Source organism: Antechinus flavipes, chromosome 4, assembly GCF_016432865.1.
Source record: "Antechinus flavipes isolate AdamAnt ecotype Samford, QLD, Australia chromosome 4, AdamAnt_v2, whole genome shotgun sequence".
In the NCBI taxonomy this organism is placed as follows: Eukaryota; Metazoa; Chordata; class Mammalia; order Dasyuromorphia; family Dasyuridae; genus Antechinus; species Antechinus flavipes.
In genome coordinates this window covers 168545636-168617724 of record NC_067401.1, presented here as the reverse complement: position 1 = coordinate 168617724, position 72089 = coordinate 168545636, and the positions used below count along the sequence as shown (strand labels likewise).

At 35.4% G+C, this 72089-nt stretch overlaps 1 protein-coding gene across 1 annotated transcript; it reads left to right on the top strand.

Annotated features, from left to right (window-relative positions):
- Nucleotides 1-21653: 21653 nt before the first annotated feature.
- On the top strand, nt 21654-35428 carry ENPP7 (ectonucleotide pyrophosphatase/phosphodiesterase 7). Its single transcript, XM_051995441.1, has 6 exons — nt 21654-21928; nt 23554-23699; nt 29962-30588; nt 32603-32822; nt 34621-34715; nt 35127-35428. The coding sequence occupies exons 1-5, from the start codon at nt 21661-21663 to the stop codon at nt 34695-34697; spliced, it is 1338 nt and encodes a 445-aa protein (XP_051851401.1). The 5' UTR covers nt 21654-21660; the 3' UTR covers nt 34698-34715; nt 35127-35428.
- The last annotated feature ends 36661 nt before the right edge of the window (nt 35429-72089 follow it).

The window sequence follows — 72089 nt, the reverse complement described above, 5'->3', positions numbered from 1 at the left end:
AGAAGGTCACATTCTCTGATTCTGTAACATATAATCAGACCATCTTTTGTTGTTGTTACTCAGTACTGTGAATGAACCCCCACCATGTAAACGCTCCTGGAAGGGGGCAAAGAATGAAGTAAGAGAAGACATAGTCCCTGCCTTAAGGAGTGTAGATAGAGAAACACACACACACACATACACACACACACACACACACACACACACACACACACACACACACACACCATGCCTTTCTAGGTTTCTTCAGCTATAAAACAAAGATGCTGAACTGCTACACCAGATTTTCCTGAAGCATCTCTCCTAAAAGTTGAGAAATTGGCCACTCCAAGAAACTGGAAATTGAGTGGATGCCCATTAGTTGGAGAATGGCTGAATAAGTTATGGTATATGAATGTTAAGGAATATTATTGTTCTATAAGAAATGATGAACATGATGATTTTAGAAAGGCCTGGAGAGACTTACATGAACTGATGCTAAGTGAAATGAGCAGAACCAGGATATCATTGTACACAGCAACAAGAAGATTATACAATGATCAATTCTGATGGATGGGACTCTTTCCAACAATGAGATGATTGAGATCAGTTCCAATGGTCTTGTGATAAAGGGAAATATCTATACCCAGAGAGAGGACTGTGAGAACTAAGTGTGGATCACAACACAGCATTCTCACTCTTTCTGTTGTTGTTTGCTTGCATTTTGTTTTCTTATTCATTTTCTTTCCTTCTTGATTTGATTTTTTCTTATGCAGCAAGATAATTGTATAAATATGTTTAATATATTGAATTTTACATATATTTTAATATGTATAACATATATTGGATTGCTTGCCATCTAGGGGAGGGGATGGGGGGAAGGAGGGAAAAATTTAGAACACAAGACTATGTAAGTATAAATATTGAAAAATTATCCATGCATATGTTTTGAAAATAAAAAGCTTTAATTAAAAAAAAGAAAATATACAACATGTGATTTTTTTTAAAGATAATTGTTTCAAAAACAGAACTGTAGGAAATAATAATTGGCCACACCTAGTTGAAAAGAGACTTTAGAAATCACTTTAATCCAAATACCCTCATTTTACAATGAGAAAATTCTGGCCAATAGAGAAGAAATCATTTGTCCAAGATAATACAGTTAGAAATATAATGTGGACCAGAACTCAGTTTTCCTCATTTCCAATTCCTTCCAATGCTTTCTTTTTCATTATGTTGTTACTTTTCTTTTAATGGACTCCTCCAGATTCCATTAGCCACCTGGTTCTAGAACCAAAACCTTGCAAATTACCTAAGGATGAGATTCATAAAATCATGAAGCAAGACTGAAACCTAAGGAATCACCTCATCCAAAGCCTTATTTACTTATTTACATCCAAAGCATTTAATAAATGTTTGTTGAATTGAATTGACTAGCTGTCAGGCATGTTTTAATATGATTTAATATGATTCCTTCGGGAGATTTGTTAGATTAGATGGGTGCTGAAATCCCTAAAAAAAATTGTCAGCTTCTTTAAAAATAAAATAATATTGCTGACAAATGTTCCATTTTGGGAGTCCACCATAACTCTTGAAACTTTTTTCTAGCAATACTCATATATGATCACATATATAGCTCAGTGTTTCTCAAGGTGTGATCTGAAAATCCTCAGGGTCTCTAAAATCCTTTAAGAGGATCTACAAATTCAAAGTTAATTTTTATTTATAATATGATAAATATCTAGAAATATAATCCAACTAAACAAAAACTCTTTGAACAGATCCTCAATAATTTTGAATAGTATAAAAATACTGAGAACAAAAGTTTGAGAACCATTAGTAGTATAACAAAAGGAATCTATTCATTGTTCCCATGAAGATCATTACCTCCTCTTCCTCATCCCCATCCTCAGGGGGCAGTATCAATTGAAAACAGAAACAGGATCAAGATATTTTTAAATAGGTTAAATACATGGATGAAAAATCAATAATGAAAGGGGAGTAATGATAAGGATGGAGCCCTATTCCTCATCCCTCATAAAAGAAAAGAAAGAAAAGAGCAACAGTGAAACATTTTTAAAACACAGAAGAGAACATAAGGACCGTAAGGAGATGCAAATAGAAAGGAACATTTTGATACTGTCATGTTCGATTTAATATATACTTTTAAAAAACTATATAATAAAAGGCACAGTTTCTCATATAATCCTCTTTTTCTTTCTTTTAAGATTGAAATATTATTGAGTTAAATTTATAATAAATAAAAAGAATCAATAATGAAATTATTAAGGAAAATGAGGATGTCAGATGGGGTTATAGCCCTAATCATTTCAGTTTGACATAAGACAACCAGCCAAGCCCTCCACCAAAACATCCTTTGGAGCTCTCTATCACAGTCAGAAAGCTGAATTGGAAGTTCAATTGTTGCTTTTTTTTGCTTTATGTCTGCTATCTCTCCCACACACACACACTCTGTGCAACTATTTTAAAGACAGAAAGGACCTCAGAGACATAACTTTCTATCAAGATAATAAGTTATATTAAAACAAAAATACTATAAAAACCAATAATAACAGGGATCCCATTTATGATACCTTTGGTGATCATCCAAATGACTTAAATCCATCTTCCATTCAGTTGTCAAAATGACCTTCCTAAAATGCAGATCTGACCATATCACAGATCCATTAAAAAAACAAAAGCAAACCACTAATGGTTCCCTATTACCACCAAGATCAAATATGAAATCCTCTTTTTGGCTTTCAAATCCCTTCATAATCTGGCCCCTTCCTACTTTACAGTTTTCTTATACCCTATCTTTTCCACATATATTGCATTTTGTTATTCCTCATATGAGATCCTTCATTTCCAGACTAAGCATTTTCACTGGCTTTTAACTCACGTCTAGAATGTTCATCTAGGGGATGGAGATCATCCCCTAACTTCTCTAATTTTCTTCAAATTTTAGCTAAAGTTCTACCTTCAGTAAGAAGCCTTTCCCAGTCTTCCTTCATGCTAGCTAACTGACTCATTCAAGCCTGAAGGACTGAAAGGATGATGGTACTCATTAAATAAGGAAATTATGAAATGAAAAGGGTTTGAGGAGTAAGATAATGAGTTATTGGAATCTAAGGGGATACCCATAAATTGAGGAATGGATGAGTAAGTTGTGGTAATCGAATTCAATGTAATTATCTCCTAATGTATTTCTAATGCTATTGTACCATAAGAAATTAAAAGAGAGATTATTTAGAGGATGTTGAGGAGTAGGAAATGATAAAGTAAAGTAAGCAAAATCAGGAGAATAAGTTATATAAAAACAAAAATACTATAAAAACCAATAATAACAACTCTGAAAGGCTTAAAACTTTGATGAATAATCAACCATATCTCTAGTGGACCTATGATGAAGCATGTTACCTGATAAGGTATCACAGAGAAGAGTAGATTCAAAGTGCTGAAAGAGGGATACTTTTTTGAACATGTACACTTTGTGAATTTGTTTTTCATAACCATGCTTATTTGTTATAGGGATGTTTTTATGGAGGGTGGGAAGGAGTTGGAGTTGGCAATAATAAAGTCCAAAATTAGAAAGCTATTAAAATATTTTTATATTTTTTCCTTCTAAAAATATTTCCATATTCCTCATGCTGCACAAGAAAAATCAGACCAAAAGAGAAAAAAGCATGAGAAGGCAAAACAAACAAACAACAAAAAAAAAAGGTAAAAAATACTGTGCTTTGATCCAAATTCAGTCTCCAAAGTTCTCTCTGGGTGATGATGACATTTTCCATTCCAAGTCTATTGGAATTGCCTTGAATCATCTAATTGTAAAATAATTTTAAATGCACAGAAGAGAAGGAAGTTCAGAAGGAAGAAAAGACAATTTGGACAGTTTGAAAAATAACATGTAGAACTTATCGTTTTTTTTAAAAGCAGTATGAAATAGAAATCCAAGTTTTCAAATACAGTCTTTTTGTGTCTGTCAGTGTGTGAAAATATTTGTTTTTATGTTCAGAATAAAGAAAAAGTAAAATATTTTAAAATAAAGCTAATGAATTTTAATTTTAGAAATATTTAGTTTATGCTCAAAAAGTTATCAAACTGTGCATATCCTTTGATGCAGCAGTATTACTACTGGGCTTATATCCCAAAGAGATGTTGTGGGAAAAAAGATCTGTATGTGCAAGAATGTTTGTGGCAGCCCTCTTTGTAATGGCCAGAAACTGGAAACTGAGTGGATGCCCATCAATTGGAGAATGGCTGAATAAATTGTGGTATATGAATATTATGGAATATTATTGTTCTGTAAGAAATGACCAACAGGAGGATTTCAGAAAGGCCTGAAGAGACTTACATGAACTGATGCTGAGCGAAATGAGCAGGACCAGGAGGTCATTATAAACTTCAACAACAATACTATATGATGATCAATTCTGATGGACCTGGCCATCTTCAACAATGAGATGAACTGAATCCATTCCAATAGTGTAGTAATGAACTGAACCAGCTACACCCAGTGAAAGAACTCTGGGAGATGACTATGAACCACTACATAGAATTCCCAATCCCTATATTTTTGTCCGCCTGCATTTTTTATTTCCTTCACAGGCTAATTGTACACTATTTCAAAGTCCGATTCTTTTTGTACAGCAAAATAAATGTTTGGACATGTATACATATATTGTATTTAATTTATACTTTAACATATTTACCATGTATTGGTCAACCTGCCATCTGGGGGAAGGGGGAAGGGGAAGAAAATAGGGAAAAATTGGAACAAAAGGTTTGGCAATTGTCAATGCTGTAAAATTACCCATGTATATAACTTGTAAATAAAAAGCTATAAATAAAAAAAATTTTAAAAAGGAAAAAAGAAATGTTTAGTTTGAGATGCAGATAGATTATCCAGTTTGAGATGTACAAAGGAAATTGAGAGTGAATGATTAGTTCAAGTAAGAAGCTAGATTGTGAAGATGGATATGAAGATTGGGAACCATCTATATAAAGATGCTAAATGAACTCATGAAAATTGATAAAATCACCAAGTGAAATAATGTGGAGGAAAAAGACATAAGGTTCTAAGACAGAATCATAGTTAGTGGGTATGACATGAATGTAAAAACTAACAAAGAAGACTGAAAAGGAAGGATCAGACTAGTAGCAGGAGAACCAAGAGAGACAAGTGTTACAAAAGATCTAGAGAAGAGAGAGTATACAAGAAATTATCCAAAATTTCAAATGTTACAAAGAAGTAAAAAAAAAATATGGATTGAGATAAGATTTTAATTTGTAAATTAAGAGATTATTAATGACAGAAGATATAAATACAAGTCAATGTTGGAGGATGGGACTCATGTATAATTGATAGGCTTCTGAATTAATACAAACATTATGGAAAGCAATTTGGATTTATTCAAGTGAATTAGCTAAAATATCTCTATCCTTTGATCTAGAGCTAGGCAAATAGCTTTTGTCAGGTCACTGGCAAAAGGAAAGGCTCCCAAAATATTTATAGCAGAATATTTTGTAGTTGCAAAGAATTAGAAGTAAAAAAGATTCTCATCAAGATATTTTACTAAGTGAATGTAAAGAATATTACTAAGTATTAAGGTACAGGAATACAGAAAAACATGAAAAGTCATGAAATGTTGCAGAGTGACATAAGCAAAGCTAGGGCAGGGAAAAGAGAGAACATATGACAACAACTTTGTAAATGGTGCAAAATAATGAAAAGTAGCCTTGGCCTAAAAAAAAAAAACTAAAAACAAAAAACCAACTCTCTTAAAGAGTTAGATATTTGTGTGTGTGTGTGTGTGTGTGTGTGTGTGGTGTGTGTGTGTGTGTGTGTGTGTGTGTGAGAGAGAGAGAGAGAGAGAGAGAGAGAGAAAGAGAGAGAGAGACAGAGAGAGAGAGAGATTAAACATGTCACATTTCAGTTTTGCCAAATTGTTTTGTCTACTTCCTTTTCTTTAAAAACAAAACCATTGTCTTTGTTATAAGACATATATACCCTTGAGAAGGTATCAGCAATACAGGGGAATCTGTGATTTTAAAAAGTACTCAATAGAAAAGTACTCCTTTAAAAAAAAAAAAAAGATTTGTAACTGAAATTGGAAATCATTTTAAAGAGGGTTTAGAAGAAAGTAAAAGGAGATAAAACAGAGGAAACATTCATCTTTCCTAAAGTCTAGCAGAGTATATCTGCTAGGTACTCAATAAGTGTTGAATGAAAAAATGAAAAAAAAATTTAGAGATTGTGGAAATCAGCCTTTTTCAACCTTTATCAACTAAACCCAATGAAAACTCCTTTCATTTCTCTTAAAGCTACTATGGAAAAATTCAAGGGAGATAACAATAAAATTTTCTGAGAGAAAACTTGCCCCCAAAGGCATAAAGTAAGGTAAGGATTACACCTATGGTTAAAGGCACAGAATCCACAGAATTCAGAAAAAGGGCCTGCCATGGTAGCTGTCACATTCCTACTGGGGCAATGAGATCAGAGAAAATGGACCAGGAGCAATAGGAAAACCTCTCTAAAAACTAACCAGAAAGGCTTACTCAGGGTAAAGAAGATGGAAAGATAATTGTGCCATATCAGCACAGGGAATTTAGCTGAGGAGAGGAGAGATAAGATATTGAGATAGTAGGAGTAAGGGATTTTTAAGGATGGGATAGTCATGTATGTTTATTGACAGTAAGAAAGGAGTCAGCATATAAGAAAATGGATAATGATGGTGATAATAGTGATGGTGATGTAACTATTATGCACATAACAGCAAAATTATTTCTATCACCACCACCCCCAAGGACTCTCACCCCTTGGCAATTATATCCTCACTGCCAATCAGAGCCTCAATCATATGATGAAAATTGATAAACTAGAGAAAATACTGTACTCTGGTATAATCAGCTCGACATTTTTGGCCCTAACTCCACAGGACTTGGCCAAAGGTATCCTCCTTATGTGTTCTAGAAAGGTCTTCTCACATTCTATCAGTACATAAGCAAATGTCTAAGTTAAGATAAACTAGATAATTCTGAGACAAATAAGAGATAACAGGTTTGTATCTTGAACCTCAGGGGAGTTTTATCTGTGACTGACCAGATAGAAAGAGTTGTCACTTTTTAATCTGTGCTGACTACTCAGAAATTACTAGATACTATCCAAAACATGTCCATAATGTTCCAGCCTTCTGGCACCTGGCAAAGGCTCTTTGGTTACTCTGTGCTGTAGCCAAACAAAGCTATTCATTTCTTGACCCTGCACTGAGTTTTCCCTCCTTTTACACCTTTGCTTACATATTCCTTATACCTGAATTGCCTCTCTCTCCAGACCACAATCTCCTTGAGGGTAAACATATGCCTTATTCTTTGTAATCTTCCATAAGATCTAGTAGAATATATGGCATAGTAGGTACTCAATAAGTGTTGAAGAAATGGGAAAAAAAAATAAGGAAACTGTAGAAATCAGCCTTTATCAGCTTTTATCAACTAAATCCAAGGAAAACTCCCTTCATTTCTTTTGAAACTACTGTGGAAAAATTCAAGGAAAAAAAACAATAAAATTTTCTGAGAGGAAACTTGCACCCAAAGACATAAAGTAAGGTGAGGATTATTTGCATATTTGAAATGTCATACAAGTTTGAATAAATGGCACACAGAAACTTTAGGATGAGACAGTGATTTATTGACACAGTAAAACCCAGGATAGGAAGATATAAACAAATGAAGAGCAATTCAATCAAGGATGGAATTGTAGTCAACCTTCTTTGACCCCACCATCCTATGGGGAAGCATATAGGATCATGCTAGACAAGCAAAAACAGATGTCCTATGGTTAAAGGCACGGAATCCACAGAATTCAGAAAAGGGGTCTGCCATGGTAGCTATCACATTCCCACTGGGGTAAGAGAACATGGACCAGGAGCAAAAGGAGAAACTTTCTAAAACTAACCAGAAAGGCTTACTCAGGGTAAAGAATATAAAATAACTCTATCATATCAGCAAGTTTATAAGAGAGTTTCTTCTACCTTGAACTGGGTGGGTGTGGTCAAATCTTGAGTGTACCAGAGACCTCGATATGGTTAAACCTTGAGTATAATCAGGAGGCAGATACAGATCTCCCCCAGGAAGAGATGGGCCATAGACTCTTCTGACTATTCAAGAACTATTCAAGAACTTTAAAAATTTGTCCTAAAGACGTATTGTACCTGATGGTGAATCTCCTCCAAGGAAACCAGTTAACTGTGGTCCTATTCATAAGATAAGGTGGAAGTTCCAAAAGGAACATTTTCCTGTTCCATTAACCAAATATTTTAATAGTATTTTATTTTTCCTCAATTACATGTAAAGATAATTTTAACCTTCATTTTTTTTCTTCAATAGTATTTTATTTTTCCAATTACATGTAAAGATAGCTTTCAACATTCATTTTTGCAAAATTTTGAGTTCCATTTTTTTTTCTCCCTCCTTCCCTTATCTCCCCCTCTCCAAGGCAGCAGACAATCTGATATAGGTACAACTATGTACCTATCATATGCATCACATGCATTTTAATCATTTTAAACATATTTCCCTATTAGTCAGTTAACATTAATATTTTTTAAATTGAGTTTCAAATTTTCTCCTTCTCTTCCACACTTCTCTATTCCCTAAGATGATAAGCAATTTGATGTTTATATATATATATATATATATATGTTTATATCAAATATACATATTTGATATAAACATATATATAAAAATGTTTTTAAAATTTCCATTTTAGTCATATTGTAAAAAAGAAACAAACAAAAAGAAGAAAAAATGTTTTAATGAAGTGAAAAATAGTATGTTTTGATCTGCAGTTAAGCTTCATTTATTATTTCTTTGGATGTGGATAGTATATTTCATGATGAATTTTTTGGATTTGTCTTGATTCATTGTATTGCTGAGAATAGCTGTCATTCACAGTTGATCATCATACAGTATTGCTGTCCCTATGCACAGTGTTCTCTTATTTTGCTCATTTCACTTTGCATCAGTTTGTGTAGGTCTTTCCATAACCAAATATTTTTTAAGAAGCTTCCATGTGCAAAGCACTGGCAATGCAATGACTACATGAAGAGAGAGAAAGGAAAAGGAAACTGCAAAGGGAATATTCATGATTCTGAAATGTAGGTGTTACAAGAGTTATTAGCAAAAAGCATGGGGTACAGTAGCTTAACTGAAGCACCAGAGAGAATTATTATGGATTCTATTTGGACCCAATAGATATTGTAGACCATTTTGCACAGAACTTAGTATCCTTTTTGGACTGGTTCAAAAGCTTGCACAAATCACTGTGAAGTAAATGGGAAAAGACAGTACTTCATGACAGATAAAGTACCCTAATCTGTATTACTCCCACAATCCACTGCCTTCAAAGCAAAAGAAAATATTACAACTGTACTGATTGGGTCCACTACAAACTTATGTAATATAATCTCAACTAGGGCCTTCATTACAATAAGGCCATCCCGACTTGGCTCTTTTCAACAATGACGTGATTCAGATCAATTCCAATAGACTTATGATGGAGAGAGCCATCTATACCCAGAAAGAGGATAATGGGAACTGAATGTGGATCACAACATAGTAATTCCACCTTTTTTGTTGTTGTTTGCTTTCTTTTTTTTCTCATTTTTTTAATTTTTTGAACTGATTTTTCTTGTACAGCATGATAAATGTGGAAATATATATATATAAGAATTGTATATATTTAACATATATTGGATTACTTACTGTCTAGGGGAAGGAAGGAAAAAAAATTTGGAATCCAAAGTTTTACAAAGATGAATATTGAAAATTATCTTGTATGTATTTTAAAAATAAAAATCTATTATTTTTTTTTAATTTTTAAATTAAAAAAAACAAGGCCACCCTTTTATATCTCCCTAGTTGATTCTCTCTCCCACTTACCACCGCAGATATTCCAAACCATTTTGTCTCCTCAAAACTTCGCCTCAGGTTCTTAGTTGAAGATCTTGTCTCATACTTTTCTGAGAGTCCACTCTTCTCCCTTCATTCTTACCACCTATCATTCAAATATCTTTCCCCACTATCTACACAGAAGAGGTGGCACTTCTCCTTGTCAAAGTTAGCCCCTGTACATGTCCCCTTGATCCCAACTTCTATTATTTTCTCCAAGAGATTTATTTCCACCATCATAGCCACCCAACTCTCACCTGCAGTCTTTCTCTATTTACTGGCTCCTTCCTTGCTACAAATAAATACAACCACTACAAATTTATGTAATATTATCTCAACCAGGGCCTTCATTACTTATTCTAAAAAAGCTCCCTTGATCCAGTTATTTCTGGTAGTTATCATTCTCTATACTCTCCCTTTCTCAGCTAAATTCCTCAAGAAAGCCATGTACTTCCACTTTCTCTCCTTTTATTCTCTTCTAAAACTCTGCAGAATAGCTTTCAACTTTACCATTTAAATGAAATCATTTCTTTTAGAATCACCAGTGATCTCTAAATTGTTAAGTTGAATGCCTTTCTCAATCTTTATGCTTTTTCTTTTGTTTAGTTGTTTCTAGTTGTGCTTCTGCCACCTTTTTTCCTAATTAGGTCAAACAGTATAGAAACTGTAGGAGTCGGCTGAAGATTTGAGTTGTGTCCCATCTTCTTGGATACCCAATTATATAAAGAAAACCCACAAGATTAAATCATCCCTTAGGAGAGATTTGTTTGAGATTGAAATAAATAAGTTTGCCTACAAGTTGTGAAGATTTTCTTCTAATGACTGTGGTAGATACTCCAGTGGCTACCAGTGATGTTTTTTTTCCAGATGGTGGTAACATTTTATCATAGTTGTTCAATCATGTCTGACTCTTCATGACCCACTTTGGAATTTTCTGGTCAAAGATACTACAGTGGTTTGCCATTTCTTCTCTAGCTCACTTTACAGATGGGAAAACTGAGTGACTTGTCCAGGAACTCACAGTGTCTAAGACTGGATTTGAACTCTGATCTTTCTGACTGAAGACCTGGAGCTCTATCCACTGCACTACCTAATTGCCCATCTTGATTTTGGTAGTATTTGAAATTTGATCACCTTTTCCTTATGTATATCTCTTCTCCCTAGGTTTTTATGACATTGCTCTCTCCTGGTTCTCCTGCTACTAATATAATTATTATTATTATTCTCCTTTGTTGAGTCTTCCCAAGATCCTATACTGTTTTCCCTTCTCTTTTTCTCCTATATTATTTACTTGGTGATCTCATCTGTTCTCAGAATTCATTTATCTCTATGCAGATGATACCCAGATCTATATATTCAGTTCTAATCTCTTTCTCCTGAGTTCCACTCTCCTATTATCAGCTGCCTTTTAGACATCTTGAATTAGATATCCTACAGGTATTTCAAACTTCTGTGCAAAAAAAAATCCCTTCACTATTCCTCCTTTTCTTCTTCCCAACTGTTCTGCATTGGTTTGGCTATTTCATTGCTCTGTCACCACTATCATCACTATCATTTAGTAAACTCCAAGTACTCCCTATTACCTTCAGGATCAAATATAAATTTCTCTATTTGACATTCAAAGCTATTCATATTTGGTCCCTCCTAACCTTTTTAATTCTCTTATATTTTATTTTCTTCTACATAATATACAATACTACTTACATTGAGCTACTTTCATTTCTGGGATCATGTCATTCTATCCCTCATCTCCAGGCTTGCATTACCCATCCCTTTCCTAGAATGATCTCCCCTCCTCACCTCTCTCCATAGTTTGCCTAGTTTTCTTCTAGTCTCAAATCAAATCTAATATTCCTCACACAGTTTTTCCCAGTCCCTCAGCTGCTAATGTCATATATCTTAATATGTACCTAGTTACTTACATGCTGTCTTCTTGGTGTTGAGCTCCTAATGGGCAGGTACCATTGTTTTTCGTTTCTTTGTATACAAAGTGTTTAGTACAGTGCTTGGCACATAATAAGTGATTTTGTAATTGCTTGTTGACTATGTACTTGACTGAGTCCCACTGAATAAGGAATAATTCTGTGTCTGGAATAATGTGACTTTACGACACTAATTAGGAAAGGAAAACACTGAAAAAGAGCTCAGGTAATGTTCCATTTTGGCACATTGGCTGATAGTTTGATATTCTGAAATACAAGATAGTCAGGAAGAGCATTTGGAGTTGAAGTGATCAGAAAGGCTTTGTTTAGAAGGTTTAAGATGAGTTTTGAAGGAAATGAGGGATTTTGAGGCAGAAGTGTTTGAAAGGGAGTGTGTTTTAGTCATAAAAGAAGGCCCATGTGAAGATATAGAACCAAGAATGGAAACATCACTGGTGAGGAAAAGAAAGAAAGCAAATTGGATGGACCACAGAGTGCTAAAAGAAGAGTAATGTATGAAACTGGGAAGTTAAATTGGAACTAGATGGTGAAGATTCTTACATTCAACAGAGGATCACTAGAATTTACTGATAGTGACAAGGAAAAAATATGGTCAGATCTAAACTTAAGGAAAAATAACTTTGGCAATCCTATATAGAATGAAATAGAGTGAGGAAATATTCAAGGGAGTGACACTATTAGGAAGACACTGCCAAATTTCTGGATTTTTTTCCTCACAAGAACTATGTGACTTTGAAGGGGGTTATGCATATAAATGTGAATTTGTGAGGGTGAATGTGTAAACTTTTAATTAGGCAGGTTGCTAATACATATAACTCATCTCCTCTTATTCTACATTCTTTCTGTCTTAATAGTTAGTGTTTGTGCTAATAACTCCATTTGAGGAACCATTTAAGCTATATATGTTCTCTTCAGACCTACATCAGCCCATGACTCCCCATGATTCTACTTCTTACCCTCAGCACCCCTTCTCACTCTGGCAACACTTCTGTCCCTAAAGCCTTTACCTTGGTGTGGTGAGTTCTTTCCCAAATCTAAATCTAAGGAAGTACCACTCCATTCCCAAGCTGTGAACCCACAAACTACTTTTCCACTATGTCTCTGAGCCAGAATCTTCTTTCCCAGCCTCATTTATCAGCATCCTTTTATGTGTCATCTTCTTCTACTTGAACATAAATTCTTTGAGGACATAGACCCTCTTTCTTGTTGCTTATACTAGTATTCCTAGCACTTAACACAGTGAGTGGCACATAACAAATATTTCATAGATGCTTTATATCTTTATTACCTATCTCTGTCTAATTATATAATACACACTACTTGCCAAAAGCTTCATTCATTTAGGAGTCCTTATATGGTCACCATAAAAGACACAGCCTATGCTTTTATTTTTTTTTAATTTTTATTTAATAATTACTTTATATTGACAGAATCCATGCCAGGGTAATTTTTTTTTACAACATTATCCTTTGCACTCGTTTCTGTTCCGATTTTTTCCCCTCCCTCCCTCCATCCCCTCCCCTATATGGCAAGCAGTCCTTTATATGTTGGATATGGTGCAGTATATCCTAGATACAATATATGTTTGCAGAACCGAACAGTTCTCTTGTTGCATAGGGAGAATTGGATTCAGAAGGTATAAATAACCCGGGAAGAAAAACAAAAATGCAGATAGTTCACATTCGTTTCCCAGTGTTCTTTCTTTGGGTGTAGCTGCTTTTGTCCGTCATTTATCCATTGAAACTCAGTTAGGTCTCTTTGTCAAAGAAATCCACTTCCATCAAAATATGTCCTCATACAATATTGTTGTTGAAGTGTATAATGATCTCCTGGTTCTGCTCATTTCACTTAGCATCAGTTCATATAAGTCTCTCCAAGCCTCTCTGTATTCATCCTTCTGGTCATTTCTTACAGAACAATAATATTCCATAACATTCATATACCACAATTTACCCAGCCATTCTCCAATTGATGGGCATCCATTCATTTTCCAGTTTCTAGCCACTACAAATAGGGCTGCTACAAACATTTTCAGCCTATGCTTTTAAAGAGTTTACCATCAGGGCCAGATTATCTGCCCAGGTCTCTGCTTCTGTCCCCAACCCATTCTACTGCTGGTACTTGGCTATTACAGGAGTTGCTGAGAGTAAAATGAGAGAAAAGTCTACAGGCCATTTATGTTAAAAAAAAAAAAAAAAAAAAACCACTGGTCCTTTCCTTCCTTGCCACTATTGTCACTGTATCATAGATGTAAACTTGGGTGGTACATTCAAAGTCATCTAGTCTGGCTCCTTCATTTTACATATGAGGAAATTAAGGACCAGAAAGGTTAAAAAAAAACTTGAACATAACCATACACTCCCTGTAGCAACAGTCAGACTCTAGATAAAATGATATTAGTTTCCTTCCTTCCTTCCTTGTGAAAATAGCAGTCCATCCTCTCTACTTCAGTTATGAAAAAAAAAATCTTATTTCTAGTCCCTAGGTGCCCTAACACAATATCTTATCTAATCTGCCCTCCCCAATAGTACTTTGCACTCCAGATTTCCTCCACCAAATAAAATAATCCACTATACTATTTGCTATTCCCTCAAGGCCCCACTTCAGGACACTATGATCACAGACAATAAGAATTTAGATTAATTTATAGTTTGACAGTTGCTAATGTGATCACGACTCTTTGGATGAGATTATGGATACCTTATATTTTCATTGTTCTTTAGAATGACAATGGTCTTACCCTGTATTTTAGTCCTTATTATAGCCTTATGAGGTACATGACGCAAGAATATTATGGTCCTGTCTTATTGATGAGGAAACTAGGATTCAGAAAGATGAAGGGATTTACAGTTTCTTCTACATATCTCATGAGTTCATCCATTGTGTCCCCATCACCACACCATTACCACATTGCTCAACCAGTAGAAAACTCTATTAGCTTCTAGACAATGGTATTTACTGAGAAAGCACACAGAGAGCAATTACTAGCAAAACAGTTTTCCCATTTTGCCTGGAACATATTCTCACCTTATAAACCCAAGGTCAAACTCAAATGAACCATGGAAGTCAGGCACATACAGAGAGAACACATGTGATCCAGAGGTACCTCCTAACTCCTGGAGCCAGAATGCTTTTATTTTATTTTAATTTTTTGCTGAGGCAATTGAAGTTAAGTGTCTTGCCCAGGGTCACACAGCTAGGAAATGTTTAGTATCTGAGACCAGATTTGAACTCAGGTCCTCCTGACTTCAGTGCTGGTGCTGTATCCACTGTGCCACCTATCTGCCCCAGAATGCCTTTATTTTTTTCAAAGAACTCCTTTCTCTTTCCTAGGTTGGCGCTTATTTGTGCTATTGACTATGTATGAGACACTCCCTTGATTCACTGAGCAAGTTGCTCTGATAGTAATTGCTATTCATCTATTTGTCCTTGGATACCTCCTCTCCCACTGAAGACACTACCATAGCCATTACCATTCAGTTGGCCCACTCAGCTGGCATTCAGCTAACTTCTAATAATTTTAATGGACATCTTGGTCTCACCAGGCACCCAAGCACTCTCATTTTAAAAAACTCATTCACCTAAATGAGGAAGAGTAAATACGAAAGAAACAAGAACAATCACATTTTGAGCCATCTTTTTGTCCTGCCACTCAACTTCTATGACTCTGGAAGACAGAGAAAATGATGACTTTGTGCAACTCTGCCTCCCTTAAATCCAATTCATTCTCAATTCAAACCATCATCTGGGAAATCATTGGAACTCTTTGAAAATGAAGGATAAATATTTGTTTCTTTTCAGATGTGTGGTCCTTGCATGAAGATGTTTGATAAATGAGAATTGGATTGGATTGGATATTAGAGCTGTAAGGTTCTTTAGAAAGCATAAGATCATAGTTAAGAAAGATGTGATGGTTATTTAGTCCAACTCTTTCATCATTTTATAGGAGAGGAAACTGATATACAGAGATTCTTTTTCATTCCTTTTTTATTTTATTTAAAAACATTAAAGAAGAAAAAGAAAAACACCACCAACAACAACAACCAAAAAAAAAAAAAAACCAGAACAGAATAGAACATTGTCATGAACCCAGCAGAACATCAAGGAGGATTCAAAATATATAACAATAAATTATCAATTCAAGAAAGGATATGTAAAAGTAGAAGAAATTATATTCACAAGTATCCATCTTTTCTTTATTTCTTTGTAGGTTGTTTCTCTGCACATTTTTTTAATTTTATTCTTTTTTTCTCCTTTCATCTCCCACACCTCACTCAAGTAGACTATAGTTAAGCAAGAAAACATTTATGTTTACACACACACAACACACACCTTTCCTTATCCATACTAATGCTTTGCTTTAATTTTGTTTCTTACCTTGCCTTGCTATTATTTAACTTACCCCCATCCATGGACCCATCTCTTATCTTCTTTCCCCACCTTTTGCTTCCCCCTCCATCCACCTTCCCTTATTTTTTTATAGATTTTGGAAGCTGCTATACCCTTCATGGTGTACACACACACACATACACACATACAGTTGCCTATTTAACAGGGTTGCCTATTTAACTCATTCCCAAAGTGAGGTTTTCAGAACTACAATCCCTCCAATGCCTCTGTATATATTCTTCCTCTGTACCTTATTTGTATAAGATAATTACTAGTTTTACCTTAACTTTGCCCCAGTTTTTCTTTTGAGCTATGCAATTGTTGATGTAAATCTTAAACATATGGTATACATTTCCATGTAAAAAAACATAAACAATTTGTCCATGATAAGTTCCTTGAAAATGATTTTTGATATTGGCTCTTATGTGTTCAATTTTCTATTGAGTTCAAGAAAATTCTGAAAATCTGCAAGTTTGTTGAATGTCCTTTTTTTTTTCATTTAATATTATGAATAGTTTTTCTAGGTATGATGTTTTCGACCACAAGCCTAGTTCTTTTGATTGCCAGTATATATGATTGCAATAGCAGCAGTTTTTTTTTTATTGCACCTGTACAATTCTAACTGTGATTTTAGCAAATTTGAATTGTTCTTTTCTTGTTTCTTGCAAAATTTTCTCTTATCTGATCTGAAATTTGGCAATAATATTCCTATGTGTTTTCTACAAAGGATCTCTTTGAAATGGAGATCAGTGAATTTTTTTTTGTTTGTTTGTTTCTACTTTCCCCTCAAATTCTATCACTCCAGGACAATTTTCTTGGATTATTTCTTGCATTATTGTATTAAGATTCTTTTTTGGTCACAACTTTCAGGTAGTTCAATTATTCTTACATACAGATCTGTTGTTTTTCTTATACGATCTTTTACATTCTGTTTTATTTTTTGATTCTTTAAATTCTGTTTTGTTATGTTTTGGTCTCTTATAACTTCTCTTTTTTCCCCTTGCCTAATGCTAACTTTCAAAGTTATTTTCATCTCTAAGACTCTGTAGCTCCTTTTCTAGTTGGTTAATTTTTTTTTTATTTCATAATCTTGTTTCTCTTGAATGTTTTTTAAATTTTTTTTATTTTTCCTCAGTGTCTCTCATTTGATTTTTACATCTTTTGAGTCCTTCTATAAATTCTCTCTGGGGAAGTAGAAAAAGCTTTTTTATTTCAGTGTCCTCCCCTAAGGATGAACCCTGGTCTTCTCTGGTTCCATAAAGGTTGGATTCTTCTTTGCTGGTTCATTTTTTTTTTAATGAGAAGTATTAGTATAAGCACCTCTAATCTTGGGGGGAGGGGAAAAGATGGTGCCTCTACCTTCACTCCAGCTCTCCCCTCTGATCTGGAACCCCAAATCAAGAGCAAACCAAGTGCCTATAGTCAGTAATGTCCCTGTCCCAGTGCTTCTGCAATCACAGGTATGCTGGCTCCTTCTCGCTCAGGGCCATGTCTCTGCAGCCCAACTGGGCCTGGTGTTCCTAATCAGTTCCCTCAGTCTTCCCGGAATCAGATCCCCAACTTCACACACTGTTTGGGAGGTGGGAATATGTCAACATATCTAATCAACCCATCTAGCCCCAGAGGTCCTACTTGGTTTTCTGTGGAGCTATCCTGGAGGTGTTTTCACCCTGGCTAAAACTTAGCCTGGGGTTTTTCTTCAGATCTATTTGGGTTATATGAGAAGGACCCCTGTTATGGCTCAAGTCTTCTTGATTTTTCTCCAGTCGATGTTCATCCTGAGGCATGAATTTGTTTTGTTTGTGGGAGAAATTTGGAGAGCTTGAAATTTATTGACCGTCTTTCCAGAATCCTCTCCAACCCCTACAGAGATTTATTTTCACCATTACAAGGGCAAAGTGTCAGGGCCAGAAAGCAAATTCAGATACTCCAAGTCCAAATCCAACATGATTTTCACTGGGCCATTCTGCCTTTACACTACCTAGATTTACAGAGAAGAAAAGTTGTGTTCTTATTAATATACCATAATGCTTGAATGCATATTAGTGAATGAATATTTTGCTTCCTCATAGGTTATGTATTTTTAGTTCAACAGGAGCCATAACAGTAGACATTTCAAGTACTGTATCAAGTAAGAGTGACAGGAATATTGGGGATGAGAGGTTTTTGGACACCTCAAAAAACAACACAAAGATTATTTTCTATTCTGACTCTGCATATCCCTGTCTTTATTATGGTTGTTCAGTTATTTAGCTATGTCTGAATCTTCATGACCTGTGGATTATATTGTCCATGGTGTTTTATTCACAAAGATACTAGAGTGGTTTGCCATTTCCTTCTCCAGTGGATTCAGGTAAACAGATTAAGTGATTTGCCCAGAGTCACAGAGCTAGTAAGTGTCTGAGGTCCAGCATTCTATCCACTGTGTCCACCAATAACAATAAAATTATACTACCTATGAAAACATTCCCAGAGCTTCTGGAGGGAGCCCAGGCCTCCTCCTGTCCCTGATGACAACATCACCTTGGAAGACCAAGGACTCTACCATCATGAAAAATGAGGTCAATCTGATCTTGACTCCTCCATCCTTATAGCCATAATTTCTGTATAACATAATCACACATTATATCCAACTGTTTTCTTGGGAGCCATTAGGTGTCTAAGCTTGTAGACCAAAATACTTTTAGAATGCTGCAATACAGACACATAATATTCAAATTCAAAATAAAAGACTCAAAGGAGACATGAGAGCCATCTTAAAGTATTTGAGGATCATAATGGATGAGGGATTAGATTTGCCTTACTCACCCCAGAGGGCAGAATCAGGAGCATTAAGTAGGAGTAATAGTGAGGCAAATAGGCTTGCTGTCAGAAAACCTTCATGATAATTAGAGTGTTTCAAAATAGAATGGACTGCTTTGGAAGGAAGTGGGCTGCCCTTCACTAGATGTCTTCAAGCAGGATGGATGACTCTTTTTAAGGTATTATAATAGGAATTTGAGAGCTGCCTGGCATCTTGGGATTTGTAGTTCATAGGGATAAGAGGATTCCCCTCTTAGCCCCAGGAAGCAATTTGGGAAGATGGAGATCTCTAATAGAAATGACTCAGGAGCCAGAGTTCTTAAACATACAGGGACTGAAGTGATGGGGACAATAGCTGAGCAGCAATCAATGGGATTGGTCTTCCCCAGCTTTACCCAGAATGTAATGAGTTGAACTAGAAAGAAACAGACCAGTGAGAGATTGAGGATGGCACCTGCCCTTCAGGCAACTCAAGGCAAAATCCACCAGCTTTTCCCAATTCTTAAGAGAAGTGAGGGAAGTTCTAAGGGAAGATCTGGCATCCTTCCCCCAACTTGCCCTGCCAATGTCTGTCTATTTACAGACTCTGTTAAATATACTCCATTGCTTCATTACCCAATGTTTCCAGTAACCTAAATTTTGCCTCAGCCATGAAGAGGCCAGAGGATCCCTAGAAATAAACAAATTTAATTAAGGAAGAAAATCAAAACCTCTGCCTAAATGTAAGGAGTTTCCTAACTGGGGTCTAAGCAAATTAGAACTATACCCCTAACTTTTCATTTAATATAAATTCCATAAACAGCAAAGGAGGAAACCACTTGGACCTGAGGGGCCATTCATTATATTGCTCATTAGCTTTAAGAAAAACAAAAATGCACATTAATCGTGTAATAGTGTATGACTGATTAAATCTCCAGAGACCAAGAGGGTAGAAAGGTAGGGAAGAAAGAGTAAACACTAAAAAGAATACTTTGGTCACCAACCAAACCTTTCCTCTTCCATTTGGGGTTAAAGCATTTTAGAGTAGGGATTCCTTTTTGTTGTAAAAGCTCTCTTTTACTGAAAAAAAATTCTGTGATCCTGTGTAGGCTGGGATGGGGGGAACTTTAGAGATCACATAATTCAAACCCCACATTTTATGAAAGAATAAACTAGATTCCTCTTATAACTTTCTCAAAGTTACAAAGGTTTTAGGTAATCAAGCCTAGATTTGAAACCAAGTCCTTTCACTTCAAATCTAACCCTCTTCCCAATATAAAAAACGAGAAGAATGAAAAGCAGAGTGTATGTAAGAAGAGCCCAGCAACTCTCTCCCAGAAGTGCTATTAACCCGTAGCACATAATCCTGTTAAATATTAATCCTTATTTAGCTGGAAGGCAAGGCAGCCCTTGTGATAAAGCCCCTGAGAAGTAATAAAAGGCAACAGTGATTGATAAAGTGGAGAGTCATGCTAATAAAATCCTGCTGTATTGAAGGTCAGGTCAAGCCCCAGCAATCAAGAAAGAGTAGCCATCTTAGGGAATGGCCTGCTGGACTTATAGGCCTGGGGGTGGGGAGTGTAGAAGGTAATGTCATTGAATTTAATGATTTTAAACTGAGGAGCTGGCAGATGCCACAAGCCCCAATACCTACTCTACCCCAGAATCTCCCTGGGCAAGACAGTTCTTTCTGGCTCTTGCTCTGGGATCAATAATACACAAGCATTTATTAAGCTGCTATTATGTACTGTAATGATACAAGGCAGGAGGTATTTGAGGATACAAATAGAAGGTGGCAACAGCTTCTGCCCTCAAGGATCTTACCATTTAAGAGGGACACTTACTTATTCATATTGTGCAGCCCACTTTTTAGAACTCCAAAAGTGCTTGGGAAAGAGCCAGAGGAAGATTGAAGAGTCTGCTTATCTGCCATTTTATACTATTTACTTTGGAATCCTGTTTCTCTTTCATCTATCTTTAATTTGTTAAACAAATTATTGCTGTTACTCTTTTATTAGAGGAAAGGATGATGGAATTCTCAGTCACCATATGCTTTATTCTAAAATAAATTCATACACCTTTTTTTAATCTTTAAAAAAAAAAAAAAAAGCCTAGGGACAAGCCCCTTTTGCAAATCTCACAAAGCTCCAAAGGATTTTAGATTTTACATGAGAACAAATTCTCTGAGTATTTTTTTTTAATCCTGACATTGAAGGGTCTTTGTTTATTCCTGTACACCCTGGCCTATTAATGAAATGTGCTTCCCTATGGAGGTGAGAGGGGCCACAAAAACCCAAATTAAATCTGCAGAATCCTTGTTGAACATCTTTTCTATTCTAAGGCTTTAGATGGATTTAGCCATTACAACCACTGAGTGTTAAAGCATAACTGATGGCCTGGGTCTTTCCTTAGTCAAAGGACAATACTTTTTCTATTACAAATGGCTTGTAATTCCTGATGACAAATGTGAAGGTTGGTTCAAATATATCTCTTAAATAAATATGCTAGATCATTGTGGAATTTTTCTCTGCAAATATTCTAGGATCAGATAGACAGGGTATAGCCCAAGGACTTTGCTCTTCCCTTATGATCACATCTCTCTGCAACAAGTTTTCCTATGCATTTCAACATGATGTGTCCAAGAGTTCTCCTGTCTTCTGTGGCTCTGCTCACCCTCTTCTTCCTAGTTACTGGAGCTCCTTTCCAGAGGCAGCTCCCCAAGAACAAGTTGCTCCTGGTTTCTTTTGATGGCTTTCGTTGGAACTATGACCAAGATGTAAATACCCCCAATTTGGATTCCATGGTTAAAGATGGCGTGAAAGCTCATTACATGATCCCAGCTTTTGTCACCATGACTAGTCCCTGCCACTTCACTCTGGTTACTGGTGAGTACCTTCTCAGGTTTGGGGAAAGTGAGACAAGAACAAGAGAACCTCCAAAGAAACAGTTCAGCCAGGCAGCAGTATTGAGTGAATAACCAAGGTAGGTAGAATTCTATGCAAGATACTATGGAACAGGGAGTAAAGGACAAATATTAGATATACTACCCCTAATCTCAGCCAATTTATAATACTGGAAAGATGAAATAAATACATTCAGAATATTTACTAGGGAAAATGCAAATAATTGATGGTGAATATAATAATTATTATTATATATTTGTCATCTATTATTATATAATTATTATTAATAATTCTGAAATAATAATAGCTGACATTGATATAATGTTTTAATATTTTCTATTTAGAGTTTCTCAACAATCCTGTAAGGTAGAGACTATGGGCATTCTTATTTTACTGACAATGGGACTGGAGTTTATAAGAAAAATTACTTGCTCAAATTCACAGATTAAGTGTTAGAGATGAGATTTGAACCCAGATTTAGATGACTTCATGTCCAATATTCCACCAACCATACAATAATCCCTTTTTTCTGCTAAAATATGTCTCTTTAACTTCATAATCCTTTCAATCAAATGGATAGAATTTAATTTTCAGATTTTAGAAGGCAACAGCATAATGAATGAATAGTTCTATTATTTATCTTTTTCTTTTCCCTCTTCCTCTCCTTCTTCTTTTCCTTCTCCTTCTTCTTCCTGTTCATCATAATAATAAATAGCATTTATATAGTGGTTTCAGGATGCAAAACACTTTACAAATATTATCACATTTTATCTTTATAACAACATTGTAAATCAGGTATTTTTATTCCCATTTTAGAGAAGAGGAAAGGTCAAAGGAAATTAAGCATCTTGGCTCAGTGAAGTTCCATCCGGTAAAATTATATTATCTTTTTAAGGACATGATTATTATATTTAAGCAAAGCAGATACACTTCTCAAGTATCTAATATCCATTTTGCCAATCTCTGAACATAAAGTCCAAACTAGTAGAATCATAAACCCATTGACCCAGAAGAGACCATAGAGATACCTTTGCAAGTACTGAATCAACCTAGAATACAAAAAGAGATTCACGGCTTCTTTGAAGAGGTAAACTAATTTTTAATATGAATTTATTAAGTTCTTACTATGTCCCAGGTGTTGTGCTAAGCACTTGCCAAATATTTTCTCATTTGAGCCTAATAACCTTCCTGGGAAGTAGGTACTATTATTATCCCCATTTTACAGATGAAATCGAGGCAGAGATTAAATGACTTGCCCAAAGGTGGTTTAACTAGTAAATGTCTAAGATCTGATTTGAATTTAGATGTTCTTGACTCTGAGTCCAGTATAACTTAGGAAGGTAAGAGCATCATGGTTTGATTTCTGTTTTTGTTCCTTCCACTGCCCATTTCTTCCTCTCTGCCTATCTATCTATCTATATCAAAACTATCTATCTATATATATATCTATATCTATATCAATATATATATATTCCCTTATCTCTTTACTGTGGTCTCTTGTCTCTTTCCTTCACTGGTATCATCATCCCCAGCTTTTCTGATTCTACTCAGAATCCTGGCTGTATTATCTCCCATTACTATACCACAACTGTCTCTTATTCCTGTAGGGAAGTATATTGAGAACCATGGTGTTGTTCACAACATGTACTATAATACCACCACCAAAGTGAAGCTACCCTATCATGCAACACTGGGAATTGAAAGGTGGTGGGACAATGGCAGCCTGCCCATTTGGATCACTGCCCAGAGACAGGTAACATTGCCTTGCCTACTAAGGAAACATGGACAGAGCTATAACAAGGGTGTTTGCACTCAGGGCAACTACCACATCCTGGACCAGGGATAAGTGTCAGGGGAGGAGGGTAAAAAGAATATTATTGTCAAGGGATGTTCTGGGGAGGTCATTGAAGTCAGAAGGGCAAAGGGAAAGAAGTTCACCCTGATGGAAAAGACTGTGGCAGGAGTTCCTCTCAGCATCGTTAGCTTCCTATTAGTCTCGCTAATTAAGTGATAAGTTCTCATGTTTCTTTGTTTTTATACTATTAGAGCACTGCAGGTGCTAATATCTTTTAAATTTGGCACCCTGGGACAAAGACCCATCAACCTTGCCTTGGTTAGAGCTTTGAAAAATGAAAGAAACCCAGGATGTGCAGAAGGTGTGGTCCATGTGGACTTCACTTAGGTTAGATATTTAGAACTAATTTTAGTATTAAGTGGGATTCAGGACTCAGTGTGGAGCCTGGAGGAGCCAAGTCTTTACACAGACTCATAAATACTTTGGCATGACTCATTCATGACGGGTAATCAAAAAGCTTTGACATTCATGTTTACAACTATAGGACAAACAAAGATTGTTCCATTATTAAGCATTGTATTGTGTTAGTTAAGTGCTGGTCCTGTGTTTCTGTGGGAAACATATGTGTGAGAAATGACAAGCAGAGAAATCTTCCAAGGTCCTTTCTTTGGTGATACATCAAAGGAGGAAAGGAGTAGGTTCTTGGAAACCTAAGTTCAAATTCCTGATCTGGCACTAATTATCTGAGCAACCTTATACATGTTACATCCCCTCTCTCAGTCTCAGTTTTCCCAAAAAGATTGAACCTATGATTTAAAAGATATAGGGAAAAGCCAAGTGTGAAAACTCCCTTTTCTAGTAAATTGGCATCTCTCTATAACTCGGAATCTTAGAGAGTTGTCTAGATTTGAGATACTATGCACTTTTTCCAGAGATATGTGACTTACAACAGTCTCTGAGTGCCAGCTGAATCAGATAAAAATGTAATTGGGAAATATTTAACAAAATAAATAAAACACAGTAAAATACAAATAATATTACATTTTAAAACTATGTCAATATGTGGCCTTGAAAGATCTTTATGTGTGATCTAGTGGCCCCCATTTCTATTTGTATTTCAAACCACTAGCTAATTACATTAAGAACTTGAGGGACTTGTTAAGGATCAAATAGTCAAGGTGTTACAATTAAGTCTTGAATCCAATCTTCTTAAGTGTTTAGGCCAGTCCTGCCTGGGCCAGCTTTCCCATCTTTAAAATAAAAGGAGTTGGACATAGATAAACTCCAGGACATTTTCTCCTTCTTTGAAGTTATGATTCTGTTAATATTTGAGGCTAAGATCCCAATACTGAGGATTTGACCAGAGTGTGGATAATTGATCTTAGGAGACAATGTTTTTTCAAATTCCTCCCATCCCAAGGCTGAATAGCTTAATACTATAGTATAATTTACAGAAATGAACACTGGATTCGGGCTAGAAGACCAGAGTATTCAAATCCTTCCTTTGCTACTTGTAACTGTGTGACTTTGGGAAATCATTTCTCTCTCTAGCAATCAGTTTCCCTTAGCAGTAAAGTGGTGGTGAGGAGTTAGATAAGATAATCTCTTAGAATTCCCTACCAATCCTAGATGCACAGATATCTCCTTCTAGCTTAGAAGAAACCAAAGGTTTTATAAAAAAAAGTCTCACTATGATGGGTTCTCATTAACCAAGTACTCATCATCCAAGTCTTTGCAGTAACTAAGTTGTATTTTGTTTCTGTGCAGACCTGTGGTTGCAGTGAAAGAGAAAATCCAACACAAATCACATGCATATATGTGTGTGTATTTGTGTATAAATATATACATATCTGTGTATATATATACACAAATATGTGTATATATGTACATACATATATATGTATGTCTGTGGGTGTGTGTGTATATATATATGCATATATATATATATATATATATATACAAATATATACTGAATATCAATTTTATCTAGATTTTTAAATTGAGAATTATTTTTAAACTTCAATAGTATTTCTGGATATATTTTTTCTTCAATAGTATTTTATTTTCCCAATTACATGTAGAAATAATTTTCAACATTCATTTTTGTGAGATTTTCAGTTCCAATTTTTTCTCCCTCCCTCTTTGCCTGACTTCCTCTGTCTGCAAGAGAGCAAGCAATCTGACATAGGTTATACATATACACTCATTGTAAACATATTGCCATATTTGTGTTGTGAAAAAAAAAAAACAGAACAAAAGGGGAAAGCCATGAGAAAGAAAAAATAAACAACAAAAAAGGTGAAACTATTATGCTTCAAACAGCCTTCAGACTCCATAGTTCTTTCTCTACATACAGATGGAATTGTCTTGGATCACTGTATTGCTGAGAACAGATAAGATTACCATAATTGATCATCACACAATCTTTCTGTTCAATGACCCTTTTTTTATGGACATAGTGGATAGAGCATTAGACCTAGAGTTAGGAAAATTCATCTTTCCGAATTCAAATCTATCCTTAAACATTTACTAGCTGTGTGACCTTAAGCAAGTTACTTTTACCTGTTTACCTCGGTTTCCTCAGTAAATGGGCTGAAGAAAGAAATGGCAAACCATTTTAGTAGCTTTGTAAAGAAAACTCCAAAATGGGGCCTCAAAGAATCAGACATAGCTAAACAACAACAACCGTTTTATGCAGTTTAAGTCTTAAATAGTTTCTTGAAACACTGAGAAGTTAATTCATTTGCCCATCACACAATCAAGATGTATTAGAGGCAGCCCTTAAAACTGAGTTTTCCTGAGGTCAGTTTTCTATTCACAATTCCATATTGCTAGTCTATGAAGTTATATGAGGAAAGAAACAAAAGTCATCCTGACATGAAAACATTTACTAATAAAGTTATGAAATTATTAAAAATTATAGGTAATAAATTTATAAAATTGTTCCCAATTTAAATAACCTATCTATTTCAAACTAGAATCTATCCCTGCCCACCCCATTCTATCAGCAGCAAGTCACTAACTGATTGTCCTTAGGCACTTTTAAAGAGGACAATTCAAAATGTCAAAGGATTAAGAAATTCAGAAAAACTGATGAAATAAATTGATATTCCTCCTTATGGTCATGCTGCAAAAATCAGATGTGAAATGAAGAATTCCTTATCATACTATGCTAGCCCTCCTCCCAAATTTTTTTGATTCATTCATTTTCCTTTTAAGAATTAGCACGTAACTGAAATTATATTTTTATCCAAAGAAAGAACTGATAAAAAGAAGTATGTAGAGTATAATTTTACTTATATATATAAATATTTGTTTCTAATAGTAGTCATCTCTAGGATGACTAGATCTCTAGTCCACCCTAGAGATGGAGGGAAGAAAAAGAAGGGAAAAAAAGAAATTTACATAATAATTCTGTTATATATTTTTAAAAGTTGCAAGTTGTACATAATAGATTTGCAGTTTCATGTACAACTATCTTTTTTATTATATCATATTATGGAAATGTTTTTATTCCATAAATTGAAAATGAAATAAATACATTTTTAATGTATAACATAAAGCAAGCCTATTTTTATAATTTGTAGGTTTATTTTTTGAAAATAAAGTCCCAATCAAACCTTTTTTTTATTATTTACTATGAAATCTTGTTCCCCACTTTAAGTGATTTCCCTTTTTTTACAGTAGTAATTATCCTCAAATAATGAAGACCCCCTGGATTCCAGTCCTGCTGTGATAATAATTGTCACAAAGCACTTTCACATCCATTATCTCATTTGAGTCTCAAAACATAAAACTGGTATTCTTACCCTCATATACAGAGAAGGAAACAGACTCAGAGAATACAGAGATGATACAGCAAAAGAGTGAAAGAGATGAAGCTTGAACCCAGATCTCCTGATTTCCAGGTCTATAGATTAAGGACTGCTCTCACAGAACAAAAGAAAATTCGCAAACAAAAATAGTGTAAATCTAAGAGCCCACTCCTACATAATAAATAGAGTAAACACAAATGTGAGTTTCCCTTAGTTGGATAATACATGGCAGAAAGAAAAGGCTAATAACTTGATACCTGACATCATTTACCACTGTGTGAGTGCTCAGTCTATAGCTAGATCAAAGGGATGATGATGTGGGTCAGAAATTAAATAGAGAAAGAAAATCGGGATGGGTGATTACCTAAATATATTGGATGAGTGGATAGATAAATAATCTCACAGATGTGAATAATCCTTTCAGATCATCACTCACTGTAATCCTGTGGTTCTTTTAAAATTTTAAAGATACTAGAGACATGCCAGAGAACTGAGTAAATAGAGGCAAGATAGTGAATAGAAAGTCTATCTCAAAGTCAAATACTGCTCCCAATACATATCAATTGTGTGATTATGGCAAGTCATTTAACCTCCAATGTCCCTGAGTAACTCTATAAGTTGCCACCATTGAGGCAGCTGCAGTTATTGAATGGCATTGGTAAAGGGATTTTCTTCACAGAGAGTTCCCTATATCAATGAAATCATGGGTTCAATAAAAAAAAAAAAAAGTCAACAGGGCGATCTTTGCACTGTCCATCCATTATCTCTCAACTCTGTGTAACTCTCCCACATTATTTGTCTTTGGCAATACTTTTGCTGATTCATTTTTATTCTACTTAATAGTTATAGTTATTCTCATTTTTATACCAATTGAGGTTTGCAAAATGCTGGGAGAATGTAGAATGAATTTTATTATCCCCATGTATAGAGAGGAAACTGATGCTCAAATGGGTTAAGTGACTTTCTCAGGCCACCCAAACAAGTTAAGGCTCAGAACTAAAATTCAAATTCAGTCTCTCTTGATTCTAGCTCCAGCCCTCTTTCCATTAGGCCATGATGCCTCTTCACAGAAGTTTATGGTAGAAAACAAATGGAGAAAACAAGCACAATACTAATGAAAAGAACCCAGGCTCTTTACTGAATCTCAGTCAAAGGATCTGGTTTCTAGTCCCAGATCTGGCCCTAATTAAGGTTGTTAATTTATGTCATAATAATAATTATAATACCATGTAACATAACACTCTTCAGTATTCAAAAATGATTTTACATTGTAGTTGAGTAACTTTAGTAGCATAGTTCCAAATTGCTTTCCAGAATGACAGAACCAATTCATAGCTCCACTAACAGTGTATCCAATGAGCTAACATTTGTCATTTTCCATTTTTGTCAACTTCTCTAATCTTATGGTATGAGGTAGATCTTCAGATTTTACTTTTATTTGCATTTCCCTTTTTTATTTGGAGCATTTTTTTTCAACTGGTTTTAAATCCCCTTTGACCCAACAACTTGACCTATACCTCAAAGACATTAAAGAAAGAGGGAAAGGATCTATATGCACAGAAATATTCATAGCAATTCTTTTAATGGTAGCAAAGAATTGGAAACTAAGAGGATACCTATCAATTGTGAAATGTTTGAATAAATTATAGCTATTGATTTTAGTCACTCTGAGAAATAGCTTCCTCCTATGTAAAATGAGGATAACAATTCTTACTCTACTTGTATCATAAAGCTATTCTAAAAATAGCATAAGGTCAGAAATATGATGCTCTTTTTAAAAAATAATTTTTTATTTTCCCCAATTACATGTAAAAATAATTTTAACATTCTTTTTTTTTCAAATTCTAAATTCCAAATTCTCTCCTTTACTCCTCTCTCAGCCAAAGTGAGACGGCAAACAATTTCACTTGAGTTATGCATGTCTAGTAATGCAAAACATTTCCACATTAGTCATGCTGTGAAAGAAAATACAAACAACAACAAAAAAAAGTAAAGAAAAAGAATACTTCAATCTGCATTCAGACTCCAATGGTTCTTTCTCTGGAGATGGATAGTATTTTTCCCCATAAGTCCTTCACAATTGATTTGGATCATTATATTGCTGAGAGTAGCTAAGTTATTCACAGTTGATCACCAGATAGTGCTGTTATACACAGTGTTCTCCTGGTTCTGTTCATTTCACTTTGTTTCAGTTCATGTATGTCATTCCAGATTTTCCTGATAGCATCCTGCTATAAATGCTCATTGAAAAAAACAAAGATGTTATAGTAAAACAGAATTGTGGATAGATGGATGAGCAAATAGATGAATGGGGGGGGGAGAGGGGTGGAGATATCAAGATAAACAGAAAAAATATTGATGAACTGCAAGCATCCTTTGATCCATCTGCTAATTTTTCTTTTCAGGGCTTAAAAACTGGGTCATTCTTTTACCCAGGTGGTAACGTCAGCTACCAAGGTGAGTATGTCACTGTGAGCAGGAAGGAAGGAACATTTCATAAGTACAATGATGAGAAAGAATGGAGACAAAACATTGACACAGTGATAAAGTGGTTCACAGAAGACGACCTGGACTTGGTCACCCTCTACTTTGGGGAGCCAGATTCCACAGGTCACAAGTATGGTCCTGAGTCCCAAGAGAGAAAAGACATGGTGTTACAGGTGGACCGAACTGTAGGTTACCTCCGGGAAAAGATTGAGATGTATAACCTCACGGATAACCTCAACTTGATAATTACATCTGACCATGGTATGACCACTGTTCAAAAGAATGCTAGTGATTTGGTTGAATTTCACAAGTTTCCCAACTTTACCTTCAAGGATATTGAGTTTGAACTCCTAGACTATGGACCTAATGGAATGCTACTTCCCAAAGAAGGGAAACTCGAGAAGGTGTATGAGATCCTTAAGAATGCACATCCTAAACTCCACGTCTACAAGAAGGAGTCTTTCCCTGAGCGCTTTCACTATGCCAATAATAACAGAATTGTTCCACTGGTCATGTATAGTGATGTGGGCTATGTCATTCATGGGGTAAGGTGACTGATGGGGGAGTGGGGGAGGGAACTGGAAGGGAATAAGCATTCATTTAGTATCTAGCATGTACCAGGCACTATGCCTATTATCTCATTTGAGAGGAAGTTTTCACTAAACATTCATTTATCTACACAGGGAGTGTTTGGGAGTGTAACAAATTAATATGGTTGTGGAATAGTTCTAGAAACAAAATCTGTTGACAGCATCCAAAAGCTATAATTTGGGAGGGCCTGGGCTAAATCCAAGAAAGAGGGTGTCAGGAAATTTTGGGGTAAAATAGAGACATACAGAAAGATGAAGTCCATATGGTCATACATGATTCAGGAAGAAGGTTCATGAGAGAATAGGATAAGGGAAGTTCATGATGCATGTGTATCAGACCCAAGTAGTAAGGGTTGATGATAAAGAATACGTGTCAGGCACAAAAGAAGAGAAAGCTTTATGGAGGAGCAGATACAAGATAAAAGGAATAATGGCAAAGGCTGAGACTATGGGAAGCTATTAGACATAGCCCAGAGTGGTAGATATTCAGATAGTATTGAGAGGAACCATGGGAGAGGAGGGTAGACAAACAGAGTAGAAAAGGCAATTGTAGAAAGCATAGTATGGGGAAGACCTGAGGAGTAGAAGGGAAATATCAAGTTTATAACATTAGGAAAGTGGTGGAAAAGAATAAAAGATATGAAGATAATCATGTGTGAGTGTATGTTGGCTTTTTGTGTGATATAATGACAATGTGTGACCCATGTAAACATAGTAGAACAGAAGGATCATAGGATCATAGATTTACACCTGAAAGAATTAAATTAAGAGCTTGATAAATTTGGTCATTTGCCTAAGGTCACCTAAGTAGACAGGATTTCATACCCAGGTTTTTGACTTTAAACCTAACACTTTCCACTGTATAGAAAGAATATGCTCTTGAGATGGCGTCTCCTTTTCCTACTTCCTCTATTAAGGAATTGAATTTCCTTGGTGCAGGGAGCTCCATAAACCAAAAAACATTTTCTCTTTGGGTGCAATTTAGAGTCAAAGTTGCCTAGAACATTGAGAGGTCAAGCAAGTTGCCCAGTCATAGAACCCGTATACACTAAAATCAGGAATATGAATAAATTAAAGTTTTATATGACTTCTCTCATGGCTTCTTTCACTTTTGCCAGCTTTTTCTAGCATCCATATTTCCTTACAAACACACCATTATAGCCAATGGAAGACCAGGGTTTTGGAGCCCAAATTTTGGAAAGCTTGTCACTCAGTAGGTGATCTATTTCGATTCTCGAGTATCACCATAGATTTTTTACTACTCTTACTCAATACACAGTGTGCATGAAATATCAGCCACTATATCAGGACTCCGTGTATGTGTATGAGTGTGTGAGTGTGTATGTGTGTTTTGAGAAGAGAACATGATGAAGAAGAATTGTGGCTGACAGATAGGAGAAAAACTAGAGAATAGATGAACAGGAGCCAAGAACAGAGCAGAGGAAGTAACTAAAACAAGAAAGGGAATATTAGGAAATTGGAGAAGCTAACATGTATAAGAGAAAGAGCACAGGATTTGAAACAAGAGGAGATCAGTTCAAGTCCTAGTTCTGTAATTTACTACCTATGTGAGCTATGTTAAACAAGTCGCTTCCCCATTGGGGGCCTCTGTACTTCCTATAAAATGGAGGGATTAAACTAAATTATCTCTACGGTCCCTTTCAGCTCAAAATCTTATTTTTAAAAATGCAATTTCTGGATTGGTAGCTCTCCTCATTTATTTAGATTTATAAGTCATGAGGATGAATATTCATTGAATGTCTGTCTCTAGGACCAAGAATTTTTTCTAAAAAAAAAAAAAATCTGAGTCTTAAAATCTTTTTGCTCTCTCTCATTTCTGTGTGCTTGACTACAATGGAGAAGGTTTAGGTGCAGGCAAGAGGCTAGAAGAAGATACTAGAAGAAGAAGCAGCAGCTTTCCTCCTACCCAGCAATATTAGCAATGGACGTAATTTTGTTTTTTTCACAGAGAATTAACGTCCAATTTAACAAGGGGGAGCATGGTTTTGACAATGAGAACATGGACATGAAGACTATCTTCCGAGCTGTGGGTCCTGACTTTAAGAGAGGCCTGGAAGTAGAACCCTTTGAGAGTGTCCATGTGTATGAGCTTCTTTGTAAACTGCTGGACATCAAACCAGAAGCCAATGACGGGAACCTAAAGATCACTCTGCCCATGCTACGTTCAGGTGCCAGAGGGGATTCAGACCTGAGTTGTTCTTTGTTCTTACAAGTCTAGCTTGCTCCATCTTTCCTTTCCAACTTCCTCTCTCTCTCTCTCTCTCTCTCTCTCTCTCTCTCTCTCTCTCTCTCTCTCTCTCTCTCTCTCTCTCTGGTTTTTTCTTTCTCTCTCCGTCTCTCTGCCTCTCTGTTTTCTCTGTCTCTGTCTCTCTTTGTCTCTGTATGACTTCTCTCCAACTCTGTCTCTCTAGTTCATTCTCTGATTTGTCTGTCTGTCTCCCTCTGTCTGTCTGTTTCTGTCTTTCTTTCTCTGCCTCCATGTCTCTGTCTCTATCTTGTCTCTCTGTTTCTGTCTTCTCTGTGTCTCTTTCTCTGCCTCTTTGTCTCTCTCTGTCTCTGTCTCTGTCTCTCTCATTTCAAGTAAGTCTGTGCACAGGTATAGAGGATGACTTTGTTTACACACACACACACACACACATACACACACACACCCTAAGGAACACATGTGTTGACTAAAGATGTATTTGGGTCTTCTAGGGGTAAGGTAAATTCTTGTTGAAACAGTGACATCTAGTGGAGTCAAAAGACATCATCGTTTACCTGGGAGGCACATTCCCACTTCTTTCACTTTGCAAAGAATACTGCAAAATCTTGGGAAACATGGGCCACCAATTCCACAACACAAACCATCATATGCAAAAGTATTGTCCATAATCAGTATCTCACTTATTATCCTCTCTCCCAGCTCTCTGAGATGATCATATAGCACTTAAAGTTTGCAAATCACTTTACAAATATTATTTTATCCTCCCAACAACCTTGGTTAAGTAGGTGCTATTATGCCCCCCACTTTATAGAAAAGGGAAGTCAGGAAAACAGTAGTTTGTCCAGAGTCACACAACTAGTAATTAATTGAGACTGACTTTGAACTCAGGTCTTCCTGATTCCTGTGGGTCACTAAGTAGTATAATGGATACAACACTGGTCTGTGAATTGGAAAGACTCATCTTCATGATTCCAAATCTGACTTGACACTTACTAACTTTGTGAAGCTGGGCAACTTTACTTTGCTCAGTTTTTTCATCTGTAAAATCAACTGAAAAAAGAAATGGCAAACCACTCTAGTATATCTGCCCAAAAAACCCAAATGGGGTTCCAAAGAGTAGGGCACAACTGAAACAGCTCAACAATTTCCTGACTTCAGCTCCAGCACTCTATTCTCTAGCTGCCAAACAATAACAAAACCACAGCAATTAAAATAATAACTTTTACATCAGATATTTGAGCTGAATGTCAGAGTGAGGTTTCAAAGGTTATCAAGGTTAAACAAATTGCCTAAATTCACAGTACAAACCCTTGTTTTGTTTTCCACTTAGATAACCTAGATGAAATTCCTATAATTCACCCAATCCTGAGGTCAGACTCCTCCAAAGAGCATTTTAGGACCTACATGATTTTTTCACCTTAAAAAGAGTAAAGAAAAAACAGGATGCCCTTGTCACATCCAAAAGTCTGACCTAAAATCACCAAGGTTAATCTGTACTAGTTTGGAGAAACTGTCCCAAAACATTTTAAAGAATTATAGCTAACCTAACCGTCTTCCAGGAAAAATCTCAAACTTCAGTAATTCCAGCCTATAACAGTTTCCAAGATTCTCTCCCATTCAGAAAAGAGATAAAGATATATATTCCCTCAATCTGCATCCTAAATTGGTTTCATCTTCATCTTGGCCAAAGACTGTTCTAGTTTGCTAGAAGGTTTTTTTTTTTGTTGTTGTTGTTGTTTTTTGTTTTTTGTTTTCCTTAGGTTCTTTCCATCTGTCATATGGGAAGCTGCCTTTGGGACTCATGATGGCTATGATCTTACTGAGGACAATCCTCTAACATCCCCTATCATTCAAGGTGATTATTCAGTGGAAATGTAATAAAGGGATAGGGACTGTCATTCTTGTTTCCCTGGCTCTCTCTTCTTCCTGAATTGAAGGGAGATCAAGACTGAAAGAAAAAGAGAGACTGCATCCAATCTCTCTACACCCCAATCCATTCTTCACACAAATGCCAAATTAATCTTCCTAAGGCAGAGCTCTGATCCCACCACCTTCTTATGTGAAAACCTTCAACAACTCCCTATTGATTCTACAAATTCAAACTCTATAGCCTGACATATTAAGCCTTCCACAACCTGGCTCCAGCCTGTCTGCATTCTAAGACTGGTTTCATATTATTTCCCTTTGTGCCCTCTTTTATATTCTACCTGATACAGCCTAGTAACGATTCCTCATACTTAACATTCTCTCTCCTATTTCCCTTCAGGCCTTTGTAGAGGATGGACTCCTCCCCATCATCTCTTGGAATTGTATTCTGTCAAGGCTTAGCTCATGGGGCCACCTCCCATAAGACACTCTTCGTGATCACCTCCATTATTAGTAGTCTCTCCCTTCTTAAATTACGATGTATTTATTTTTCTGTATGTTATATGGCAAGCTACTTGAGGACAGGGAATGTTATTTTTTCTTTTTATTTCAAGTTTCTTTCATAAAGTAGTTGCCTAACAAATATTTGTTGAATTGAATTAAATTGAATAAAACAAGTGGCAATGGTTCAACTGAAAAGAACTCATTCTTATAGAGAGGACTCTGGAAACTAGAGAAAGGTTCTCTGGTTGCTCAATGAGCTAGCTTCCTATTCTGGGTTCCTCCAAGTCCCATCGTCAGTCCATTTGACTCTTCATTCTAGCATTATTAATTGCCTAAGTCAGAGTTGTCTCAAATGATGTGAGATTGTGGTTCATTCATTCATTAAGCACCTGCTTTATACAAGTCTTTGCTGTCAAGAAGCTTATATTCTTCCTTTTTTAAATTTTGTTAAGAATTTTATTCCTGAAAAATGGGGGGAAATTAAAATATCAATAACATTCCTTTAATGATTTCTTAGGGGAAGAGGGAAGAGAGAACAAGAGGACTGAACAAGGTGCAAATAGGACTACCCCTTCTCTTGTGAGGAAACACATTCCTAAAATGGGATCACTTAATGATTCCTCTACTATAGCTGACAAAATGTAGAACACTTCATCAAAGGAGCACATACACACACATACACACGCAAGCATAATACAAGATAGAGGGAATAATAAAGATAAGGAAGAGATCACAAAGATTTCAAAGAAAATAAGGAGAAAAAATCATTTTAGCTGGAGGAATATAGGGAAAACTTCTTGAATAAGCTGAGCCTTGAAAGTTCAAGACTTGAAATGTCAGGGCTAACTTAGATGAGTACCTCTTGAGATAGGTCAGGGTCAGAAATATGGGGGGAGATGGTTTACAATATTTGTCTGGTGGCCCTTAGGATAAACTTAGAGGCACTAGATTCCCCATATATATAAATGAGATTTTTAACTTTTTGTTTCTAATGTCTCTGAAAGCTGTCCAAGTATCTGAATGCCCCATGTTTGAATGTAGCATCATAGTTGTATACATTTTCATTACATTCTGTAACAGTTGGTATAAATCTTCACATACATTTATTCATTTCTCATGACACAGAAATTTAATCTGTTCTTGAAATTTAATCTGTACTTGACATATATGTCAAGTACAGCCTATATGTGACTTCCCTGAATTTCTAATGAGCTGCTTCAGATTCTTAGTTTAGGTCATTTAATCCGAAGTTCAAGTTACTGTCAGGTGAGACCACCCTGTTCTTTTAATAGCACTTGCCATGCAATCTAGAATACTGACTAGCTCTAGCACCAACTCCCTTCCCTCATTCTCTCATTCCACTCAGAGAATATTCCAGACACTCTATGAGAATTTGACAGGCCAAGGAAGATTGTACTTGGGGAACTTTTAGCAAGAAAGGAAGAAACAATGACCCTAAGGAAACTCTGGCTGGTGATCTAGCAGCATAGATTACTGGAGACCTAGCAGCCTCCATGTTTCTCTGGGAATGTTATCTCACTCTATTAAAAGAGACTTTGTCAAGTCACAGTTCTTAAAACCAAAATCAAAAAGAAAAAGTGTGTCTAGACCAAGGCTAAGTGCATATGGGTATGTGTGTATGTGTATGTATGTGAGTTTATCAGCCAAAAATGAGGTTTCAATCTTGACTCCGCTTTTTGTTTGCTGTGACCCTAAGTAAGGCATTTTCTCCTCCTTTGGGCCTCAATTTTGTCATTCTTTAAATTAAGAAGTTGTACCAAATGGCGCATTCAATTTTTTGACCCATTTGGTAATATGATCCATCCTATCTCAGAATCCCTTCTCAGAATAATGCTTATAAATGCCCAAAATAAAAAATATATGAGATGACAAAGAAAACTAATCATATTGAAATACTATTATCAAAATATTTTTTAAAAACAAGTTTATGGACACACACACATACCCTCTCCCCTCTCACCCCCCTGCCAGGGGGGTAGTAAGCCCTAGAATAGATTATCTCTAAAGTTCCCTCAAGCTTTGATTTTCTTTGTCCATGTGCCAATATCATGAATGTGAACACAACATAGGAGACATATGTACTTTTATCTGGTTACATTTGTGAATTCCTGCTCCTTTGTCTCTGTGAAAAATTGTTCCCTGATGTAGAGACATGTAGTTATCACAAAAAATGTGTACTGTAAAAAGAGGACATTTTTTTAAATTCACTAAATAGCCATGAATCAAAGTAGGATTTATGAAATCTCTCCATTTGCTATTCCAAAGGTCAGAAGCCAGGATAATTATTCATAACCAAAGAAAGGAGGGAGGGGATCAGAGAAGATAAAATGGTTAATTTTGATTACATAAAATCATAAAGGTTTTGCACAAACAAAGCCAACACACTTGAAACTAGAAAGGCCAGAATTAGAACAATTAACTGGGGAAAACATTTATAGTAAGTTTCTTTGATAAAGATCTTCAAAATATATAAGGAACCGATTCAAATTTATAAGAATAATAGTCATCCCCTGACTGGCAAATGGTCAAAGGATATGAACAATTGATTCTCAGAGTAAATAATTTTTGTTAATAGTCATGGAAAAAAAAACGTTCCAAATCACTAATAATTAAAGAACTGCAAACTAAAGAAACTCTGGGATTTTACCTCACATTCATAAAATTGGCAGATAACAAAAATAGGAAAGTAACAAATGTTAAAGGGGCTATGAGAAAAGATTATTGGAAGAGTTGTGAAACTGTCCAATCATAACTGAAAAACAATTTGGAACCACAGTTATGTCCAAAAAGTCAATGAATTTTATATTCTCTTTTGACCCAGTGGTACTTCTAGGCTTACTGATCATGGAGAACAAAATAAAAGGGAAAGGATTTTTATGTGCAAAAACATTTATATAAAGTGTTTATAATGGCAAAAAACTAAAAACTCAGGAGATGCTCTTCAATTGAGGAATGATTGAACAGATTAATTTCTGTGTCATGAGAAATGAATAAATGTATGGAAAGATTTGTATTAACTGTTACAGAATGTAATGAAAATGTATATAACTATAACTATAAACAACTTTGAAAGACTTAAGAACTCTGAAAAATATAGAAAATTATCAATAATTCCAGATTATCAATGACAACCATGCTACCTACCTACTTACTATCAAAGAAATGGTCTCAAAATTCAGAGTGACACATTTATTTTTGGACATGGTTAGTACAAGGTTATCATGTATATGCTACTTGGGTTTTATTTTTCTATTTTTTTCAGTGAGAAGGGGAGAAGCTGTGAGGAAGGGAAAAAAAGTTGTTAATTGGTGAAAAAAACTTAAAATGACATGAAAAATATTAATAAAAATGTTTTAAAGACACGAATTAATCCTCTCAACCAGATGATAAGGTACATGTGGTTCACTTTTAAGATATCCCTTCCATAGTAACTAAGTAAAGTAATCCTTGTTATAGGATATGGCTGTTTCATGATTTCCAGGGGGCAAGTTTGCCACTGTGGCAGCAAAGCCCAGAACCAGTCTGGGATCTCTGACCTCTTTTTAATTTGCCTTGTCCTGTGGAAACCTGAAGCACAGGAGACATTCACTTCACTTTCCATCAATGTTGTCCAGTCTTCTCTCTTCCTAAGACAAAGAAAATGTATACCTACCAAACATATTCTTAGAATAAAGCCCTTTCAGGCTATTGGGTTACCCCATGCATCCTAGAAATGTAGAAAACACCACATTCCTGTCTTCTTCCCTTCCATGTTCTCATGTCAGCCACCTAAGAGGTAAGAGATTCAGGGAGAAAGGCCCTACAAATTCCCATATTTTAAATTTAGGATTATCTTTTTTATTAAAGCTTTTTATTTTCAAAATATATACATGGATAATTTTTCAACATTGATCCTTGCAAAACCTTGTGTTCCAATTTTTTCCCTCCTTCCCCCCACTCTTTTCCCTAGAGGGCAAGTAATCCAATATATGTTCAACATGTTAAAATATATGTTAAATCCAATATATGTATACATATTTATACAGTTATCTTGCTGCACAAGAAAAATCAGATCAAAAAGGGAAAAAAATGAGTAAGAAAACAAAATGCAAGCAAACAACAACAACAAAAAGAGTGAAAAGGCTATGTTGTGATCCACACTCAGTTCCCACAGTCCTCTCTTTGGTTGTAAATGGCTCTCTTCATCACAAGATCATTAGAACTGGCTTTAATTATTTCATTATTGGAAAGAGGCACATCCATCAGAATTGGTCATTGAATAATCTTGTTGTTGCTATGTACAATGATCTCCTAGTTCTACTCATTTCATTTAGCATCAGTTCATGTATAAACTTAGGATTCTTAACAATTTTGTGCCTCTGAAATTCTGGAGAAACTTATGGACCTCTTTTCAGAATTTCTTTAAATAGGTCAAATTAAATATATATGGGATTATAAACCAATTATGTTGAAATACAGATGTCAAGATGGTTTAAGTTATGTATATAGATCCCAGTTTACTTATCAGTGGCAGCTGTAGCAAAAATGCATACCTAAATCACAATAAACAATCCTGCACCACAAATTATAATACCAAATAATTTGTTAATTTTGATACTTTTATTCTATGTAAGTTGTTACAACAGGCTAATGTTTCAGAAGCAAATAAATTAGATGTCTATAGAACAAAAAGTTGGGTGTTTACCCAACTGTAAATGTTTATATCTGATTCAAAAAAATCACAATAAATGCAAAACAAGGAGAATTATCTGAGGCATGAAATATCTTTGTGTGAAAAGCATTGATTCTCATTGTAGGAGATGTGCCCAATCAAGTCAATGAGAGCAAAAAAACATATTCAGATCCCACCTGTGATACTTACTACTTATGTGACCATGGGCAAGTCTCATTCTTAGCTAATTCAATTATACAATGGGCTTAATAATATCTATAATATCCATCTTACAATATTATTATCAGTTTCAAATTAAATCATCTGCATAGAACTTTATAAATTGTAAAGCACAATATAAATGTGATAAATTAATCATTATCACCTAGAGGCCACTTAAACTTTTGGGACTTCTCTAGTTTCTTCAACTGTAAAATGAAGAGACTTCTAAGGTCTCTTTCAGTTCTAAACAATAATATAATATAATATATAATCTGACCAAGCTCAATCCACACATGGAAGAAATGGAGTAGCCTGCTGCCAGAAAGTCATAGAGCTGAGAAAGAGAACTGCCCTGCTCCCCAATTTGGAGAATGATCAGACATTCTATAACTATTTCTAGTCTGTTACCACATATGGACAAAGTGCTAGTTGGCTTCAGAGCCAGAAGTAAAGTGCATTCAAAGGGTACTGATCAATAGAAGTGAGTCCCTTGCTTTGTTCTGGTTCCTTCCTGCCTAGTTGCTGATCAGATGACAGAGACAATGATAAAAAGGACCTCAAGCCCTTCTCTTCAAAGACATCTTTTCTTTATCTCAGCATCTGTTTTTTTCCCCTCTATTCAGAGAAGAAGACTGGAAATAGCTATGACTTAGGATGCTGCAAAAGATAAAAAGAGCAAGCTACCAAGGTCTGATAGCTGAAATCCATGCCAGGATTTGCTGGAAGCCAGATGGTGAAGACCAATCAGCCCAGCAACTTGATGGATTTAGTCATCCTGAATTTGGAAGTAACTTGGTGATGTGAATGCCATGTTGAAAAAGGAATTAAGATTGAACCCACTCTTCTTAGGGACAAACAGAAGAATGTGCCCCCAAGCACTAGAAGGATATTTTTGTACTTCTATTCTTGCTATAACTTGAAAGTAAATATCCTTTTGTAAAAGTAAATTCATCACCAAATTTCAAGCTATATTACAAAATAATAATGATTAAAGCAATCTGGTACTGAATGATAAATAGAATGGTTGATTAATGGAATAGATTAGATATAAAATATATGGAAGTGAATGACCACAGTAATCTAGTATTTAATAAACAAAAAAATTCAAGCTTTGGGGGCAAGAAATCACTATTCAATAAAAACTTCTGGGAAAACTAGAAAGCAATCTGGCAGAAAATAAGTACAAATATCTCACATCATAAACAGCAAGATAAGTTCAAGATGAGTACATGATTTAGACCAGGGGTCATCAAACTATGGCCCATGGGCCAGATGCAGCAGCTGAGGACGTTTATCCACCTCACCCAAGCTATGAAGTTTCTTTGTTTAAAGGCCCACAAAAGAAAGTTTTTGTTTTTACTAATAGTCCAGCCCTCCAACAGTCTGAGGGACAGTGAACTGGCCCCCTATTTAAAAAGTTTGAGGACCCCTGAGACACTGTCAACAGAATTTTGAATGCAGTCCAAACTAGACCAGTCTCTAACCCTGGCAATGGCCAGAGGTGAACATAGCAGGCTAGATGCAGGTATATCAAGACACAAAGTAGTGATGTAATTTATTTCAGAATGTGGAAAACTATTTCCAAGCAAGGAAGCCTACCCTGTCTCCTGAGAAGAAGGGCTTAACATGTTGGGGTAAGGTAAAGTAGAATGAACTATGACATAATCTTGATACAGCTCTTATTATTGGCATTTCTTGAGAAAATATAGGCTTAGATCTCGTGGGAACAGTCATTGATTGTCTCAGGTCTTGGGGGTTGTGATTTCTATGCTAGGTATAGAACTAGAGTTTTGTGATAGGAACGTGAGTGCAGTACCTGGCAATTACAAGAAACAGGGATTGTGAACCTGTGATAGATGGCCTGGGAAATGGAGGAAGGGAGCTAAATCCTTCAGGGAACATTTGGCACTGGTCAAAACAATGCACTTTGCCATAGGTGAGGTTGTCCAGAGTGCAAAGGATTATTATTATGCCAAATTCAGGTCATAGCCTATTTGCTGCATCTTAGGTCTGGGAAAAAGAATGTCTCTAAAATATTTTGACAACATAAAAGATGATATAAGCAAATTGGGGAATTATGGAAAATTAACTTGTCAAATCTATGGATAAAGAAAGATTTTTATGACCATGCAAGAAAGAGAAGATCACAGGAAATAAAATGTGTAATTTGGATATCAAATTTAAAAGGTTCTTTACAAAAAAAAAAATGAAGCCAAAAGTAGGAGAAAAGCAAAAAACTTAGAGTGGAGGAGGGAGGAATTTACAGCAAATTTCATTAATAAAGCTCTCATTTGTTAAATCTATAGGAAATTGAGCCAGATTTATTTAAAAAAAAAAAAAGAACCATTTTCCAATTGATAAATGGTCAAAAGATATGAATAGGCAGTTTTCATAATAAATCAAACTTATCGATATTCATATAAAATGTTCTAAATCACTAATAATTAGAAAAATACAAATTAAAAGAACTATGGGGTACCACCTCACACCTATCAGCTTGGATAAAATTACAGAAAAGAAAAATGATAAATGCTGGAGGGATATAGAAAAATGGGTACCTCGATGCATTGGTAAAGTTATAAATTGGTCCAATTATTCTGGGTTTTTTTTTAACTAATTAATTTTTTTATTATTAGATCTTTTTATTTACAAAACATATACATGAGTAATTTTTTCAACATTGACCCTTGCAAAACCTTCTGTTCCAAAATTTCCCCTCCAATATGTATACATATTTATACAATTATCTTGCTGCACAAGAAAAATTGGATCTAGAAAGAAAAAAAAACTGAGAAGGAAAACAAAAATGCAAGCAAACAATAACAAAAAAGAGTGAAAATGCTCTGTTGTGGTCCACACTCAGTTCCCATAGTACTCTCTCTGAGTGTAGATCGCTCTCTTCTTCTCTGGACAATTGGAACTGGTTTGAATAAACTCATTGTTGAAGAGTGCCATGTCCATCAGAATTGATCATCGTATAGTTTTGTTGTGGCTATATATAATGATCTGTCTCTTTTTAAAAAAATTTTTTCCATTTTATTATTGTAGTCATTGTATACATTATTTTTCTTTATTTGACATACTTCATTTTACATTGGTTTTTCTTTTTATTTACAAAATATATGCATAGGTAATTTTTCAGTGCTGACCCTTGCAAAACTTTCTGTTCCAAATTTTCCCTTCCTTACTTCCACCCAGTTATCTTGCTGCATAAGAAAAATCAGTTCTAGAAAGAAAGAAAAAACCTGAAAAGGAAAATAAAAATGCAAGCAAATAACAACAAAAAGAGTGAAAATGCTATGCTGTGGTCCACATTCAGTACCCACAGGCTTTTCCCTGGGTATAGATGACTCTCTTCATCATTGAACAATTGGAACTAGTCTGAATCAATTTATTGTTGAAGAGAGCCATATCCATCAGAATTGAGTATCATATAGTCTAGTTGTCATGTACAATCATCTCCTGGTTCTGCTTGTTTCACTTAGCATCAGTTCATGTTAGTCTCTCCAAGACTCTGAAATCATCCTGTTGGTCATTTCTTATATAACAATAATATTCCATAATATTTGTATATAATAACTTATTCAGCCATTCTCCAATTGATGGACATCCACTCAGTTTCCAGTTTCTAACCACTACAGAAAGGGGTGCCACAAACATTTTTGCATATGTGGGTCCTTTTCCCTCCTTTAATATCTCTTTGGGATATAAGCCCAGGAGTAGCACTGCTGGATCAAAGGGTATGCACAATTTGATAACTTTTTGAGCATAGTTCCAAACTGCTCTCCAGAATGGTTGGATTTGTTCACAACTCCACCAATAATGTATCAGTGTCCCAGTTTTCCCATATCAACTCCAACATTCATCATCATTTTTTCCTGTCATCTTAGCCAATCTGACAGATGTGTAGTGGTATCTCAGAGTTGTCTTAATTTGCATTTCTCTGATCAATAATGATTTGGAGCACCTTTTCATATGACTAGAAATAGTTTCAATTTCTTCATCTGAAAATTGTCTGTTCATATCCTTTGACTGTTTATCAGCCCAATTCTAATTTTTAAGAAATTATTTTCATCAATCAGCTTTTGTAACTCTTTTTCCATTTGGCCAATTGTGGTTTTGTAAAGTGTTATTTTCATCAGTGTTCTTGTTTCTCTATTATCAAGCTCTTAATTATCTTTTCATAATTTTCTTCTTTGCTTTCATTTCTTTAATTTATTCTCTACCACTCTTAACTGATTTTGAAATTTTTTTTTAGGTCTTCAAGGAATTTTTGTTGGGATTGTTTCCAATTGACAATTTTTTTTCTTTGAGCTTTGAGCTGTTTTGACTTCATTTGAAGCCAAAATATTTTGTCTTCTTCTAAATTTAGGTATTGATCTTCCCTGTCATCATAGTAGATTTTGTATGTTTATGATCAAGACCTATTATTGGCTCTAACACTCCAGAATTCTTTTTGAAGTGTTATTTTAAAGTTGTTTGGAGAATAATGTTGGGAGAACTTACCTGAATCTCTACTCTGTCATCATCATACTTTGCTTTTAAAGAGAAAATCTGAGATGAAACCACATTGTGGCTCTCATAGTATGTCTTTAATGAGTTCTTTATTACCCATTACTATGGCATAACTGATACAGTAGATTATTGGATCTGAAGTCAGGAAGAACTGAGTTCAATCATTGCTTCTGGTTCTTATAGTAGTATAATAATGAGCATACCATTATAAATAGGGAAATACATATAGAACAATGACATTTTAATATATAATGAATTACTTGTTCTCTAGGGAGAGGGGAAAGAAGGAGGGAGAAAAATTTGGAATACAAGATTTTGCAAGGGTGAATGTTGAAAACTATCTTTGCATGTATTTCAAAAATAAAAAGCTATTATAAAAAAAAACAATGAAGAAACCACAAAAACTATGTAATCTGGATTTCCTGGAAATACCCAGGTTGCCTAGGATCGAGGTACCCTGAGAGGTCTTTGGATCATGTTCAGAGTGCCTAACATGGAGGTCTTTGCTCCCTATCATATGAGTGGAAGGAACCTTCTCTAACTGGCTGCCTTTCAAAATAAAACTGGCAAGACTGAACATGATGCTCTTTTTTCCTGCTTTGCTCTTTTGATCTATTATCATCTGTTACATCTAGAGGGTTAAGATCCCAATTCACTCACAGCAGGATGCCACAAATTAAACCAATAAATGGGAAGGACTTTCTCACTGTTTCTCTCTGTCTCTGTCTCTGTCTGTCTCTGTCTCTGTCTCTCTCTTTCATCTTGGCTTGGAGAAATAGGTCTAATGGTGTTTGCTCTCCTCAGTGGAAGTGATCCATGAAACTATAGAATACAAGCCATGGCAACGCTGGAATAAGGCTTGCAGGTACAATGCTGGTACAAATTGGTGACTCATATCAGTATGTTACCAGGATGTCATTTTGGATATCTATCATATTATCACCCTGAGAAGTCAGGGTGCCTGGGACAAGAGCCCAAGGGAAGATTTGGATTTGGATTTGGAAGTGGGCTGCTAATCTATAGAACCAAGCTAAGGTATCAACCTAAGGTATCCTTTCCCCTGTCCAGAGGTGGTACAGGGAAAAAGTAGTATGGCCTCCCTGTTTTGGAGGAGTAAGTTTGCATATTTGTGACTACACCTTTCAAAGCAATTTTTTGTTATTTTGTTGATTAATCATGTCTGATTCTGTGATCTCATTTGGGGTTTTCTTGGCAAAGATACTGAACTGGTTTGCCAATTCCTTCTCCTTATTTTACAGATGAGGAAACTGAGGGCAAACAGGATTAAGTGATTTGTCCAGGAAAACACAGCTAGTAAGTATCTGAAGCCAGATTTGAACTTAGGAATTGGAATCCTGATCCTAGGTCTGGCACTCTATTCACAGCACCATCAGTTTTCCCTTCTGAAGTAAGTAATTCTGTGTAAAAGTTTTGATAACTATTAAAATATGACTAAAATATTTGGTTCATAGGACAGCTCCCCTACAAATGCGGGAGGTAGAAAGAGGGGGAAGGGCTGAAGCCTTTTGCAAAGAGCCTAGACACTTTAATCAATCCTCTTAAGGATAATAAAAAATAAAAACCCTGGGAGGGAAAAGCTGAAATGGACTTTAGTCAAGAGTGTGAATTGTGTTATACCTGACTCAGGGGGTTGTTATGAAGTTCAAATGGGAAAATCCATGTACAGTTCTTTACATAGTTTAAAGCAATACATGAATCAGTATGTTTTGGTACGACAAATTCAAATCCTCATAATTAGTAATGTTAAAAAAAAAGATTCTTGTGTATATTCAGAACCTCCAAAGCCAACAAGATGAAAATTTCATCTTACTCTGAGATACTACAATCTCTACACTTGCTTTCTTATTCTATAAAAGATTTAGAACCGGAACAAATCCCCAAACTACAATAAAAAGCTCAACATATTCTTGAAAATTCAACAAATAAACATATCACAGTAGGCTAGAAAATGTTAGAACTTAATGAAGGTGTATGAAGACATGACCTGACAGGTAGAATTATACACCAGAATCTGACCATCTTTTGTGAATTGGGAGATGTCAAATCCTCATACTACAAACACAAACTTCAAAATATTCTGGAGAATACAACCAATAAATTGTACTGGAAGATGACCATCACAAACAGAAATGCTTCCCATAAATGCTCAAACATTGATAACATTGATCCAATTTTTTTTGTCACTATACAAACTACTCATATTCTCCAAGCTATGGGAGAATAAATAACTTTCAGAATATAGAGTCCTATTAAATAAAATCAAAATAATGTACAAGTTATATGTATGTGTGTATATATCATTTTTATCATCCTGTTTGTTATTGGAGTTGTGCTTGAGGATGCTTTCAGAGAGTTTATAGAAGATATTCTAATGATTTTACTCTATTATCAAAAAAAATTATTTATTCATCTTAGCAATCATCTACAGAACATTTCAAAGAACAACAGCAGAACAGTAATCTGTCCCAGGATCATCTCTATCTTTCTTCTTTAAAAAGAAGAACAATCAAAACATAAAAATTCTATCCAAGGTGATTGCTTGATAAAAGAGTCTAGCTCTCAAATACCTACTCCAGCAATAAATAAATAATAGTACCAGTCAAATAATAATCAAGAAACCAAATGAGAAATTACAGTAAATTGCTTTATTCACTCCAGAACTTCAGGGGGTAGGGAAGGGTGAAATGAGAAATTCCCCCAAGCACCAGATAAATGATTCCATTAGTAAAGCCAGTAACTATATTAGTACAGATAAAGAAGTGGTAGCCTCCCAGGATGACTAGATATGTACCAGAGACAGGTATAGCCTACAAGGATCCAGATATCAAGTTAGCAAAAGAGAACTCTCTTAGACATCCCAGGGTGCTTCAGAGATTAGCAACAATCAGTCTGGATGGGGGAGCACTCAGACCAAAACAGATCAGGCCCAGTGGTTCTGAAAACCCTAATTGTTCTGTCCTGAGTCACCATAGAGGATCCTGAAGACCTGATGTTCAGAGATCTGAATTTTAAATATCCTGGGGAGCCTAATACTGGCAGGTGGAAGACAACAAAAGAATTTGGGTGTGCCAAGACTAAACTGAGCAGGGCTGATCATATCAGGCAAAAACATATCAGAGAGAAATGCCTGACCCTGGCACAAAGTTTTAACTCAAAAGTAAGGTTTTACACTGACTACAATAAAGAATTATTATAAATCAAGAAATGCTCAAAAATCCACTCTAGAAGAAAAGAATTAACTCCATAATAACTGTAAGCAGTGTTTCAAAGAGGAAAAAAAAAGATTTTCACAAATAGTACAGAGATACTTAGAAACGATAAATAAAGAAATAAACAATAAAATATAAGTCACAGACTTAAGAACTATAAGAATAAGGAACATAATGATAAATGTGGAAATGTGTTTAGAAGACCTGCACATGTTAACTTATATTGGATTGCTTGTTGTCTGGTGGGGAGGAAGGGAGAGCAAAAAATCTGGAACACAAGATTTTTAATGTATTTTGAAAAATAAAAAAGCTATTATTATAAAAAAGAACATAGAACAGAAAGTGGTAAACTGTATACAAGTAACAGACTCCTTGAAAATGAGAATAAATCAATGATTCCATGAGACAAAAAAGTATCAAAAGATCAAAAAATGGACAAAAATGCAAGTAATATGTTATCAAAAACAAATTAAGTGGAAAATAGGAAATCAAGGAGAAATAAGACAAGAATCATCCTCCTTCCTGAAAAACATAATTTTAAAAAAAGGCTGAAGATTTCAAGAAATCATAAATGAAAACTGCCAAAATCTAATTAAAATTAGATGGTAAAGATAGCATGTATATGCTAAAAAGAACTTCAAAAGGAAAAATCTCAGAATACCATAATCAAATTTCAGAGCTCCCACAGCAAAGAAAAACTATTACAAACATCCATAAAGATAGTCAGGATCACATAAGATAAGATTTTTTGGCAACTTTTATTATAAACAAGAGATATTAAAATATAACATTCTAAAAAGTAAAATATAGGGGTTATCACCAAGAATAATATTCTAAAAGATGAAAATAATTTATAGGATGAAAAATTGAGTCTTTAATGGACTTTCAAGAATTCCTGATGAAAAGACTAAAACTAAGTTTCAAGATAAATATAGAAACATTTGAGTAACTGGAATGAGTTATATAATATTGTAGTGCTAATATTCTAATGGAAAGGAAACAAATGTCTTCTCAGAACAATAATGACATCAAAGAGTATTGAAGGAAATTAATAAAAATAGAGAAGCTGGGAATAGACTTGTTCATGTCTAAAAGTTTTAAGAGAAGAGGGAAAAAGGAGGATAAAAAGTAGACACTACTGTGCAAAAAAAGAGGAGGAAGTATAATTTACTATTTTTCATAATAAGGTTGTATGTATAAATTTGGAGGAAGAAATAAGAAAAGTGGCCATCAGATGAATTTCACTCTTATGTAAACTAAAAAAGGGAAGTTAAACACAGAGAGAGGTAAGAGAAGGAGAAAGAGACCGAGTCAGAGAAAAAGAGAAGAGAGTATATGTTTATTTTAGAAATAAGTCAAACCACATAGGGAAACAGATAAGGAAAGAAGAGGAAGGGTTAAGAAGGAGAATAAGGGGGGGGGGGAGTTGGAATGGTCACAAATAAAACAAATTCCCTAATTCTAAAGGGTTGTTAAAACATAAAAAAAAAGAAAAGAACTGTAAGCTAAGGGGGTATCTGTCAACTTGGGGTGTGCCTGAATAAAGTATAGTATATAAATACAATAGAACATTATTATGTTAATAAGAAATTAAAAAGAAAGTTGATTTTCAGAAAATCCAAGAAAGTAGAAACTCATGCACATTGAAGTAAATATAATCAGAACAATTTATGACAAAAATACATTGTTAAAAAATAACAAAAAAAACTTCACAATTCTGATCAAAGCAATAACCATTCATATCTTCAGAGGCCCCTCTTCCTTCAGATGTGTTGGACTTAAGGTACAGAAGGAGATACATATTTTTGAAGTATGCAAATGATTGAACACTGTGGATTTATTTTGCTTGTCTTTGTTTATTGGTTATAAATACTAGAGTTTTATTTCTATTTTTAAGTGGGAAAGAGAGAAGCAAGAGATGGGGGTAATAACAGTAATAAAAAAAAGGAAAAGAAAAAGATGAAAGACAAAGGAGGAGAGCCATTAAAATATTTTTAAAAACTACACAATGGGGAATAGAACAAAGTTTACAATAAAGCATAAACAAGACAATTTTCAAAGTACTATGTTTTATACTTTTTTAAAGCAAATAATATGGAATACTGTTTCATATCCAATTTATGTATATTACTTTGTATAGGGAAATGTTCATTTTTTAATATTTTAGATTCCAAATAAAAATCATATTAAAAAAGAACAAAATGATGGTGATAATGATGATGATGATGATAGTATAATTAACATTTACATAATTAATCTATCCAAATATTGGTCATCATTTGGTCCTCCCCCCAAGAAAAAATCCAAGTGACTCTGTTTTAATGAACTAGCTGGATGTTTTAATGTAGAATAAATGCAAATTCAAACCACGCTCAGCAATTTAAACGTAATGAGGTAACTGATCAATGAGGGTCCAATTCTTAAAGCATGCACAATATTCTCTGTCTGCTGCAAATCCACATGGAAGTCTGATGAGCCTGCTTCTAGAAATGTGTGATAATAGGGTCCTTTCCCTCTCTACCTAAGAGCACATACAAATATTTTCTCTCTCCTGTTGGCTTACTGTGATTTAAAAAGCCTTTTAATTGTCTGCTGACCCAGAATGGAATGTGCATTTTAAAAAAGGCTTGTAGGGAGCGAAGAACACTCTATTCCTGTTGACTTTTGCATGGGGGAAGGAATGCTCTCCCCACGACTGTGAGGGAGGTAACAAACAGTGACAGACATCCCTTGCAGCTGTCTTTTCTCCTACCCACACCATCATGAGACTATGATGCATAGTATCTTTTTCTCCTGTCCTTGATATGTCTATTCTTTCATGATCTTAAATGAATGAGTATCAGAGAAGGATATGTTCAAAAGATCCTAGGAGCCACCAAGGGTCCAATGGCTGGAGTTTCTTGCAGAGTATGCCAGTAACCATAGCAACCAATCCCAATGAGTAGTTATTCCTGAAACAAGCACCCCACCCTAGTAATGGCTCAACCTGAAAGCCAACATCATACCTTACAAGTAAAAGAGATATTTTTCCATCGGCTGAGTCCCACTTGGTGGCAGAAATGTCTGTCACACTATGAAAGACTTGGTTCTTCCCAGTGGCTCAGTTATTCAAAGTAATCCCAATGGATTTTGGACAGAAAATACCATTTGTATCCATAAAAAGAACTATGGAGATTGAATGTAAATCAAGATATGCTGTGTTCACTTCTTTTTTCTGTTTTTTTTCCTCCCATGGTTTCTCCCTTTTGTTGTGATTTTTGTCTCCCAACATGATTCATAAAGCAATGTGCATTAAAAATAAATTATTTTTTTAAAAAGAAATGTCTATAGCATGAATTTAAGTTTGAGCCCACTTTCCCCAGGGATAGTGGTCGTAAAGAAGAATATGCTCTCCTTTTGGGAGATTTGTTGTATTTCTGTTCATACTGTATCATCTTGATAAATATCCTTCAGTAAAGGCAAGTTGACATGAAATAATTGATAATCAGGAGAGATCATCTCACAATTGATATTGGTGAGTTATTAACTCATTGATTATCCTTGGGGAGGGGGGAAATAAACTGCTTGGAAACATAAGCATTAGTACCAAGGAGACACAAGAAATCCCTCAAGGTCATTCCTAAAACATGCTAGGCTGAATGGGGGTTGGAAGAGAGAAAATAAAGTCTGACTTACATGCTTGTAGAGTTTTCTAAATTATGGAGATTATCCGGGCCCTTTCCTTCTCTTTATCCCTCTTGCTATCATTTTGCAGGTAGATATGAAAATTTTTTGCCCATAACAGGGGCCATATGGCATTGTAGAAATCTGGGTTCAAATCTTGGACTCAGTGATATATATATAAAATCTTAGACAAGTCAGAACTTCTCAGAGTCTCAATTTCCTCAACTGTAATATGGGGATATTGGTATCACCATGACAACTTATAATTTATAATTATTGTCATGTGGAGTACCCATTTTATAGATTATTTATTATAGAAATATATTCCTCTTAAAGCCCTTCACATACTTGGGCTATTGATTGCTGTAAATTCAATGGATAAAAACCCAAAGAACACCAAATTGTCAAAGCTGACATCTTCTAGTACATTCCCCTCACTTTATAGAGATGGATACTGAGATAAAATAAATTATTCCAAAGTCACACCATTAGTGGCAGAGCTACTATAAATCCCAATATCCCAATATATAAATCCCAATCTTCTGACTTCCAGTGAATATTCTTTGTATTGATTTTCTTTGACATGACCAAAAAAAAAAGGTTTGAGGTGGATAAACCATATGAGAAAGAAACAGAGGTGACCATCCATAGGGTCCTAGATTTAGAGTTAGAAAAGAAAAGGACCTAGTTATACAAAAATATTTATAACATCTCTTTTAATGATGGCAAAGAATTGAAAATTGAGGGAATATCCATCAAGAGAGGAATGGTTATATATGATTGTGATGGAATACTATTGTGCAGTAAGAAATGATAAATAGGATACTCTCAGAAAAACTTGGAAAGACTTACATGAAGTGGTGCAGAATGAAATGAGCAGAACTAGGAGAACATTGTATACAGCAACAGCAATATTGTATGATGATCAACTACAAATGATTTAACTATTTTCAGCAACAGACATGTTTGGACCATCAGTTGCTGTAAGTTCAAGGGATAAAAACCCAAAGAATTCCAAATAGGAAGGACTTATGATGAAAATTGTTATCCATTTCTAGAAAAAGAACAGATTGAGTCTGAATGCAGATCAAAGCATATTTTTCTTTATTTTTCTTGGGGTTTTTTCGGTGTTTTCTTTTAAAGCATGACCAACATGGAAATATGTTTTGCATGACCGCACATGTATAATTCATATCAAACTACTTGTCTTAATGAGAGAGAAGGAAAGAGAAAAATTTGGAACTCGAAAAAAAAACTTTAAACAAATATTTAAAATGTTTACAAGTAATTGAAGAAAAATAAAACACTAAAAATTTTTAAAGAGTTAAAAGGGATCTTAGAGGTTATCTAGCCCAATCTCTTTATTTGACAAATTAGAAAACTGAGACCAAGAGATATGAAGTGATCTGTACAGTTAGCAAATGGCAGGACTACGATTAAATTTTCATCCACTGGCTCTAAAGCCCAGAATTCTTTCATCTTTGCCTCTCTTATAATGCTTCCTAAAACTTGAGGCAAATGATTCCTTAACTAGCTATTAAGTAAATCAAGTGATGACTTGACTAAAACATCTTGTCAAATGGATCAGTCTGAAAAGTGGTATCAAATTGCCTCCAAAATTCAGAAGACTGGACTTTGATGGTCCCTTAAAGTTCCTTCTAGCTGAGATCATGGGGTTTGATGATTCCGACTGAGTGAGCTTTAAAGCCCACTCCAACTCTAAAACCATGATTTTCATGACAGAATGACTGGACATGTCCACATAGCGTGAATGTACTTTTCAAGACGCCTAATGTTAAAACCAATCATTTACATTGAAACCAGAAGGGGGAGCGCATGAGCTCTCCAACACTCCTAGATGACTGGTTAGTCTGAATTATTCCTCTGAGTGGAGAGACATTCATCTCTAGGGCAGTTCTCCCTCCCTCCATCCAGAGGTGGGAGGGGGAATGTGAAAGAAAAAAGCATCCAGGATTGAAGAGTCCTTGAGAATTTAGATTTACTTCTTTATTAATAGGTGAGAAAAGAAATCAGGAAAAGGGAGTTTTTTAAGGAACCATCAAAACCAACTGTGAGGAGTTCAACAAGAAATATCAGGGCTCTTGCTGGGTGGTGATGGGGGAAAATGGCCTCACTGCTTCTGTAGTTTAGATTATCCCCCAGGCTTCAATAGAGGGAACATCATTCAGGCTTTTGCCCTGAGGCTGGAAGATTGATAAATTCTTGAAGCTTGATTTCAGCCAGGTTTTCTTCTACTGAAGAACTATTTGTTGATACCAATAAATTATTCCCTTTCAGAAACTGGCTGAGACCCTGGCTCCAGTTTTTCCCTCCAGCTGGGTGCCCCACTGATTAATGGCCTCATGTCAAAATCTCCACCACCATACCACCACTTCCTCTGGTCTGTTCTCAATCTTTTAATTTACTCCTGGGACAGAACAGGAGCACCTGCTGGTTTATGGGAAAGTGTGACACTTTGGGAAACTTAGTCCTAGGCCATTCTAAATACCTTTATTTCCCCCATCTGTAAAATAGAGGGATTCGCCTCTAGGAAGCACCTTTCCTTAGGTGAATTATTTTCAAGTAACAATAATAACAGCTCCCTGATGGTCTATAATAGTTTTGCTCATAAAGGCATTCCACAACAACTCTGTGAAAGAAGGAAAGGGCAGAACTCCCCATTTTATAGATGAATAAGCTGTGTCTCAGAAGGTTTAAGTGGTTGTTCTAAGCCTCAGAAAGCAAATTAGAGACAGTGCTATATAGTCTCCTCATTTGCCAGGCTAAGATTTTTGCTTTTTTATCCTCTCCAAAAAATGCCGAGAATCAATGTAAGTTCAAGGTCTTATAATTATTTATTGTGGCTCTTTATAAGCATTATCTACTCTTTAAACTGCATTTTTTCACCTTATGTGCACCTCCCCCCACACCAAGATATACCAAGCTCACCCTGTATATGCCCCAGCCTCACACATCCTCTCCAGGGCTTGATAAGCATCTGTTGCCATAGTTACCTGGGCCTGTGGCTCACACCGGATGGGTTTCCTCCACTGGCAGCAGAAATAGTCCTAGTTGGCTAAGCAGAGCTCACTCCTAAAATGCAATCAGGTCGACACATATGCACAGACATGCTGTGAGACAAAAACAGACGCATGCATGCAACACAGACATTTCAATACACAAAAAAATTTGTACACATGCATTTGTACAGTCATGCAGGCAGGAAACATGCATTCATTCAGCCACATTCATATGTAATACATTCTTTAGCTTATGCACAGAGCTGTATAAAGAGATTCACATAATCCTAGGGGCCATGCTATACTGCTGAAGAAATTCAGAGCTCCCTATAAAGCATCCAAGGATCTGCACTTAGGAGTGAGCAAAAACAATATAATTCAAATGGGGGTTTTCTAAGGCCCAAGCTGGTGACAGAAACAAGTGCTCAATAGGGACCCTTGTCTGACAGAGAGCCTCCCAATTTTTACCAAGAATGATCTCAACAATAACCCCAATATTATAGCCCTTTCCAATCCTCAGCTATATTATTCATCCTCACAACAGATGGAGGCTACTGGGATTTAATGACATACCCAAATCTTGCCAGCTCCAAGAGCTAGTATGATTATAACCACTCATAATATAGATATTCTCAAAGTCTTTGTTTTGTTCAATCATTGCCAAAGTGTTCAACTATTCATGACCCTATTTGGGGGTTTCTTTGCAGAGATAATCGAGTGGTTTGCCATTTCCTACTGCAGCTCATTTTACGCAAAAGGAAACTGATGTTTGTTTGCTTGGCTTTTTTTTCCTTGGTTTTTTTTTTCCTTTTTGATCTGATTTTTCTTGCCCAGCATGACAAATACGAAAATATGTTTATAAAAATTGCACGTGTTGATCCTATGTTAGATTACAAACTGTCTTAGGGAGAGGGAAGGAAGAAAAAATTGGAACAAAAAGATCTGCAAAGGTGCAAAGATTAAAAAAAAGATAAACAAGATGACTTGGCATAGGGTCACACAGCTAGCGCTTGAAACCACATTTGAACTCAGGTCTTTCTGACTCCAGGCCAGGTACTCTACCCACTGCACCTCCTGGCTGACCTTCCCCAAAGTTTTTAGTATGATTAATAAACTATTAATTAATAGTTGGAAATGGTTAGATGATTTTGGGACACTCTGTATGTGTGTATATTTCTATCCTTCTCCCTCTCCACCTTAAGCTTTCTCTATAAAATGGTACAGAATATAAATGAACATATCATTTCTCTAAGGAACTCTGATCATTTTCAAAATATCTCACTAAAACTTATACTTATTTGGAAGGTCAGGAGAACAGAGTGGAATAACACTCCCACATACCTACCACCCCAGAAAGTCAGGGACATGCCTAGAAGGCCAGTACACTGTGTATATGCATTCATATATTTTAACATACTTTAGAGGATTGCTAATCCATCCCTCCCTAGAAAAGTATAAATAGTGTGTCCCCAAACAGGCTTCTAGGAACATCTACAACTATTCTCTGACATGTTCATTTCCACAAAAAGAAAACAATGATGAGAATGTCCACATTAAAAAGAGGGAATTGGGGATTAGGAGTGATGGTTATACAGGCAATCAATAGAGGACCCATTAAGTGAATCCTGATATTTTTTCATTCTAATGTTTTTACCCATGTTGCTTTAGTAGGTAAAGAAAGAACATTTATTAAAATTTCCATAGATAAATTGTTTCTAGTACTCTTTTTAAAATTAAGCTAGAAAAGCTAGAAGAGACTAAGAGAATATATAAATGCCTAGTCACAGAATAAGAAATCAGCTCAGGGGCAGTTAGGTGGTTCAGTGTTCAGAGCACCAAACCCGAAATCAGGAGGACTTGAGTTCAAATATGGCCTCAGACACTTAACACTTCCTAGCTGTGTGACCCTGGGCAAGTCACTTAACCCCAATTGCCTCAGGGGGGAAAAAAATGAAAGAAAGAAAGAAAAAAGAAAAGAAAAGAAATCACCTCAACCTCCACCTTCTCTCTAAATCTGCTAACTTTGAAACTAAGGTTGTGTTATTGTTGTTTGTCCTCAGTTCTGAAGAGCACCATGACATTAGGAAAGGGATGCCATCCTTTGCAATTAAATTAGATTTAAGTGAAAAGGGCTGTGCAAGGTTACCTGCCTCACTTTCTCCTCTGGAGCTTTCTGGGTCCACCAGGTTTAAAGACACTAGTCAAACTCAGGATCATGGGTTCGTTCAGAGAGACCTTCAAAGATATCTAGTTCAGTGCTTCTTAGGGTTTTTCTACTCACAACCCCTTTTTTCCAAAATAAATTTTTACTCAGCCCCAGGTATAAAGATATATAAAACAGGCATGCAAATCAAACATTTAATGAAAATAAGTCATAATTTCATGACCTTCATATTCAGTTACATGAGCCCATAGAGGTTTAAGAAACTTTGATCTAATTCATCTTCTATTTCCAGTGACTTGCTTGAAGCATCCAGGAAGTAAACAGTACAGTCAGCATTTTACAAGTCTTTTGGCTCCAAATCCCATATTCTTTGCATTGTTCTAGTCTTCTACCACATAAACTCAGTTTTCATGTCCCCAGTTCCAGAGATGAGGTAACTCCTTTCTTTTTCAGAATTTAGTCTCTGGCACTTCAGGGATCAAGAGAGACAGAAGGAAAGGATCAGGTCCTGGGGAGGGAGATAAAGGGAAAGAGAGGGAGAAATTCTGCAAACAAGCCTTCTCTGAGATCACTCTCCCCACTCCCAACAGACAAGTTGGGTCCCCTCTTGTCAACTATTATTCTTATTCTCCTGCAACTCTAAGGGTAATCCTAAGGAGGTAGGATATTCTAATATCATTCTTCATTCTTAAATTCATTCAAATTCTTAAATATTGATCCCCTGGGGAGAGTGAGCTCAAAATTAAAGTATAAAGATTAGTTGGTTGTTGTTCTTTGAAAAGGACCAAAATGACATCATTATGTTAGATTCGAGTTAGAGTATGTCTGATTGTGGCTGATCAAAAAAAAAGATGAACTTGCATTCTCAGCTCTGTGGCACAATCTCTTCCACAAGTTGGACACAAATAGTCCCCATGAATATTTGGGGTGGATTCTCTAAGTTTGTGTATATCACATTTCTTCTGGGCTAATTCAATTCTGTGTTGCTCATAGAGCACAGCACTTTCTTTGATGAGGGCACATCATGCTAGGTGGTCCTGTGCCATTGTCTCCCATGTCTTACAATCGATTCTAAAGTTTTTAAGAGAGATGTTGAGAGTGTCCTTGTACTGCTTTTTTTGATTACTTTGTGAGTGCTTGCTCTGTATGAGTTCTGTGAGAGTTGTTTTTTATTTTTCATAAAAGTAGTCAAGCAAATAAGTGTGTACACATATACATACACTCATACATATATATCATGTGAATTTAGGGGATACCCTCATGGCTTTTAGCCTTAGAAGTCCTTTTGCCCTTTGACTGGGTTCCAACCAAGTTCACTTTGAAGCTTGCCATTGTAATAGTTCCTTTATTCAACTGGACTAGGTCCTTGCAAGATGTAATATCTCCCCTGATGGGTCAATCCACTGCTGCACTAAGTCAACCAAGTTGTTCTTCAGAAATAGCTATTTGCTGATCTCAAAGATTTCTCCTACAAACTCTGATAATCTTTGTCACCAGTTCTGGCTGCTGAGGGGATCTCTGTTGACTCTTTTGAAACTCTGGACCATTTTCTCTCTGTATACTTATTCACCTAATTGAAGCAGCTAGGTAAACCAGCCTCAGACACTTACTAGCTATGTGACCCTGGACAAGTCACTTAAACCTGTTTGTCTCAATTTCCTCATCTTTAAAATGAGATGGAAAAGGATATGGCCATTTCACTATCTTTGCCAAGAAAATCCCAAATGTGGTCAGGAAGAGTTGAATATGACTGAAACAACTGAACAACAACAAAACAAATAACAACAGGCAAGGATAAGCATAAAAAATCCCAAAGAAATCATAAAAGGATGAAAAGGACCCACATGTGCAAAAATGTTTTGTGGTGGCAAGAAATTAGAAATTGAGTGGATGCCCATAAGTTGGAGAATGGCTGAATAAGTTAATAGCATTTGAATGTAATGGAATATTATTGTTCTATGAGAAATAATGAGCAGGCTAATTTCAGAAAAGCCTGGGAAGATTTATATAAACTGATGCCAAGTGAAGTGAGCAGAAACAAGAGAACATTGCACACAGTAGCAACAAGATTATCTGATGATCAACTGTGATGAACTTAGCTCTTTTCAACAATGAAGTGATTCAAGGAAATTCCAATTGATATGGGAAAGAAAGTGCCATCCCTATCCAGAGAGAGAACTATAGGGACTGAATATCAATCATAGTATTTTCCCAGGTTTTTTGGTTAGTTTTTTCTTTCTTGTAGTTTTTCCCTTTTGTTCTGATTTTTTCTTAACATCATGACTAATATGGGACTATGTTTAAAATGTATATGTATAATCTATATCAGACTGCTTGATGTCTTGGGAAGAACAGTAAAGGAGAGAGGGGGAAAAAATTAGAGCAACAAATATTACAGAAATGAATGTAGAAAACTTTTCCTGTATTTGGAAAAATAAAATACTATTGGACTTTTTTTTATTAAAAAAGGAAATAAAAAAATAAACACAAAAGGAACAAGCACCATGTACTCAGGGATACCTGGGAGATGACACAACCTTCCTCTCTTCCAACCAACCATTCATAGAAAAAACCACCAGAAGAAAAAGAGGAATCTGTTAAAATCTTTTCTAATTATCCTCAGTTCCCATTCCTCACTCAATTAGAAAATTCTTCATCACCACTGTTCTACCTCCTTAGTCACCTATGAATGGAAACAGGCTTATACCCGTCCTCCACAAATTATACTAACACCAATCAGAATCCTATTTCCTCCAGAATCAAACATAAAATTCACTATTTGGTTTTTAAAGCCCCTAATATGGACATTTATAACCTGACTCTAAATCCATAATATGGACATTCATAATCTAGCCCCTTCCTACCTTTACACTTTGCTTCTACTTTACTCTCTCACCTTACCCTATCATATATTCTACAATCCTGTGGCACTGGCCTCTTTTGCTGTTCCTTGATCAAGACATTACATCTATTAGCTTTCAGCATTTTTTCTGGCTGTCTCCCATATCTGGAACTTTCTTTCCCTCCTCACATCTGCCATCTGCTTTCTCCAAGTTTCAACTAATTTCACCTTTCACAAGAAGCATTTTCAGTCTACTCCTGATGAGATTATCTCCAGTTGACTCAATATATATCTTGTTTATATATAGTTGTTTACATGTTGTCTTCCCCATCAGACAGTGAGATCCTTGAGAATAAAGTCTCTTCTGTTTAGTTTTGTTTGCCTTTCTTTATAATCCCAGAGCTCAGAACAATGCCTAAGCATATAATAGACATTTAAAATACTTGACTTGACCAAATAGGGATACTGAATGTACTCTGTATAATGTGACAGGAAAGACAAATCTGCACATATCTAAAGGACTGCACCCTCATTAATTTGTTCCCATTACACTAAAAATTTTGTTTGCAAACTAGCATTGTACCCTTTATTTCCTCTCCAGACTGATACTCCAGCCCAATCCCTACTTCTCTCAGAAAAGAAGGAAATTTGTGATAGCCATTTATCATGAGATTCCTTAATTTTATCTCCCACTATGAACTTTCCCAGAGTCATGAACATCTAGCTCAATGCCTATTCAATTTTCAATTTAATGTCCAGAACCACAACCTTCCTTTATTCATTATTCACCTAATTATTTGTCCATGGTATAGAAACAAAGAATTTTTTTAAGTTTTATTAAAGTCTTTTCTTTTTTATATGATTTGTTCACATACATACACAGCCACCTCACCCCCAATTCCCAACCCACATAGAAACTTCTTTTATCACAAAGTAAAACAGTTTTGCACAACTAATCAACATATATGCAACATTCTGCAAAGTCCCCCCACCTTTTTATAGAAAGAAGGAAGATGCATTTTTTTTTGCATTGTTTGGTTATTACATTTAATTTAAAGACACTACAGATCTAATCCCTCTCCCAAGAGGATTTATAAAAGAGGAAAATGTGATATTTAATAGAAGTTTAGAAAAGCCTTTGCCATGTTGGGTTGACTTATAGAGGAGGAAACCAAACCACAAAAGTAACTTTGCCCAAGGTCACAGTGTTAGTTACTGGCAGAGCCAAGATACAAGTGGGTACAACCCAATTTGTTAACAATTATAATAAATTACTTTATTTGCTGATTTCAGAACATCTCATTCAAAAGAACAAGATGTAACCTTAAAGGTTCTCCTGAAACAAAGTATCTCTACTACTTTAGGCAACTAATTCAATCTGTGCCTTCCCTCCAATGATATGAATTGCAACTCATTCACACCTGACCTTCCTGAGCAACTCTTAGCTAAGTGATGTGATTTAAGAGAGCACCAAGTTGGGACTGATATGGGCATCAAATATTGGAGTTTAGTCATGAGAAGAATTCACAATGGCCATTCTCTTTAGCAAAAGGTAGCTTTCGATCTCACCTTTAATCAGGACCTCATACAGATACCACCAAGTTCACCATAAAGTAACCGAAAGTCATTTACGTTGTCATAAGTCAACTATATGTTATGTGAACATAAGTCAACCCAATACAAAACATATGTTATATGACTATAAGTCACATAAGTTGACATTAAATCAATCCAGCATGACAAGGGCTTTTCTAAACTTCTGTTAATATCACAAAAATACTAATAAAGCATTTGAGTTGTCCATCAATTAACTCTCCTTCCTCCTAAATGAACATTCCATCTTAGTTTTGCATCAAAAATTTCTCTAATGATTTATTTTACCCTGTTTCTATTGTATCATGCCATATTTATAATATATTCTAGACTGTTAATTCCAAGTATGTACTTCACCATTGAGTAAATCTCAACTTCAATTGTTTGAAGACTTGAATGTTTCATGACTCTCATAGCAAATCAAAAGTGATGAGAAAAGATTTGTACTATAAAGGCAGGCCCTTGTTTCAGGAAGAATTTATATCATTAAGAGACAATCAGAGACCATGTTATAACAGTGAAATGTAGAGGCTCTACTGCCTCTTATGATGAAGAGTTTATTATTAAAATCTTTGCAGATTTTTTTTCATATTTTATGTCTGTTCCTCTCCTTACAATTTCACCCTGAAATGCCTTCAGGATGACTTTGCTTAACTGCTTCTTTAAACTTGTTTTTACTTTAATTTTTTTTCTTGCCATTTTATGAGGAAATACTGCTCACAATACTTCTCCATCTTTCTCAAGGATTTTATAATCAAATTCATATCCTAAACCATTGCTACTCTTGGTTGCCATATATTTAAACTTTTATTATACTCAAACCCAAAATCCAATTGTTTCCTACAGTGTTTTTCTTAGGATGGGGTTTGTCCTTATAAACTGAATGAAAATGTTATGATTCCTGTCAATATCTTTTCTTTCCTCTATTTCCCTGTGCAGGTTTGAATAATTTGTTTATTTAAATCAATTTAAATAGATCAAGTTGGAGCTATTTTAATTATACACTCTACTGCTTTCTCACTTTTATTCTTCCCTCTAAGTATGAACTATATTTTATCTAACAAATCAATGGTCTCACTATGTACAAACAGCTGACACAGAAATAACTCCTATCTGTAATAAGTAATTTTCTTTTTATTAAGATACAATCAATTACAGTTTTGTCATTTTCTTTGTTGCTCACCGTGTCCCAACCCTTCCCAATTCTTTTCTTTAAGGAAGCATTTTATTATAGGTATTATCCTTCTATATAGTCTACAAGTTTTGGCTATGTCTCATTTCTTATTCTTGAAAAACATTTTCCAATACATTTTGTACCATTCTCATTAAAGCCTAACATGGTAATAAAATAAGTAAATATCAAAGTATATGTTTTCATTTGCAAAGCCTTGCTAAGTTTTTGATATAATTTCACTACCTCTTCGAGTTCTTCAACAGATTTTGGCACATAAACTGAAACCAATTTTATAGTGGTCATCATAAACATGGTAAATAATACAAGATGACACAAAGTCCCATGAAATGATTTTTCTTATTGTCCTTGATCATATAAAACCAAATCTGCCAACTCTCCAAGGAGATACAAGATGAATCTATGAGCCATCTTTCCTTTAAGGGCAACTATTCCTCGTCTCTTGATTCTACTTATATTAAAGAATGTAAAAACTGATGCAATTAAATTCCTCCAGAACTCAAGGAATCCTATTCTATACCATCTCTTTCAACAGATTGCTCTGTCATCCCTATTCTAATATATTTCCACTTACTCTCTGTCTACTGGATCTTTCTCCATATCATACAAATATTCCCATTTCTATACCATCAACAAAAGTCTCCCCACTTGACCCTTCCACTCTTGGTTCTATATCTATTCTGTCTTTTATGGCAAAACTACTTGAAAAAAACTGTCTATAATAGATGATGTTTTGTCTCCTCTCATTCTTTTCTTAAACCCTTACAATCTAACACCTCCTCAAGTCAACTGAAACTGCTACCTCCAAAGTGATGAGTGGTTTCTTATTTGCCAAATCCAATAGCTTTTTTTCTCAATCCTCATTCTTCTTAACTTTTCAGCAGCCTCTGAAATTGCTGATTATTCCATAAAGGAGGGAAAAGGACCCACATGTGTCAAAATGTTTGTAGCAGCTCATTTTGTGTTGGCAAAGAATTGCTAAATGAGTAGATATCCATCAATTGAAGAATGGCTGAATAAATCATGGTATTTGAAAGTAATGGAATATTATTATTCTATAAAAAAATTATGAACAAGCTGATTTTAGAAAGGCCTGGAAAGATTTACACAAACTAATGTAGAGCAAAACAAGCAGAACCAGGAATACATTGTACACAGTAACAGCAAGATTGTGCAATGATCAACTATGAAAGACTAGATTTTTGTCAGTGATTCAGTGATCCAGGGTAATCCCAATAAACTTTAATTAGAAAATGTCATCTGCATCCAGAAAGAGAACAATGGAGATTAAATGTAAATCAACACATGCTATGTGCACTTTTTTTCTGTTTTTGTTTTTCCTCTCATGTTTTTCTCTTTTGTTATGATTTTTTCTCCCAACATGATTCATAAAGAAAATTATTATTAAAAAGTTAATATACATGTATAACCAGAAAAAATAAGATAATTAATTTTTTAAAAGAAATTGTTGTTTATTCTCTCTTCCTCTATATTCTTTTCTCTCAAGTTTTTAGGAAACCATTTCCTCCCAGTTTTTCTCCCATTTATTGGATTACTACTTCTCAGTCACCTTTGCTGGATCTTGATCCAAATCATTCCCCTTAAAAATAGATGTGCCACAGAATTCAGCCCCAGGTCTTTATCTTACCCCTCTATACTACTTCACTGGGTGCTCACATCCACTCATGGATTTCATTATCATCTCTAGGCTAAGAATTCTCAAATACTCTAACCTCTCTGCTGATCTCCAATCTCACATCTCCAGCTTTCTTTTGTACATCTCAAGATGTCCAGTAGATATCTTAAACTCAACATACCCCAAAATGAAATAATCTTTTCTCTTAAACACTTCTCTTCTGCTAACTTTTCTAATATTGTAGAAATAACACCATTCTCTCAATACCTCAGACTCAACATCTAAGTATTATGCTTGACTCCTCACCATCTCTCATCCCTGTCCCATAGACAATCTGTTATTTCACCATTGCAACTTGAAAAATCTCTTTCTCCCTTGTAACACTGCTATCAACCTGGTACAGACCCTCATCTGTGAGGACTGAGTTAACACCCTGTATACCTTAGAATCAGCCAAAGTCAGGATAAGCAAAAGTCCTTGGTCTTTAGAGGTAGGAGTGAATTGGATGGACGCAGAATCTCTACAAACTCTCCTCTTCTTCTCCCATGCAGAAGTGATCCTGGCTAGTCTTACTCCACCCCAGTCCCTCCTACAATTCTCTGTATACAACAATTATCGAGCCAGTACAGGATAATGGGAAGAGCCATTTTCCAAGCATATGCTTATAGAGTATTGTCCAATCGGTAATTAGCCTTAAGTGCTTGGTTGTCTGACTTCAGTGCATTAATTCAAGAGTTTCAGACCTTTACACTCATCTACTGAACCGGTAAAAATAGTAAACTGATTGGTCTACCTAACACAAGTCTCTCCCCCACTCCAGACCCTAATCACCAAAGTGATTTTCCTAAAGCAGGTGTGATCTTGTCACCCACCCACCCTCCCACCACCCAGCTCCATGAATTCCAATAACTCCCTATCACCTCCAGAATCAAATTCAAAATCATCAAAGCCTTTCATAACCTAGCCCATTCCCACCTTTACAATTTTCTTCCCTAACACATATTCTTCAATCTCGTGACACTGGTCTTTTTGTTTTCCTCAAAGGAGCTCTGAGCCTTTTTCTGTGGATGTCCTTCATTTCTGAAATATTCTCCTTCCTCATCTCTGCCTTTAGCTTCCTTGGCTTCCTATAAGTCTCAATCTCTCCTAATTCTAATGCCATCACTCTTTTAAATATTCACTATTTATCCCGCACATAGTTTGTTTTACATTTGTTGTCTTTTCCATTAGATTGTGAACTCATTGAGGGCAGGCTTGTGCCTCTTTTTGTATCCCCAACACTTGGCACAGTGCTTAGAACACATCGAGTACGTGATAAATGTTTCCTAATTACATGATTGCCTAGTCTGTCCATTTGTTAGCCCTTGGGCAAAAATCCATTTACAATACTGACAATTTTTTTTTAATTTTTTATTTAATAATTACATTATATTGACACTCATTTCTGTTCCGATTTTTTTCCCCTCCCTCCCTCCACCCCCTCCCCTAGATGGCAAGCAGTCCTTTATATGTTGGATATGTTGCAGTATATCCTAGATACAATATATGTTTGCAGAACCGAACAGTTCTCTTGTTGCGTAGGGAGAATTGGATTCAGAAGGTACAATACTGACAATTAAAATGTTATTTATAGATAATCTTTTAAAATCTGCATTTCTTACTTTTATCCCCTTTTCTGCTATTCTGTTTTTTCTTTGAAAAAAGAGAATCACACAGAATTAAGAGCTATTTTGTATTTTTCTTTGTTTCATGGATTGCTTTAGCCAAAAAATTTAACAGCAAGTACTCCAGACAACTAGCGATGAGTCTCTCTGCATTTAGCTAGGATGAAATTCAGAAAGGATACATAATATGTTGCCCCAATAGTACTGAAAACCTTTTCAGAATAATGGAACCTTATACAACTTGGAATTTATTAGCATAGTCTTTGAAGCATTAGAGTTGAACTTTCTGAATGGTTTCCTATTTATATGCTAAAAATAATTCAAGATTCTATGCAAAGTGTGACACAATGATAACACTGTTCAATGACTCCCTAGATATAAACATCAAGAAAAGTTTAAGATGGTCAGCAAAACAACTATTAGATGTGTATCACAAAGAGATCCAAAAAAGGAAGGAGGTGCAAAGGAACACCTATTTGTACAAAAATATAGAAGCTCTTTTTGAGGTGGCAAAGAATTGGAAATTGAGTAGATGCCCATCAACTGGAGAAATGGCTGAACAAGTTGTAGTACATGATTATAATAGAATACTATTGTGTTATTTTTAAAATGACTAGCAAGATAATTTCAGAAAAACTTGGGAAGACTTATATGAATTGATGCAGTGACATGAGCAGAACTGGGAAAACACTGCACACAGTAAGAGCAATATTGTACAATAATCAATGATGAATGACTTAACTCTTCTCAGCAAAACAATGATTCAAGACAATTCCAAAAGACTCATGATGAAAAATGTTATTTATCTCTAGAGAAAGAACTGATAAGAGTCTGAAAGCAAATCAAAGCATACTATTTTCACTTTATTTGTATGGGGGGGGGGGAATTGGATTGTTCTTTTACAACATGACTCACTGGAAATATGTTTTGCATGATTGTACAAGTATAACTTTATATCAAACTACTGGCAGAAGGGTGAAGGACAGACTTTGGAACTCAAAGTATTTTTAAGTGATTGTTCAAAATTCTTTACATGTAATTGGGAAAATATATTAATTTTTAAAAGTTTAAGATGGGTGCTCACCTAAGCATCTGAGAATAGCATTTCCATCAGATGACTATCTCTCACATTCATATCTGTCTTTAGTGTATTCTACTCCCATTTGGATGTATGGTCTCTTATTCATCCATTTTCTCTAGTGACATAATCAAAAGGAAGGGGGAATAAATAGAGTAACAAACTCTCTATTTCACTCCCTGATCCTTTGCTGCACCCTAGTATAGGCAAAGGGGTTTGCTTCCACAAAGTGCTCCTGGGCATGCAACTTCTATCATTAAACTGACAAACAACTGAAAATGGAATATTTAAAGCTCTCAGAGGCTTATTTAACTTAACTTGTTTGCACAGAAAATCAGCTATTCTCTTCCTGACTCAATCAAAAAGGACACTAAAACTTTATCATGTATAAACCATATCAACTGTTACATGAAATGGTGGAATCACATCCCTTCCTCTTACATTAATAAACATTTTCAAAAACCAAACTATGTAATATAGATTCATGCTTCAGTACACAGCCTTCTTTCTCTATTCTTCTTTGACCATGGAAATATTCATGTTTATTGATATTAGTCATCTTTAAAAGGTCATGCCAGATCAATCTCATTTCCTTTTTCAACAGAGTGACTAGAATAAAAGATCAGAAGAATGCTATAAATACTGAAAAGTATTTGACAGATTTTTTCACATGATTCTTACAGACAAGATGGAGAGATATGAGCTAAAACTGGACAATAGTTAGAATTAATAATACTAACCACATAAAGAAGAATGGGAGGATTTGGCTAGATAGTTTATTTGAGAAAAATCTGCAGCTCTTCATATACTGTAAGCTCAATATAAATCATCAATGTGTTATCATGCCTAAAATTTATTCCCCAACCTTGGAACCTCAAGGATAATCACTTATAGAAAGTTTCAGTTTGATTCATTTCTAGGACCTCCTCAAAAGGAGGATAAAGGAGGTACTTTGTACAATTTAAATTAGATATAGGACAGCTATTTATTCCCTCCCCACAAAACAAATGCTTAAAATAAAATATTCACAATTACACATTAACAAAAATTTAAGTAAGTAGCACTAATGATTTGTAACTACTCTTAAGCTCTCCTGGGAGGCTGATACTTAATATATCAAAATGTGTCACAGTTGACAAGACTGATGAACAGGAATTTTACTGTTGACTTAGCTCTCTGGTATAAATGCTTCAAGGCTCAGCCTTACTGCTATACAAAATATATTTTAACTGTCATGTGCTCTCAGCTACCATGTTGCTGTAGTGGTAAGGGCAACCTGTCCTACTTACCCCTAACAGGAAGTCAAGAGAAAAATAAGTTTTAATCACATTTCCCAAAATGCCAGAGATAGAGAGAAAAACAGAGACAGAAACAGAGCAAAAGGTATTTCCCCTTTTTAGCTGGCATAGCAGCTCACCCATCCCACTGCTATCACAGGGAAGAAGTATCAAGGAATCACCCAGGGTTTTCTGTATCATCCTAAAACACCAGTTACTTAAAAGTTAAACCACACATATCCTCAGAAATTGTCAAGAGGCTCTATACCCATTCTATTGGATGCATATCAATCCAACCTCCATGACACAAAAGAACTTAGATTTTACCTTAGAAGTAATAGAGAATCATTGAAGCTTCTTGAGCAGGGGAGTTATATGGTTGGATCTTTACTTTAAGAATATAAATTTGGTAGCTGTGTAGAAGATGGATTAGAAAAGTAACAGAGAGGAACCATAGAGACCAATTAGGAGGCTGCTCTACAACAAGCTTGATTAAGGTTTTATTCAAGATTATTAGAATGAAATGGGATGCTCACAGACTGTCTAATATTTAGCAAACATATATTTACGTAATTAGTATGGAAATTATTTTCAACAAAGCTACAATACTGATTCAGCTTGGCATAGTTCCACTGCCTCAATATTTTGACCATGGTAGTATGGCTGGTCAAAGGCCAGTGTCAAATCTAAAAAGTCCACATATGCTGGATTTTTTTTACCTAGGTGACCAGAAAACCAAGTTCAAACCTAACCTCTGGACCAGTCATATACTATTTCAACACATTTTAAGGAAAACTAGCTTAGAATATGTGGAAGGGACCTAAGTAGATGTGAATGTTGCTCCTATAACATCAACTATTGCAACAATCCAGCCAAGAGGTGAGAAGGGACTAAACTAGGAGGAGGGAGGAGAAGAGTGATGATCCTGTCAGTTGGGAGAAGGGAACAGAGATGAGAGAGTCAATGAATATAAAATCACACCACTTGTCCCATTTTTTAAAAAAGCCTAAGCTTCCAGGAAAAAAAAGATGCAAGATTCACATTATTGTCTTCCTTGGTCCAATAATATCTTAAGTATTATGTTCAGTTCTGGGGGACATCTTTTAGAAATGATAAGCTAGAAAATAATGAGATAAAAGCAGTAAATAACATTAACCCCCATCCCCTAAAAAATGAAAATATTTATATTTTAAAAGATAGGAACAATCACTCACTGATATAACAGTCATTTCCAAACTAATCATTTATGTAAAGTCAGTATTAACTTGTTAAACAAAAATTAAAATCAAAACCAAATTTGACAGAATAAAAATGAGATGATAAAGAATTTAATAAAGGCAACTCAAAGTTGATCAATGACAACAATCTGAAATAGGAAATGGGAAAAATAACATATAACAAAAAACAATATAGGCAACCACAATTTTCTCAAAATGTTTAATCTATAAGCAAATACTACAATAGTTGCTAGAACAGTCCCTTTCCTAAGGGGAATTTGGTACCAACTGACAGATCAGATTTTTTAGACTTCTTGAATTCATAAAGTCACTTCCTAATCTGGACAATTTCATCTCAAGATCGATCCTGAGTTATCCACAATTAGGTAAAGAAACACAGAACAGAAGATGTAGCCAGGACAAAGACTCCAGCTGATCTAGCAGAGTTCCATCTCGAGTTTATGGGAGCAGTCCCTATGCTCCTGGGATTGGGAAGGGATACTTTTTACTCATTCCTCATTTGAGTCCCAAAATTACAAAATGTCACAGGAAGGGTTGAATGAAGAGAGTCCTTCATAAGGTCCTCTGAGTTATCAGTAATTCCTGCTCAGTTCTTGCTCTATTGTCTCAAAGTGCCAAATTCTTTAATTGCCCACTACATATGAATAGACCTGTAGCAAGCACAAGTCTGTATATACTTTAATACATATTTTAAAGGAGGAAAACATCAGAAAATTATGAGCAATATGTCCCAATAAAACAGAGAAATGGGGAAAGGTTTACAAACTGCAAAACTGATGAACAAAGAATACGGTTTCAACCTCATGGCAGCTATAGATCAACCTAAGTGAGATAACCCTAAAAGAATTTAAGGATGAAACCTTAAAAAAGATAATGCATAAGCAATGAAATAGAAAAGGTATGAAAATATGTAATTATAAATTCTTTTCTCAATGACAGTGGAATGCTTGTACTCTAACAGCATTGCCTTTCATGTGCTATATAAAGAAATATAAGTATGTAGCATTAAAGTAAATGGATTAGATCAAGAATATATAGAGAAGAGCCATGCTTCAATAAAAACAAATCAATAGGAAGGCCCTATCTAACAATGTGTTACTCATTCCTGTTCTAAAGTCCACTATCTCTCTCACAGAAATAGGTCATGCAACATCATCAATATTCTGAAGTTATGATCAAATATTGTACTTAATAAAATTCAGAAGTTTTTTCAATGTGGGTTCCTTTACATTATGCTGTTCTTCATATAAATTTCTTTTTGGTTCTACTTATTTCACTTGGCATCAGTTTACCTAGTCTTGACAGATCTTTCTAGATTATTCACATACATCACTTTCCATGCACTATAATATTACATTGTATTCACATACTACAATTTGTTCTGCTATTCTCATATATATGAGTGGGTGGATATATGCATTCATATGTAAACACACCCACACACAAACACACACACACACACACACACACACACACACACACACACACAATTGTCTTTCTGGTCTGTTTTTCCAAGAGTAAATATCAGGCCAATTCTCTAGCTACTGTGGAGTAAGAAACAAGACATCTTCAGTCTTTCTAAGATATTTATGATCACAATTAATATTAAAATTAATGTTTGCAGATCTTTCTGTTTTTTTCACTGGCATAGATAAAAAAGCATATGTCACATATGTATCGTGTACATTATTAGCTAACAGAGGTGTAATATGATGTAGGGATAGAGTAGGATATTCAAATCCTAATCCTCCATCAGACACTTACAGGCTGATCAAGTTACTTAATCTTTCTCAAATTCAGTATTCTCATCTATAAAATGAGGATAATAACATCAGCCACATCACAGAGTTATTTTAAAGATTAAATTCAATCACATGTATATAGTATTCTGCAAAGCATAAAGCATATATTAAATTATTAACTTTTCTAGATAATCCTATGTTCATATGTATACACATGCATGTAACACATGTAATACATGTATATACTGCTGTTTATCCTTCATTTTTGAAGAGGATCAAGGACATTACAGGGTAATGTCTTGATTTGTTCATGAACTGGATTTAAGTGAGACAGAGTTGAGCAAAGACCTCAGACTCACTCTCTCTTCCAGAGTCAGCCAGAGTCTTTGAAGTACAGGGACAAGTCAAAAATTAAGTTGGCTGACAATGACCAATCATGAAGTAAATGACCTTAGTATCTTGAAAGTCTAACCAGCCTCCAAGAGCATTCCTCAGTGCCTGCTCCAGCCACATTAATGGCCATTGGAACTAACTGTTCTCAATTACCCATTCCACAAAGGGAAGACTTGGAGTAGACATCTCCCTGTCTCACTGATGGATTTGAGGCTAAGTAGTTACCCTCAAATTTGGTTTATCCCATCTGTGGGGGTGATTTTACCAGAATGTGGTTGTTTTTTGTGCAACAGCTACAGGTGAGAATTGGGTGACAAGTAGATACCAAAGATGGACGAAAAATACCCTAAAAAGAACTCAGCAAAATCTCACACCATGTTCTTCCTGAGAACATACATATATACAAGGTGTCCCCAAAAGACTTAGTGCTTATACATACACAGAGATTGTATAAGTGTATGTGCTGCCCATATATTTGGCTAATGATATGATATACACTTATGGTTCACATTTATGGTGTCTTTAGCCTTAAAATATTTTCCTCTGATACATAGTAACAGGGAAGAATGAGAAGAGAAAGGGTTTGGTAATAGATAAGTAAAGACAGAAGCTGAATGGAAAGGATGGAGTGAGAGACCATCAAGACCTTCCAATTGTTCAGTATGTAGAGATGGGAGTGGGAGAGAGCTTGGGAGAAGAGAATAATTTTAAACTGCAA

What these genes read in the sequence shown, in the direction of transcription:
- ENPP7 (XM_051995441.1), top strand. Translation starts at nt 21,661, where the DNA reads ATGCATTTCAACATGATGTGTCCAAGAGTTCTCCTGTCTTCTGTGGCT. An exon ending in GGATCACTGCCCAGAGACAG is followed by an intron (nt 23,700 to 29,961) that starts GTAACATTGCCT and finishes TTTTCTTTTCAG; the next exon opens with GGCTTAAAAACTGGGTCATT. An exon ending in TCTGCCCATGCTACGTTCAG is followed by an intron (nt 32,823 to 34,620) that starts GTGCCAGAGGGG and finishes TGTTTTCCTTAG; the next exon opens with GTTCTTTCCATCTGTCATAT.